General features: G+C 39.1%; 2 protein-coding genes across 5 annotated transcripts in view; one reads left to right on the forward strand and one right to left on the reverse strand.

Annotated features, from left to right (window-relative positions):
* The first annotated feature begins 5,087 nt into the window (after nt 1–5,087).
* Nucleotides 5,088–32,858, forward strand: LOC133254766 (potassium channel subfamily K member 16-like). The gene is made up of 6 exons (XM_061429026.1): nt 5,088–5,888; nt 7,638–7,834; nt 17,968–18,082; nt 19,764–19,930; nt 25,935–26,103; nt 32,314–32,858. Exons 1-6 carry the CDS (start codon nt 5,831–5,833, stop codon nt 32,508–32,510), a joined length of 903 nt encoding a protein of 300 aa, XP_061285010.1. The 5' UTR covers nt 5,088–5,830; the 3' UTR covers nt 32,511–32,858.
* A 27,127-nt stretch (nt 32,859–59,985) lies between these two features.
* Nucleotides 59,986–72,089, reverse strand: part of LOC133254767 (potassium channel subfamily K member 16-like) — a 22,289-nt gene continuing 10,185 nt past the window's right edge. For 2 of the 4 annotated variants that reach the window (XM_061429027.1, XM_061429029.1), the window contains exons 3-6: nt 68,141–68,255; nt 66,884–67,050; nt 63,965–64,133; nt 59,986–60,486 (exon numbers count right to left, since the gene is read on the reverse strand). In XM_061429027.1, coding sequence (XP_061285011.1) covers nt 60,275–60,486; nt 63,965–64,133; nt 66,884–67,050; nt 68,141–68,255 — 663 coding nt within the window. In that variant the 3' untranslated portion in view covers nt 59,986–60,274. Of the gene's footprint in view, nt 60,487–63,605; nt 63,753–63,964; nt 64,134–66,883; nt 67,051–68,140; nt 68,256–72,089 lie in introns of all 4 variants that reach the window. The other 2 variants (XM_061429030.1, XM_061429028.1) reach the window with 2 other exon arrangements.

Here is a 72,089-nt window from a genome sequence, read left to right on the forward strand (position 1 = left end):
AATAGGTAAATAAGGCAATAAAAGCTAAAAGATAACGGGAAAAATAAACACTACCAGCATGTACATGAGTAAGGAATAAAAGGAAGTAACAGAAGAAAAAAATCAAATATAGTGATATAATAAATTCAATTAAATGCACATACTTAAAACAAGATGAAAACAAAAGTAGAAGAAACAGCTTCAAAAAGCTTGGGGTTTCTCTGACTTTAATTTATGGCTCTTTAGGTTGTGGTAGATATAGAAGGCCAGTAAGTATCTTAAATTTCTTACACAATTCTAAAATGTTAGAAAGGGTGTCTCTATAGCCTTACGCTGAAGATGCTGCTGCTAAGTCACTTCAGTCGTGTCCAACTCTGTGTGACCCCATAGATGGCAGCCCACCAGGCTCCCCTATTCCTGGGATTCTCCAGGCAAGAACACTGGAGTGGTTTGCCATTTCCTTCTCCAGTGCATGCAAGTGAAAAGTGAAAGTGAAGTCGCTCAGTTGTGTCCAACTCTTCGCGACCCCATGGACTGCAGCCTACCAGGCTCCTCCGTCTGTGGGATTTTCCAGGCAAGAGTACTGGAGTGGGGCCTTCTCCATAAGCATCTCCAAACTTTTCCTTTTAACCTTCAATCAAAGAAAGAAACTGCCAACTAGCTTTGGCCCAACTCCAACAGTTCTTCCTTCCTGGCCCCAGTGGAAATGCAAAACTTCTATCTTAGTCCTGCTCAGGCAGAGCTACAAGTCCATATTTGTTCTTACTTTTAATGAAGGCACTATTTTCAAGAGAAAATGCGTAATTGACTGAATCACATGCAAATCACAACACACACTCCTGAGGAATCTGAACTGTGTAGTCCACAAGGGCAGCTACCCAAATCTCAAGACGAGCAACCCAAAAATAAATCATGAGTTGGTACAAGTCAAATTCCCTAATGATTAGGGATCATTATCTTCTAGGATACAGCAGCTCCCCTCTCCAAACTCTTTAGACTTTAGCTCTGTTCACATTGATTTGTTCAGTCTCTCCTTATCAGCCTCCTGCAAGAACTACCATTTCCACCCAGTAAAAACTGATTGTCTGACTACCTGCACTTCAACCCTGAGTCCTCAGCTAGGTAATGATTAGTTATACTCATTCCTGAAAACAGATATTTTCTGAACTCTTAGCCTTGAAATGTTCTGAAACTTTTAATACTTTAAATAAGCATTAAGTGAAACTATTATTTTTGTTAAAACCTAGGAAATACAGATAAGTATCAAGAAAAATAAAAACCATTTAAATGGTATGCCTAAATATAAATTCTATTAACATATTGTAATCGGTCCTTTGGGTTTTGACCAACCTAGATAGCATATTCAAAAGCAGAGACATTACTTTGCCAACAAAGGTTCATCTAGTCAAGGCTATGGTTTTTCCTGTGGTCATGTATGGATGTGAGAGTTGGACTGTGAAGAAGGCCGAGCGCCAAAGAATTGATGCTTTTGAACTGTGGTGTTGGAGAAGACTCTTGAGAGTCCCTTGGACTGCAAGGAGATCCAACCAGTCCATTCTGAAGGAGATCAGCCCTGGGATTTCTTTGGAAGGAATGATGCTAAAGCTGAAACTCCAGTACTTTGGCCACCTGATGCGAAGAGTTGACTCACTGGAAAAGACTCTGATGCTGGGAGGGATTGGGGGCAAGAGGAGAAGGAGACGACAGAGGATGAGATGGCTGGATGGCATCATTGACTCAATGGATGTGAGTCTGAGTGAACTCTGGGAGTTGGTGATGGACAGGGAGGCCTGGTGTGCTGCGATTCACGGGGTCGCAAAGAGTCGGACACAACTGAGCGACTGATCTGATCTGATCTATTACACTTTTATTCATTGTTTTAATATTCAACAGACATCAACGGTGTGTGGGCCATGCCCTAGGAACCAGGTGTTTTTCAGGAAATAAAGCACTAAAAACAATAAATCCCTCCTTTCATGAAATTACTTTCTAGTATCTTTTATCGAAAAAAAAAAAATGAGATCATTCCACATCTGCAATTTAAAGTTTAAAAGCTTGCTTTCTAAAATTAATTTTAAATATACATAGCATGTATTTTCATACTAAATATAGAAATATGTAATAATTTTAAATGACTAATAGTTTAGCATTTGAATGCACCATAATTTTTTTCAGTTCCATAATTGTAAACAGATAGTTTCCATTTTTTTTTTTTTGCTATTACTGTATAAACAATTATTTAGAGGAACTTTGTACAGCAACATATAAATAAATGAACACATGTATTCAATTATGTCCATAAGGTACATTTCATATTCCAGTGCTTTGAGTCCTAAATCTTAGACCTCTTTCTAAGTCAGTATGTAGATCTACTCTATAGGTATCTCTATATATCCTTATATAGATAGCCCAGTATTTAAAAGCAGCTCCCTATTGGTTGTTTAGGAACAGAAAAGCTATAAACATTCTTATGCATGTATTAATACTTAAGCACATTTATAGAATATTAATTCATTTAATTAGATTTTAAAATTGAATAGCATGTTTGGTTTTAAAATAAGTAGAGAAGTGTATTAAATGAAAAGTATAAATTCTACCCTATCCTTTTTTCCTATCCCAAGTTCACTCTTTGGAGGTAAATAGCACACATTCTCTGTGCGTTTATTTCTGTTATGAATTTCTTCTGCAGATCCTGTATGCTCCACATGATTTTTTTTTATCCACAGCGTCCATGCTGTCTCTGCTATAGTGGGACCCTGATTTTTAGGCGTCTCACTCTTCCACCAGTAGAACTGCTCCAACTACTCTAACTCCCTTGTTCCTCACACAGGTTAAAGTGAATTAAAAGTATTCCAGCCACAGGGCCTTTGCATTTGCCATTGCCTCTGCCTGGAAAACTTACCCCTGGATTCCCATAGCTCCCTCCCTTAATCCTTTATGTCTTGGCCCAACTTTTATCTTGTCAGTGAAGTATTCCCTAATTGCTCCATTTAAAATTGCAGCCCCATCTCCCGTCTTGGTTCTACTCTCTTCCAGAGCATTCACCATCACCTAACATTCTTTATCTTACTCATTTGTTTATTATTTGAATTCCCCACTAGAAAGTAAGCTCTATAAGAGCAAGAATTTTTGTATATTTTGTCTGCTGTTATGTTTACAGTGATATATCAGTTTTTAACATAGAATAAATAAGTGCCAAATAAATATTTTTTTAAAAATTAATGAATAGCAGGGAAAAGCATGAATAAGTTTGGGGCTGATTAGACACTGGTTTGAATCTCAATAAAGGTCACAATAGTTCTGTGATCTTGGACAATTTTTTAAATTTTTCTAGGCCTGAGTTCTTCATCTGCAGAAGAGAAGAATTAAAAATAATTGCTTTGTAGGATGAACTCAGAGTGGTTCTGTCATGATGAAGTGTTTAGGACAGTAGCTGGTACATAGGAGGCACCTAACAAAGCTTCCTTTTTGTCTCCCCTTCTTGCATTTCTTCCTCCTCTTGCTACTATTTTGGAGTAAAAAGCATAACCTTGTTATTTTCCTTTCCTAGTGTTCCAACTTGCTGCTTAGCATACAAAGCATCTGGGAGCCTCCATGTGCAACAAACTGACTCATCTTAGCTCAGGTAGCCTGGTACTGCAATGCAGGTTACACCCCAGCTCAACAAACACTGAATTGCTCTGCTCCACCAGGGTCGGGCATGTGGCACTAGGGCATTTGTGTGAATATAGGGACACTGTGGCCTCCTTCTACAATGTGGGACAGCCCTATGGGTGGTCCAAGTATAGTCACTCACATTTACAAAAACTTGGGACAGCACCAATGTTTCCTTCACTTTTGGGGGGCCACATTCTTGGTTCATATGCTCAAAATAGCTTTCTCATTCCTAGTTCATGGTGGCCAAGAAAGAATCCCATTTGGTTCCTTGGGATTGAGGAGAAGAGGAAATGACCCATTCGTGCTTCTCACAGACTAATTCCCAGGAATTTGTTCTTGCCAAGTTTCTGTTTGTTCATTGCCATATTTTCCATTCATTCAACAAACATTTTTTTAAAAAGGAACACTAGAGAGAAGTCACCATAAAATATGCCATGAAGATTTGTTCAGCTTAAATACAATGATTACAACTAGTTGTAAAAGTTATACTGTTTATTGAGAATTCATCTAGTGTCAGACAATCTACACAGGAACTCAAATCCAAAATGATAACAATGCAAGGAGATGATGAAATCTACATTACAAATAAGAAATAAGGTTAGCTATCCAAGGTCACAAATTAGATAGTGTCTCATCCAGGACTCAAACCCAATGCCACAGAACTCTGAAACCTATGATTTTTGTAGGAGATTTTATTATCTCTGGACATTATAATCTGCTGCTGCTGCTGCTGCTGCTGCTAAGTCGCTTCAGTCATGTCCGACTCTGTGCGACCCCAGAGACGGCAGCCCACCAGGCTCCCCCGTCCCTGGGATTCTCCAGGCAAGAACACTGGAGTGGGTTGCCATTTCCTTCTCCAACATTATAGTCTAGAGGGGAAAATATAGTTTGTCCACAATACAAGTTATGTGGAAATTATTCAGTTGCATCCAAGAAGCATTTATTGAGAAGGTAAAACCCTGTTAGGTGTTCAAAGGAGGTATAACAACTCAAATAACATAGAATCTGTTTATATCTCCCTATTTTGGGGGGCTCCAAAATCACTGCAGATGGTGATTGCAGCCATGACATTAAAAGACGCTTATTCCTTGGAAGGAAAGTTGTGACCAACCTAGATAGCATATTAAAAAGCAGAGACATTACTTTGCCAACAAAGCTCCATCTAGTCAAGGCTATGGTTTTTCCAGTGGTCATGTATGGATGTGAGAGTTGGACTGTGAAGAAAGCTGAGCGCCAAAGAATTGATGCTTTTGGACTGTGGTGTTGGAGAAGACTCTTGAGAGTCCCTTGGACTGCAAGCAGATCCAACCAGTCCATTCTAAAGGAGATCAGTCCTGGGTGTTCATTGGAAAGACTGATGCTGAAGCTGAAACTCCAATACTTGGCCACCTCATGCAAAGAGCTGACTCATTGGAAAAGACTCTGATGCTGGGAGGGATTGGGGGCAGGAGGAAAAGGGGACGACAGAGGATGAGATGGCTGGATGGCATCACTAACTCAATGGACATGAGTTTGAGTGAACTCCAGGAGTTGGTGATGGACAGGGAGGCCTGGCGTGCTGTGATTCATGGGGTCGCAAAGAGTCAGACATGACTGAGAGACTGGACTGAACTGAACTGAGGGGATTGTGCTTGAATATAATACAAATAAATACTGTAACTGAATTAACAACAGAGATCTTCTATTTAAGATGCGGCTAGAAATGTTCTTTGATGTCAGTCATGTTTCTGATTAGAGAGAACCAGAGAGGGACTCACAGTTGATGTCAGGTATCAAGTCTGGAAGGCAAAGGAGCATTTTGGCAAGTGGAGAAGTGTGGGAAGAACATAGATAAGTCGTAGAGGCCTCATGTAGTATTGAGCATGAGTCAGAAGGGATAAGAGCTGAAGGGGCAAGTAAACTGAAGGAGCAGATGAACTGAAACAGCAAACATAAAGAAGTCCACTGACCACAGGCTGGGAGTCACGTCATTGCCAGGAAAGGGATCAGCAGGAGACTGATAGAACAGGAAGGTGAAACTGAAGGATATCACAGCAGAAAGGTAGCAGGTTGGAGGGTTTCGGTGCAGAATGACTGAGTCATACACACTGAGAGATGTGGTAATAATGTGGAGATAATCGGGTATAGAACTAGCCACCCCCAAGGTTCCAGATGGAACTTGGGGTGGTGATGAGATCATTTAGACAGGCTCGAAATGTCCCTTTCCAGGCAACTCTCCTACAGTCTTGATTTCCAAAGCCTTTGTTTAAGAGGTAGGATTGCTTCAGAATGGCTTCCTTGAGTGGGGTCTGGTCTTTGGTGACAGCAATGGTGAAGGGCAGTCTTGGCTTGGTGGTATGACTGCAAAATGAACCCCCAAATGTTGACGTGTTTGTGAGAAATTTAAAATCTTCCAAGTGTAAGGTCTTATCCCAACATATCAAAGAAGACCTTTTTGTAAAATGTGACAGATCAGATGTATTTTTAATGCCCAACTAACAAATGGTTGCTGAAAGTATTTTTAATTAAGATATAATCGACATAGAACATTGTATTGTTTTTAGGCATACAATATAATGGTTTGATTGCTCCCTATTCAGTGTTTTATTGAAGCCAGGGAAACCTAAGAAAAACTCTATGGAGGTTTAGCTCAGGTATCTTTTTTTTTAAGTTATGATATTTATTGCTAGTTTAAACATGGGAATCAGATCAGATCTAGAAGATAATAAAAGCATATTATTATCCTGCTACAAATTCAAAGTAAAATGGTTCCTTAGGTGGGACTGTTCTGTTTTATTGTTATTCTGAATTATTTACATGTAGTATGATTAAATTTATAATTTAACACTGGAAATGTACATTATCAACTGTGACTATGACATATTTGATTGTATAGTATTTCATTAAGGTGGATTTTAGATACTTTAACCCTGTTGACTTCAAAATGTGCTTGTTCTTGTAACTGTTTCTTATAGTTCAGAATGTTACATACAAAACCTATAACCATGTGCTTTCATTTTTTTATTTCCCATTGGGAAATTCACCCAAACGATGAGGGTCTGTGCTACAGAGATTTGCCTTGTGCCCTTAAGTAGAAGAGGCTGTGAGAAGGCAGGTTCAAGTGCAGAGTGCTGGCACCTTAGTTAGATGCCTTCTTCAAGCATTGTCCCAGAGTCCTGCGAAACACACAGAACTTCACCTTTCTTAGAATCTGACATCATCCAGCTAAGAGTCTCTCGCATCATGCCAGCTGCCATGCTCTTTGTTTCTGCCCCATGCTTATTGGACAAAGGCAGAGAGGAACAGGGAGAGAGAAGAGCTGTTCATCCTCCACTGTGTACTGCTACTGTGATTACTACTGCTGCTGCAAACTGACTGCTTCTTTGACTACTGACTAGGATTTTTGGGCGTTTCCTGTTTGCTAGGCCTCATTCTAAGTATTTAAATATATAACTCATTTAATCTGTGTAACAACCTTATCAAGTAGCTCTTATTATCTTCATTTTATAAAAGGTAGATGAAGAATCTGAAACACAGCTAGACACCTGACTGGCCTAAATTCATACCACTAGTAACTGGAGGGTGTAAATGGTCTAATTAACTCGTTTTTATCAGCTTGTTAAAGTGTTAACATTGTACTCTTAAAAATATTCACTTAAGGTACTCCAAAGTGTAATTCAGCAATGAAATTTGCGCTAAGAAAATTGAGTGAATGACTAAATTGTTTGGCTGACTTTGCCCTTGCAACATTTCCCTATCTCCCCAAATAGCACAATTCTCTTTTAAAATAATAGTAATAATAATAAGTAAGTTTAGAGTTAGGAGAGAAGTGGAATTATTTTTCTACTTCTCTGACTATTTAGGAAATTGTATAGTTTGTTCTTTAAAGGTGGGTTAAGAAAAAATAGTTCATATTCTGTATCTGGGAATTTGGGGTTGCTGTGCTGTTTTGGGTTTTTTTTGAAAGGATATTATAGTCTACTTTACAGTCTTCTGATTTCTCTTTGGTTCCATATATAAAGATGAGACAGGCACCAAAGTTCGGAAGGGCGTCATCCTGCTTGTCTATATATCATACATCATGTTTGGGGCATTAGTATTTGGAGCCTTGGAGAGAGACTTTGAGGTACAGCAGCGACATTTGGCGGTTAAGGCAAAAGCTGATTTTCTAAAAAATCGTTCCAATATGACTAAGGAAGATGTCAGAAGATTTGTGCAGGTAAGAAATGAAGAAGTGTGTATTTTCAGAATCATACTACTGCTAGCTATGCAGAGAAGCCTTCAGTGTGAAAATTCTATGAAATACTTTCCTTCATTGGGACTAAATTCGTTTACCAAGCAGGATATTTCAGGTTAGCTATGGAACAGGCAGGAGGAACATAAGGAAGTCATGCAGACTTGGAAGAAAAAGGAAGGCAGCAGATGATAATGAGGTAGAAGAAGGTAAAAGTGACAGGAGGGACAAATTACAGCCCAACTGGTAGGTGAGGATAAAAGCTGAAACCGTTCTGATTGAAGTGATCTTTTTCATTATTCCACATGAAGTTCAGAAATATGTTCTGCAAAGGAGATAAGAATCTGGCAGGAAAATTGGCTTATTTCCCTTCCACTTTTCCCAAATATTGCCATGCTCTAAGCTCTGGACATATTGTCCTTAAATATTCTCTTGTAATATCTTTTGTAGTTGAGAAAATTTAATTTTAATGTAGTCATTGTTATTATTCTTTTCCTTTAGGGTTTATACAACTTTTGCCAGTCATTCCCATCTTTGAGGTCATAGAGATATTTTCTTAAACTTTCTTCTAGACATTTTTCAAATTTGCTTTTTTACCAAAAAATATCATTTCATTTTGGATTGCATGTGTGTGTGTGTGTGTGTGTGTGTGTACACACACACATGTGTGCACCTTATGTGTCCCTGTAAAGTAAATTCTAATTTTATATATTTTTTTCCATATAGACAGCCCATTGTTTCAGAACAGTTTATTTATTGATTTTTGTTTTCCTATTAATTTTTAGTGTTATCTCTATCGTATTGCAGGTTCTCTTATGTCCATAAATTTGTTTCTGGGTTTTTGATTCTGTTCCATTTTGTCTGAGTGACAATACCATTGCAATAAATCCTGAAATGAACTTTCCTATCCTTTTGTATGAATTTCAAGATCAGATTGTCATGTTTCATAATATACTCTGCTGAGGTTTTGATTGAATTTTCTTTGAATTTGGGGAGAATTATTATGAGATAATATTGAACATTCTCAAACATGGAATCAGTACTTGGAATCATATAATATGTAGTCTTTTGTGAGTGGCGTCTTCCACTTAGCATGATGTTTTTGACATTCAGCTCTGTTGTTTCATTTATCACTAGGTAAATTCTTTTCATTGCTGAATAGTACTCTATGGTATATCTATACCAAAATTGGCTTATCTGTTCACATTGATGAGCTTTGAGTTGTTTTCAGGTTTATATCTATCGTAAGTGAAATTGCTACAAATATGTGCTTTGTGGGGAAACATGTTTTTACTGTTTTGGTAAATGCCTAGAAGTGGAATTGCTATGAGAACTAGTAAATCTGTATAACTCTATAAGAAACTACCCAACAGAGTTCTCCAGAGTGGTTATATCATTTTACAAACCCATCAACTACATTAGAGTTCTAGCTGCTGTACATCCCCGCCAGAATTGGATGTTGTAAGGTGTCTTTATTTTAGCCAGTCTACTTGTGTTCTTCTGATGACTAATCATGTTGAGCATTTTTATGAGTTTATTGGCTATCTTTGTATTATCTGCTGTGAATTATCTGTTCAAATAGTTGCATATTTTTTCATTTATCTACTTAATGTGGTTATACTTATTTTTCATGTATTCTGGGGAAAAGTACTTTGTCACTCATATGTGTTGCCAGTACTTTCTCCTTAATGGTGGATTGATTCTCATTTTATTCAGTTTCTCTTGAAGACAATTTTGTTTCCTATAAATTCTAGTCTATAAATTTTGGGGGGTTTTACTTTTTGTGTCCTAAGACATCTTCTGCTAAACCAAAGTCACAAAGATCTCTAGACATTTTCTAGTTTTGCTTTTATATTTATTTGACACATTTCAAGTAAATTTTGATGAAATAAGAAGTAAGCATCAAGATTTGTTGTTATTTTTAATACAGATCTTCAGTTATCTCAGAATCATTTGTTGAAAAGAGTGTCTTTTTTTTTTTGTCATGGAATTACCATGGCAACTTTGTCCAAAGCCAACTGACCAGATATGGATAAGGTGGGGTAAACACACTCCACTTTTTCTCTCCCACTGAATGTAACTACAAAGCTGGAAAGAATATGTGGATCAGGTATATGAGGAACCTGAAAAGTAAATACTGGCAGCAATGTAAGGAAGAACTTCATGGTTTGAAGTACTGAAGAGGTGGCCAGTTAAGCACTGTTATACTCTTCTGGTTGGAGAAGGAAATGGCAACCCACACCAGTACTCTTGCCTGGAGAATCCCTGGGACAGAGGAGCCTGGTGGGCTACAGTCCATGGAGTCTCAGAGTCAGACACAACTGAGTGACTCACACACACACACACACACACACACACACACACACACACACACTTCTCTGGTATCCCCCAGCCTGGCCTTAATGTAGCTGGAAACTTAGGCATAACAGTTAGAAGACCCTGGGAGACATCCGCTAGTTCTGGCTCCAGATCAGGAAAGGGACCTCATCTTGCTCAGAGAGAGTGCGGAAGCCCTCCCTTTTGTTCCTTTTCTTTGTCCTCTTTTACCCCAGTTCACCAGCAATCCTGTGGGGGTGGCAGCACAGAAGACAGCAGCTGTGGAAGCATAGGAACCCACACAACTCTGAGGGAGGGGAAACTCAGCTCTGTTCCCTGAAGCTGTAGTTTCAAAGTTAGGGCCAAACCCTTTCTTTTTTTCCCCATCTTTCTTCTCCTACCACTTGGCCCCAGATGCAGCACAATCAAGGAAGTAGTGGTTGTTTTCCATCTAGAAGACTGAAAAGGGGAGCCCCCAAGAAAATGAGACCACAGACAGGGAGCAGTTTGGGGAAGTGACCCTATAAAATTGCTTACAATCTCCTGAGCTCACCCCTGACCTACTGATGCGTGGATCTGACCCTAACTTTCATACCAAAGACTTTGAGAACTGAGCTAGTGGGTAGACCTGAATCTAAGTCCCAGACCGCCTTCTGAGTGATGGACTGTGGGACAGGTCCCAGATGGTACTGCAGAAGCTAGGAGAGCTGAACAGACACTGGAACCACATTTCACAGAATGTGAATTAGAATTTGCGGTCTGAATCTAAACAGAGAAAGTGAAAGTATAAGTCGCTCAGTCATGTCTGACTCTGCAACCCCATGGGCTATAGCCTACCAGACTCTTCTGTCCATGGGATTTTCCAGGCAAGAATACTAGAGTGGGTTGCCATTTCCTTCTGCAGAGGATCTTCCCAACCCTGGGATCGAACCTGTGTCTCCTGTGACTCCTGCATTGCAGGCAGATTCTTTACCTGCTGGGTGATCAGGGAAGCCTAAACAGAGAAATTGCCTCTAAACTGAAAATAAGTCTCTGTAGGATTTAAATAAGACTCAGAGTCTCGTAGATTAGTTAGTGTTCAAAATGTAGAGGATACAATCCAGAAGTGCTCAGCTTAGGAAGAACCACAAAAATCTAGTGATGAATCCTCTCAGATTTTGTCTGAAAGATTTTGTTTTTCCTTTCTCTCGCTCTCTTTTTTTTCTTCTTGTTTTGCCTTTCTAAAAGGACATTCTCATTGGATATATAAATCTAGTCTGGCACTTTAAAAACTTTCCGTGGGCTCTGGTTTGCATTGCTTATGATGGGAACTGCTGTTATTCTTAGATTTGTTGCTGTTTACATACTGTGTCTTTTTCTCCCCTCTGGTTACATTTTAGATCACTAGTTTCTAGTAATGTGATTAGGATGCTTATGTTTCTTGTGTATATGTGTTTATCCTGCTTATGGTTCATTGAGTTTCTTGTAACTCTGTGTGTCCCATTTTCATCCTTTGAAATTTTTCAGGCATTATTCTGCCCTTTCTCTGGCTCCTTTTTCCCAATACACACACTTGATATCTGATTTTTTTTTTCATTTTTTTCCCTCTATGTGGTTCAGTCTGGATATTATCTACTGCTGTATCATTAAGTTTATTAATATTTTCTTCTGTTGATAATCTCATCTATTCCTTTTTGGATATTGTATTTTTCATTTCTAGCATTTCTACTTTCTTATGTCTTATACGTTCCATTTCTCTCTTCATTATGTTAATGCTTCCTTACATCTTTGAACATATTTTTAATAGCCCTTTTAAGATCATATTCTGCTAACTTCATCCTTTTGATGGAATTGTTATTTATGAGTTTGTTTCTCTTGACTGATTTGTCTCCTGGAAATGGGTTACGTTTTCTTGATTCTTTATATGTCTGTTAATTTTTTAAAATTGATTAATAGATATTATGAATTATTTGATGGTGTTTTGTTTAATTGTGTTCCTTTAAATTCCTTGGATGTTCTCTGACAGGCAATTAAGTAAGTTACTTAAACATTACTTTAATCATCCTAAGATCCATTTTAAACTCCTTCCAGGCTTAAACTAGCCCTTTTGCTAGAGCTGATTCTGCTGTGCTTCTCAGTTATGACCTTCTGGGTTCTCCTCTGGATGTCATGAACATATAATGGGGCTTCTGCTCTCTCAAATAGTTTCTAGCTTGATGTGAGCTGCAGGAATTGTTCAGCTTACAGGCCACAGTTATTATTTTTCTCCCAATATATTAGTTAGTTGTTGCTCCATAACAGCATTCCACAAACGTAGTAGCTTAAAACATTTATTTTCTCAGTTTCTATAGGCTGGGAGTCTGAGCACAGCTTAGCTGGGTCCTTTGCAAGATTGCAATCAAGGTGTCACAGGAGTCTGGTCTCATCTGAGACTCAACTGAGGGAAAATCGGCTTGCAAACTCATTTGGCTTTCTAGCAGCATTCAGTTCCTTCGGGGTGTCGGACCAAGGACCTCAGTTTCACACTGGCTGTTGGCCAGAGACTACATTCATGTTTCTGGCACCTGGCCATTTTCATAGGATATAGCATGGCCACCTCCTTCTTCAGAGCCAGCAAGGGAGAAAGAGACTCTAGCAAGATCAGCACTGAGTCTTACATAACCTAATCACATACATTGGAGGCATGTACATCCTGTCATCTTTGATATATTCACAGCCACCTATGTGGCTGGAGATAAGTCACAGGCCCCACCCACACTCAGAGAGAAGGCGTCACACGAGTGCATGAACTCCAGACCATGGGGGCCACTTGGAGTGACTCTGCCACACTCAGGTAATTTTTTTTCACCAGCCTCATAAACTTTTACTGTTTCCATGTGCGGAACGTCATTGAGCCAAAGACTCAAAGATACCTCTATGCAGATTTCTATCATTCTTTCCCTGGGTAGCTTTGTCCTCTGTGGAACACTGCCCACAAATTGTAGCCACCTCAGCTTTATTGATTATTTTATTATAGGCACCAAAATCAGAGTGATTATATTCTTTGCAGCCAAAGATGGAGAGGCTCTATACAGTCAGCAAAAACAAGACGGAAGCTGACTATGGCTCAGATCATGAACTCCTTATTGCCAAATTCAGACTAAAATTGAAGAAAGTGGAGAAAACCACTAGACCATTCAGGTATAACCTAAATCAAATCCCTTATGATTATACAGTGGAAGTGAGAAATAGATATAAGGGACTAGATCTGGTAGACAGAGTGCCTGATAAACTATGAGCGGAGGTTCATGACATTATATAGAAGACAGGGATCAAGACAATCCCCGAGAAAAAGAAATGCCAAAAAGCAAAATGGCTGTCTGAGGAGGCCTTACAAATAGCTGTGAAAAGAAGAGAAGTGAAAAGCAAAGGAGAAAAGGAAAGATAAACCCATTTGAATGCAGAGTTCAAATGCAGAGTTCCAAAGAATAGCAAGGAGAGATAAGAAAGCCTTCCTTAGTGATCAGTACAAAGAAACAGAGGAAAATAATAGACTGGGAAAGACTAGAGATCTCTTCAAAATAATTAGAGATACCAAAGGAACATTTCATGCAAAGATGGGCACAATAAAGGACAGAAATGGTATGGACCTAATGGAAGCAGAAGATATTAAGAAGAGGTGGCAAGAATACACAGAAGAACTGTACAAAAAAGATCACGACCCAGATAATCACGATGGTGTGATCACTCAACTAGAGCTAGACATCCTGGAATGTGAAGTCAAGTGGGCCTTAGAAAGCATCACTATGAACAAAGCTAGTGGAGGTGATGGAATCCCAGTTGAGCTATTTCAAATCCTAAAAGATGATGCTGTTAAAGTGTAGCACTCAATATGCCAGCAAATTTAGAAAACTCAGCAGTGGCCACAGGACTGCAAAAGGTCAGTTTTCCTTCCAATCCCAAAGAAAGGCAATGCCAAAGAATGCTCAAACTACTGCACAATTGCACTCATCTCACACTCTAGTGAAGTAATGCTCAAAATTCTCCAAACCAGGCTTCAGCAATACGTGAACCATGAACTTCCAGAAGTTCAAGCTGGTTTTAGAAAAGGCAGAGGAACCAGAGATCAAATTGCCCACATCTGCTGGATCATCAAAAAAGCAAGAGATTCCAGAAGCACATCTATTTCTGCTTTATTGACTATGCCAAAGCCTTTGACTGTATGGATCACAATACACTGTGGAAAATTCGGAAAGAGATGGGAATACCAGACCACCTGATCTGCCTCTTGAGAAACCTGTATGCAGGTCAGGAAGCAACAGTTAGAACTGGACATGGAACAACAGAACTGGTTCCAAATAGGAAAAGGAGTACGTCAAGGCTGTATATTGTCACCCTGCTTATTTAACTTATATGCAGGGTACATCATGAGAAATGCTGGGCTGGAAGAAGCACAAGCTGGAATCAAGATTGCCGGGAGAAATATCAATAACCTCAGATATGCCGATGACACCACCCTTATGGCAGAAAATGAAGAAGAACTAAAGAGCCCCTTGATGAAAGTGAAAGAGTTGAGTGAAAAAGTTGACTTAAAGCTCAACATTCAGAAAGCTAAGATCATGGCATCTGGTCCCATCACTTCATGGGAAATAGATGGGGAAACAGTGAAAACAGTGTCAGACTTTATTTTTGGGGGGCTCCAAAATCACTGCAGATGGTGACTGCAGCCATGAAATTAAAAGACGCTTACTCCTTGGAAAGAAAGTTATGATCAACCTAGACAGCATATTCAAAAGCAGAGACATTACTTTGTCAACAAAGGTCCACCTAGTCAAGGCTATGGTTTTTCCAGTAGTCATGTATGGATGTGAGAGTTGGACTGTAAAGAAAGCTGAGTGCCGAAGAATTGATGCTTTTGGACTGTGGTGTTGGAGAAGACTCTTGAGAGTCCCTTGGACTGTAAGGAGATCCAAGCAGTCCATCCTAAAGGAGATCAGTCCTGGGTGTTCATTGGAAGGACTGATGTTGATGCTGAAACTCCAATACTTTGGCTAACTGATGCGAAGAACTGACTCATTAGAAAAGAACCTGATGCTGGGAGAGATTGAAGGCAGGGGGAGAAGGGGACAAGAGAGGATGAGATGGCATCCAAGAGTTGGATGGCATCACCAACTCAATGGACGTGGGTTTGGGTAAACTCCGGGAGTTGGCAATGGACAGGGAGTCCTGGCATACTGTATTTCATGTGGTCCCAAAGAGTCAGACACGACTGAGCGACTGAACTGAACTGAACAGCTTTATTGACTTCCAATCTCTGTTTCCTCAGCTCAGCAAAATCCCTGTGCTCTCTTTGGGGGTCCTTCGTCCTATACAGCAGTCTAGAAACTTCCAGAAATTGCCAGTCTGGGCAATGACAGTACTCACCTCATTTGTTTTCCTTCTCTCAGTAATTACAGTTCTGCATTTTCTCTTATCCAGTGTCTAGAAACAGTTTTTTTTTTTTTTTCATATTTTTTCCAGTTTTCTAGTTGTTTACTGCGAGAGGATAGTTTTGGACTGTGTTACTCCACCATGATGGAAACAGCAATCTGTGTCTTGAAGTATTTTACCTTTAATTACACCACCTTGTCCTCATTTAACATGTCATCCAAGAGTGTTTCTATTCAATCTCATTTTTAAAACTCTTCTATATAGTATTATATTATTGTGTGTTTAGCCTTTGCTTTTATTTGCCCACGTTTTATTTATGTCTTTATTCTTTCTTTGTGTCATCTCAAATTATCTCTTGGAGATAATTTTCTTTCTTGCAAAATATATCTGCAATAAATTTATCTCATGACAGTCTGCTTCTGAAAACACTCTTCTTCTTTTGCTAGACTTTAGAACATATTCCAAAAATATGTTCATCTTCTTTCTTGAAAGATATGTTATTCACTATTGGATTGACAATTATTTTCTTTTAGAATATGGGAAAAAAATAATAAAAAATTATTCCACTATATTGTGGCTTCTTTCCAGTACCTCTAAGAAGTCTTCTATCAATCTAATTGCCTCCCCTTTGTACATAATTTACCTTTTCTCTCTGGTATCCAAGGCCTTCTGTGATTTTATGATCTTCTCTTCTCATTTATTTTACTCTTTTAATTCAGCAATCTAGATATGACTCTTTTTTCATTTATTTTTTTAATTGAAGGATAATTGCTTCACAGAATTTTGTTGTTTTCTGTCTAACCTCAACATGAATCAGCCGTAGGCAGATGTGACTTTTTATTTTCTTTGGGGTTTGCTTTCTGAATCTTTGTATTTATTTCTCATATCAATTCTAAGAAATACTGGCTATTAATTCCTTTAAAATGAGAAATATGGTTGATCTCTTATTATTTATATCTTCTGTATCTCTTAACCATTCCTTTTGCTATTCTCCACTATTTTAACCTTTTTGGTGTATTTTGATTAATTCATTAAGATATATCTTTCATTTACTTATTTTCTCTTTGACTCCACTTTACCTGACTTTTTAATTTTAATGGTTTTATTTTTTGTTTCTAAAAGTTTTCTTTATCCTTTTAAATTGTATATGGTTTATGAACATTTTAAACAAAATTTTATATTATGTGTCCGGTGACTCAATATTTGAAGTCTTTAGGATTTTCATTCTGTTGCAAGATTTTTCTGTGACTATTGTAGTAGCATTCCTATCTTGCTTTTGACTTTAATTAGAATGCCTCAGCTGTTTCACTATTAAACTTGAAGCTTCTGGTGTTTATTATGGTTTTTCTATATAAAATTAAAATATTTTGTTCATATTTATAACTTATAAAATATTTCCCTAAAATTATTTCATTTTATCTGTTTTCGTACTTATTGAAGTGATCAATATATGAGTTTACATCTTTATTATTTTTGTTATATTTCCTACAAACATTGTATTACTTTAGTCATAATATATTATTTTATAACTGCTGAATTTGATAAATGTTTTATTTAGAATTGGGGATTCTATATTTTATAGGAACTCTATATAGTAGTTTCCTCCCTTCCTTCCCCTTCCTTTCTTATCCCTGTGCTTTCATGTAAGGTTTTGATGTATTTGTGTCAGATTAATTCCAGAATTCTGTAAAGAATCAAGAAACATAGAAGAATATCTTTTAATTTATTCTGCCCATTATACCACTTTCCATTCCCATATTCTTTTCCTCCTGACTGTATTTGAAGTTTCTTGGGGCAAGGAGGGGGGAATGTTCAGGGAATAAAGACATCAGTACCTTGAGCAGATTATTACTATTACTCTGTAGATTGTGAAGTTTTTAGCTGAGGTTCTTTCATCAAAAGAATTCTATGTATTTTAGACTTTGCAGAAATTGAAGGCCCTCTCATTAACTTCTTTCTTATTTTCGCATGATATGATGCAATTACTGTATTCTTACATCGTTTTCCTCATATATCTCATGGTTTCCATTTGCCTAAATGAGAAGTCTCCCTGCAACTATCTTCAACTTGTATTTGCTAATTGTTTGAAAATAATTAGTCACTATGCTAAATCTGTACACAATGTCACAAATTTCCTTAAAAAATACTGTTATAGTCATATATCTACCCCATGTACAACTTCTAAAGGGGTTGACACCGCTGAAACAAATAAGGTTCTCCCTTATAAGTTATTATCATAAGCATTTCTATTTCACTTGATCTTAAGGAAGAATTTCAGTTTGATCCAATTAAATGGGTTTTGGTTTTAATCCAACTAAATGGAACTAATTTTATTTCATGTTCTACTTGAAGAAATATAATTTACATAACCCAAACTTTGATTTTGTTTTATCTCGTTTTGTTTTCATTTGTAGATGATGACGTCTTTAATATTGTCAGGAATACCTCCCACAGGAAATAGGACTACTGTTTTCTTTTGGACTTTTACAAACTCTTTTATAACTTGTATAATCACCCTATCCACAATAGGTAGGTCTGTGCTTTTTTTTTTTTTTTCCAGTTAGAATGCTGAATATTTTACAAATGTTTTGCATGAGGTACTGTCTACACATTTATATGATGTCTTAAATTTAGTGAAATAAAGTGATTTGTTTAAGGGGCATTAGCCCATTCAGAACAAGATCTGCTAAGACAAAAGAAGCTGGCAATATTCTTGGCTCTCTGTGAAAAGGACAGTTTTTCTTGTCTACACTTTGGTTCCATTAAAATCTTGGCTTTAGACTATTTTCTTTAAACCAGGAAGTATGGAGCATAAGAAAAGCTGTCCCCTTACTCCATTTCATTTCCCCTTCATTTCATTTCCCCTTACAAAAAGTATTTCAAATATAGAAAATTGTTCCCAAATAAGTCAAAAGAGACTTATTCTCTTCTGCTATTTCCCAAAAAGCTGCATTACCAACTCTTGGGCAAAATAGGAATGAGTGAAGAAAAAAATTTCTTAAAATAAGAAGTCTTGTAGTTGCAGAGCAGAGTGTAAATGTTATCACATAAATGATATAAAAAAGAAAAAATATAGAATGATGAAGAGGAGGAAAATAATAAAGGATATAATACTCTTATAGTATCAGGAATCAAGAATTTATAAACATTTAAACACAGATTTAAGAATATTGTTTAAAATACAAAGGCAAATATAGGAGAATAGTGGGGCAATATAAATGTCAGACATGGAAAAGATGAAGAAGAAAGTGGTTATAGGAGCTGAAATTCCTCTCTCTCATATAAAAAATATAAAATTGATAAATCAACACACAGTTATATAACCGTATGTGCTGTGTGTGCAAAGTTTCTTCAGTTGTGTCCAACTCTTTGCGACCCAACGGACTGCAGCACGCCAGGCTTCCCTGAACTTCACTATCTCCCTGAGTTTGCTCAAACTCATGTCCATCAAGTCAGTGATGCCATCCAACCATCTCGCTCTGTGTCATCCCCTTCTCCTCCTGCCTTCAATCTTTCCCAGCATCAGGGTCTTTTCCAGTCAGTCAGCTCTTCACATCAGGTGGCCAGCGTATTGGAGCTTCACCTTCAGCATCAGTCCTTCCAATGAATATTTAGGGTTGATTTCCTCTAGGAACTATAGCATGCATTCTTAAAATTAGTCGATTCAAAGTACATGCTCTTGTGTAATTGCAGGAGTAGAATGTAGAAAATCTGAAAAATTTGATTTTTAAACAATTAACATCTCACTGCTCTGCACACAATAACTGTTTAAGTTTTACTCATAGAAAGTTCTTGATATATATGTCAGTATATAGTTTTAGACTGCTTTGTCAGACCAATATGTCATTAGCATTTTCTATGTCATATATATTTCAATGTAATTCTTAATGATATTGCAGTATTTTATTATATACCATATCATGCATGACCAGTCTCTTTAATTGTTTATTTATGCTGTTTACAGTTTTTCAAAATTTGAAATAGTGATTCTGTAAAAGAATTTTTTAACTCACATTTTTTGATCATTTTCTTAGGATAAGATCAGCTGGCTCATCGTATTTTTATTTTTTATTTTTGTCAAGAACTGTATGCAGTAGGGCTCTTAGAATACCAACGACTGAAAATTTGCTCTCAAAGACCAATATCAAATGTCAGATTGTACCAAGTTGCTGTATTGAGGGGTGTTGCATTTTTTCCCCCCTCCTAACAGGTTATGGAACAATTTTTCCTAAAACTTCTGGTGGACAGATGTTCTGTATTGTCTTTGCTACAATTGGAATCCCTCTAACTATCATGTTATTTAAATATATTTTTATATTAGTTTATCTGCCATTTGAAAAATTTGGAATATACCTTCAACATAAGGGATTAAATGAGGTAAATTTTCTTTCTCCTTCCACACAATCACACACATACATTTGGTAGAAAAGTTCTGTTTGTTTGTTTTTTTAATTATGTGGATTCACAACTTTAGGTTGACTAGACATATAACACTTTATACTTACTGAATTCACATTAAATTATATGAACAGAAAAAGCAAGTCATCTGTGTTCTAAAACAGACGTGAGAAAAGCCATTGTTCAAGGGACTATCTATTTCCTTTTAGATATTTTGCCTCTAATCATTTAATTTAGAAGTTGAGCAGTGGTGAATTGTGTATAAACAAGTCTCATAGGTATTTGTTCTCCTAAGTCAGTTGGCCAACTCATTTATTTTGTAGAACAGGAGAACATTTCTTAAAGGCTGTGTGACTTGCCCAAGAACCCAGAGAATTAGTAGCAGGGCTTACACTAGCCCCTAGAGGCGTTTGGACCAAGGTTTTGTCCACATATCATGTTGGGTCATGGGTAGTGACTCAATTGAGTAATTAGCACAGGTTTTACCCTTCTTTAAAAATTAGAAATGTAGTTCTTTATTAAAATTATAGAGAATTTATTACAAAAGTGAGTTGTAGACATTCTTCAAGAATCTATTTTTCTTTTATTTTCTGTGAGGGAACATAAAGAAGGGGTTCCTTCAAGGAGCCCATGGGAGAAAGTGGGCCAGGTGAGAGAGAATCCTATGAGTGGTTGGTGTGATCAACTAGTATTTACTCTGGGGCAGAGCCCTTCACAGTAGGGTGCCACATTCTTGTGATTTCTTGGTATTCTCTTTGGAGGTCTCTGGTTACAGCAGGATCTGTTCTTCTGTTCTAATTAGAGTTCAGTCCTGTGGTTCTCAACCTCAGTTGCACATTAGAATCACTTGGATCCTGGTGCCCAGACCCCACTCCAGACCAATTTGATCTGAATCTTTGAGGATGGGGCTCTCAATGGTTTTTAAAACTCCCTAAGTGATTTCAATGTGCAACTAGGTTGAGAACAATGGATTTAGACCAATGTTTCTCAACTGGAGTGATTTTGCCTTCAAAAAGGACATTTGGCAATGTCTAGATGCGTATTGGACAAGGGGTATCTCCTGCTGGAGCAGTCGTGAAGAGATACCCCACGCCCAAGGTAAGAGAAACCCAAGTAAGACAGTAGGTGTTGCAAGAGGGCATCAGAGGGCAAACACACTGAAACCATACTCACAGAAAACTAGTCAATCTAATCACACTAGGACCACAGCCTTGTCTAACTCAATGAAACTAAGCCATGCCCGTGGGGCAACCCAAGATGGGCGGGTCATGGTGGAGAGATCTGACAGAATGTGGTCCACTGGAGAAGGGAATGGCAAACCACTTCAGCATTCTTCCCTTGAGAACCCCATGAACAGTATGAAAAGGCAAAATGATAGGATACTGAAAGAGAAACTCTCCAGGTCAGTAGGTGCCCAATATACTGCTGGAGATCAGTGGAGAAATAACTCCAGAAAGAATGAAGGGATGGAGCCAAAGCAAAAAGAGTAACTAGCTGTGGATGTGACTGGTGATAGAAGCAAGGTCCGATGCTGTAAAGAGCAATACTGCATAGGAACCTGGAATGTCAGGTCCATGAATCAAGGCAAATTGGATGTGGTCAAACAAGAGATGGCAAGAGTGAATGTCGACATTCTAGGAATCAGTGAACTGAAATGGACTGGAGTGGGTGAATTTAACTCAGATGACCATTATATCTACTACTGTGGGCAAGAATCCCTTAGAAGAAATGGAGTAGCCATCATGGCCAACAAAAGAGTCCGAAATGCAGTACTTGGATGCAATCTCAAAAACGACAGAATGATCTCTGTTTGTTTCCAAGGCAAACCATTCAATATCACAGTAATCCAAGTCTATGCTCCAACCAGTAACGCTGAAGAAGCTGAAGTTGAACAGTTCTATGAAGACCTACAAGACCTTTTAGAACTAACACCCAAAAAAGATGTTCTTTTCATTATAGGGGACTGGAATGCAAAAGTAGGAAGTCAAGAAACACCTGGAGTAACAGGCAAATGTGGCCTTGGAATACGGAATGAAGCAGGGCAAAGACTAATAGAGTTTTGCCAAGAAAATGCACTGGTCATAACAAACACCCTCTTCCAACAACACAAGAGAAAACTCTATACATGGACATCACCAGATGGTCAACACCGAAATCAGATTGATTATATTCTTTGCAGCCAAAGATGGAGAAGCTCTATACAGTCAGCAAAAACAAGACCAGGAGCTGACTGTGGCTCAAACCATGAACTCCTTACTGCCAAATTCAGACTTAAATTGAAGAAAGTAGGGAAAACCACTAGACCATTCAGGTATGACCTAAATCAAATCCCTTATGATTATACAGTGGAAGTGAGAAATAGATTTAAGGGCCTAGATCTGATAGATAGAGTGCCTGATGAACTATGGAATGAGGTTCGTGACATTGTACTGGAGACAGGGATCAAGACCATCCCCATGGAAAATAAATGCAAAAAAGCAAAATGGCTGTCTTAGGAGGCCTTACAAATAGCTATGAAAAGAAGAGAAGCGAAAAGCAAAGGAGAAAAGGAAAGATACGAACATCTGAATGCAGAGTTCCAAAGAATAGCAAGAAGAGATAAGAAAGCCTTCTTCAGTGATCAATGCAAAGAAATAGAGGAAAACAACAGAATGGGAAAAACTAGAGATCTCTTCAAGAAAATCAGAGATATCAAAGGAACATTTCATGCAAAGATGGGCTCGATAAAGGACAGAAATTGTATGGACCTAACAGAAGCAGAAGACATTAAGAAGACATGGCAAGAATACACAGAAGAACTGTACAAAAAAGATCTTCACGACCCAGATAATCACGATGGTGTGATCACTGACCTAGAGCCAGACAGCCAGAATGTGAAGTCAAGTGGGCCTTAGAAAGCATCACTACAAACAAAGCTAGTGGAGGTAATAGAATTCCAGTTGAGCTATTCCAAATCCTGAAAGATGATGCTGTGAAAGTGCTGCACTCAGTATGCCAGCAAATTTGGAAAACTCAGCAGTGGCCACAGGACTGGAAAAGAGCAGTTTTCATTCCAATCCCAAAGAAAGGCAATGCCAAAGAATGCTCAAACTACTGCACAATTGCACTCATCTCACATGCTAGTAAAGTAATGCTCAAAATCCTCCAAGCCAGGCTTCAGCAATATGTGAACCGTGAACTTCCTGATGTTCAAGCTGGTTTTAGAAAAGGCAGAGGAACCAGAGATCAAATTGCCAACATCCGCTGGATCATGGAAAAAGCAAGAGAGTTCCAGAAGCACATCTATTTCTGCTTTATTGACTATGCCAAAGCCTTTGACTGTGTGGATCACAATAAACTGTGGGAAATTCTGAAAGAGATGGGAATACCAGACCACCTGATCTGCCTCTTGAAAAATTTGTATGCAGGTCAGGAAGCAACAGTTAGAACTGGACATGGAACAACAGACTGGTTCCAAATAGGAAAAGGAGTATGTCAAGGCTGTATATTGGTACCCTGCTTATTTAACTTATATGCAGAGTACATCATGAGAAATGCTGGGCTGGAAGAAGCACAAGCTGGAATCAAGATTGCCGGGAGAAATATCAATAACCTCAGATATGCAGATGATACCACCCTTATGGCAGAAAGTGAAGAGGAACTAAAAAGCCTCTTGATGAAAGTGAAAGTGGAGAGTGAAAAAGTTGGCTTAAAGCTCAACATTCAGAAAATGAATCATGGCATCCGGTCCCATCACTTCATGGGAACTAGATGGGGAAACAGTGGAAACAGTGTCAGACTTTATTTTTCTGGGCTCCAAAATGGGCAAATGGTGAGTGCAGCCATGAAATTAAAAGACGCTTACTCCTTGGAGGGAAAGTTATGACCAACCTAGATAGCATATTCAAAAGCAGAGACATTACTTTGCCAACAAAGGTTCGTCTAGTCAAGGCTATGGTTTTTCCTGTGGTCATGTATGGATGTGAGAGTTGGACTGTGAAGAAGGCTGAGCACCAAAGAATTGATGCTTTTGAACTGTGGTGTTGGAGAAGACTCTTGAGAGTCCCTTGGACTGCAAGGAGATCCAGCCAGTCCATTCTGAAGATCAGCCCTGGGATTTCTTTGGAAGGAATGATGCTAAAGCTGAAACTCCAGTACTTTGGCCACCTGATGCGAAGAGTTGACTCATTGGAAAAGACTCTGATGCTGGGAGGGATTGGGGGCAAGAGGAAAATCGGACAACAGAGGATGAGATGGCTGGATGGCATCACTGACTCGATGGACGTGAGTCTGACTGAACTCCGGGTGTTGGTGATGGACAGGGAGGCCTGGAGTGCTGCGATTCATGGGGTCGCTAAGAGTCGGACACGACTGAGCGACTGATCTGATCTGAGATGCATATTGGGTTGTACAAACCTCAGGAAGAGAGTGCTACTGGCATCCAGTGTGTAGAGGCCAGTAATGCTCCTAAACATCCTATAATGCATAAGACAGGCATTCACAACAAAGAATTATTGGGTATAAAATGTCAGTATAAAAGTTGATAAATTGATCTAGACCATCAGTTCTGAAAGTATGGTTCAAGGAATAGCAGCATCAATGTTACCTGGGAATCATTAAGAATACAAATTCTCAGCCCCCATCCCTGAGTACTGAATCAGGAACTCTGTGGATGGGGGCTCATTAGTCTATTTTAACAAGCTCTGCAAGAGATTAAGATGAATGCTAAAGTTGGAGAAACACTGACCTAAAGCCTAACTAATACTTCATCAAGATTTAAATATTTATAAGTTCTACTCTTGAGTCAGTTAAGAGAGTGTAATGATGAGCTACAGACTGGGAGAAAATATATGCTAATTATATATCCTATAAAAAGACTTGTATCCAGAATATTTATAACTCTTAAAACTCAAAAATAAGATAACTCAATATTTTTAATGGGCAAAAGGTTTAAGCACACCCTTTATCAGTAAAGATATATGCTGCTGCTGCTGCTGCTGCTAAGTCGCTTCAGTCGTATCTGATTCTGTGCGACCCCAGAGACGGCAGCCCACCAGGCTTCCCCATCCCTGGGATTCTCCCGGCAAGAACACTGGAGTGGGTTGCCATTTCCTTCTCCAAAAAGAAGATTAAAATATACTAAGTATTACTTATTAGGAGATTGCAAGGTAATACCACAATGAGAAACCAATATATGTCTAATATAATGACTCAAAATAAAAAGAATGATCACACCAAGTGCTGGTAAGAATATGGAGGAGCTGGAACTCTCATACACTGTCAGTAGGACTCTTAAATGGTACAATCATCTTGAAAACCAATTTTTAGCAGTGTCCTAAAAAACTAAACATACATCAAATTTATGATTGTTATTTCACTGTTAGTGAAATAGTAAATAGTTTGGTATTTACTCAAACAAAAGCATATGTTTACAAAGACTTGTACATGGGGGACTTTCCTGATGGTCAGGTGATTAAGAATCTGCCTTCCAGTGTAGAGGCTGTGGGTTTGATCCCTCGTGGGGGAATTAGGATCCAACATGCTGTGGGCCACAACTATCTCATTTACCTTATTTTGCAAGCAGGTCAGAAGGCATGGAGCTGTGTCCTGATGGGGTATCTGAGCTAAACTGGAGCCATGTGGGCAGAGCCCAGAGCAAGAAGGAACTGTAGCCTGGTATCTAGGCAAGAGTAATCTTAGAAGGCTTTGGAGGTAAAGTGTCACAAGGAAATTAATCTTAAATCATGGTCTAGATGTAGATAATAGGAAAGTGAGAAAGCAAGATGGCAGGACAATTGATGACAGGAGGTAGAGCAGTAGAGCCTGGACATACTCCCAGGGACAGGATTATTCATAAGAATGATCTTTTTATTGGGTTCCAAATCTTTGAGAAATGAAGGAATAGATAAAAAACTGAACTACTGGAGCACACAATCATTTTTTAAATGTTGCTTGTTTATGATATAACTGCTAACATCGTATCTTTTTCTCTAATATATTTTAGAAAAATGTTTATCTCTGGAAGAACTTATTTTTTGCTGCAACCGGATTATTTTTTTTCCTTGTATTACCACCATTTCTTTTCATGTCATTAGAGAATTGGAGTTATATTGAAGGAATTTATTATTCATTCAACAGCATAAGTGCTATTGGTTTTGGAGACTATACAGTAGGTGAGTCTTAATAATCCTGAAATAAGATTTGCTATCAGAGCAACAGATTGAAGCAGGATGTAAAATAAAGAATCAAATGGAAGTATTAGAAGATTTCTTTGAGAGATAAGATAAAGGTCAAGCCCTTCTAAATGCAAACTACTCCCTAAACCTCCCTGTCTCCTCACCCCCGCAGTTATCACTGACTGTAGGAATAAGATATAGAGCAATTCCTCTTAAACTAAATATCTCTGCTTGATCACATGTGGAAAACAAAAGGCATATGCTTTTTGTGTTTCTAAACACTAGACTTAGTTTCTTAGTCTAGTGTTTCTAAACACTAGACTTAAATGATAAAATATCCTACACTTTGTAGGTAACTTTTCCAAATGTATTTTAAATTTCTCCCTAAAATAAAGGTGAAAAATGAAGAGGGATAGAATCGTATAGACACTAGGTATTTTTTAATACCTGTGAATCAAGAATAAAATAACTCCTATGTTATGGAGGGTAGAGAATTCTAAATTGGTAGTTGTTTTCTTACAGTACTTTAAAGATGCTACTCCATTGTCTCTGGCCTCCATCATTTTTAATGATAAGTCAGCTGCAAGTTTATTGTTGGTCTTTTGAGGTAAGGAACCTTCCCCCTGCACTCCCCCCGAACCCTGCTCCACTTGTTTTTAAACTTTTTCAACAATTTAACTATTATCTACTTCAGTATAGTTTGCTTTGTATTGATTTTGCTTGGAGATCACAGAAATTATTGAAGTGAATTGAAATCCTTCAAGTGTCTTGAAAAAAATCTCAGCTACTATCTGTTCAAATATGAATTATTCCTTATTTTCTCTTCTACTTCTGGGACTCCAATTACATGGATGTAAGACCTCCTTACTTGGTTTCAAATGTTCTAATGATTTTCTGTATTTTCTTTTTTTTTGAACTTCACTGAGTATATTTCTTACGAACCCATCTTCTAGTTTACTAATTCTAATTTCTGCTGTATGTAGTGTGTTTTCTAATCCATTTAATGAGTTTTTAACTTTAATATTCTTTACCAGTTGAGCCACAAGGGAAGCCCTTGAGTGGGTAGCCTTTCCCTTCTCCAGTGGATCTTCCCGACCCAGAGATCAAACTGGGGTCTCCTGCATTGCAGATGGATTCTTTACCAACTGAGCTATCATAGAATCCCCTATCAGGAAATTGCCTGCAATGTGGGAAACCTGGGTTCTATTCTTAGGTTGGGAAGATCTCCTGGAGAAGGGAAAGGCTACCCACTCCAGTATTCTGGCCTGGAGAATTCCATAGACTGTATAGTCCATAGGGTCACAGAGACAGACACGACTGAGTGACTTTCACTTTCACTAACTTTAATATTATATTTTAAGCTCTAAAATGTCCATTTAATCACCCCTTTTTGGTAGACTCCAATTGTCTGCTGAAATCCTTCATATTTTCACTTATTTTTCCATATCATATTTTGAAAAGCATAATATTCTTAGTTATTTTAAAGTTCTTATTCACTTATTTCCATATTGGGAACATCTGTGGGTTTCTTTTATAGTTCTTCCCTTTGATTTTTAGTCATGTGGTTCTGTTTCTTGGCATGCTTGATAATTTGGGATTGCATGCTGGATGTTGTGTATTTTAAAAGTTATAGATACTCCAGGCAATGTCATCTTCCTCCAGAGATGTTTTACTCTTTCCTCTACTAGGCTTATAGAGATATAGGAGTGTGGAGAGAGTAACTGAATATGTAATCTGGTCAGGGAATGGTATGATTTGAGACTAGACTACAGATTTGGTAAAGCCTTAATTTCCCTTTGGTTTCTTCTTGTTCCTAAATTATAGTTCTTTACAAACTTCAAATGATGAAAGCCTGGTATATTCACAAGACCACACTCTAAGTTTGCTCTTGAAGTCATTTCTTTGTTTTCTTGCACTTGAATCTATTGGAAACTCTCCTTTTTAAAAAGTTTTCAGCTTTCCTTTTTTAGTCTTCAACTTCATGTGCCTTCAGAATTTGGCAGTTTATTGAAGGGGGGAACAAGCTATAGGTTTTAAATCCTTCAGGTCTCTAATTGTGTCAGTCCAACCCAGAAGGGCCACCAGAAGCCCTGTCATTTTCTCTGCTCCTCAGAGTGCCCTTCTTCTTAGCCCAGATGCACAGCCTTTTGTCTATGCCCAGACTCTGTGAAAAGAGCCACAACAACAAACTCAAGGGAGAAAGCAGCTAAAGACTTTATGTCTGTCTCTCCCACCTGGAATCTTAGTCCTTCCACTCTTGATTGGTTTAGCAGATCTCTTGTGCCTTTAAACATGATTCTGTTCTGTTTTTCTTTCAATTTATCTGATTTTTCTGGTTGTTCTTGGCTGGAAGATTCTTCAATCACAAGCCACTCCATCCTACCCAGAAATAACAGTGTCCTTATTATATTTATTTTTAATCTAAATAGGACTAAAATTAAATAATTAATATTCAATATTTAGATGGATAATTTCATATTAATAAATATATTTTGAAAATACATACCTAAAAGTCTAAGAACCATATTTAAATATCACTCCAAAGAGTCTCTGTTACATTTTTCTGGATTCCCAAAGTAGAGATACTACTTCCTTGGCATTCTTATAGAAATTTGCTTCCACTTTTATGGTAGAAAATTTCTTCTTTTATTATGAAACTTACTACTCATCTTTTTAAAAATCACATTCTGTTATTAGTAAAAGGAATGATAATTAAAATTGAAAATATTTTTAACGAAAGAAGCTTCCATTGCTCATTGAAGACATTTTCGAAAGCATGACATTTCAAGTTATGAAGAGCATCTCATGACTTAGGGAAAGCTTGATAATATTAAACCACATAAAATGATACAAAATTGTGTATACCAATGATGTCAAGTAAGCAAAAAAATTTTTTTTTGGCTGCGCTAAGTGGCATGCAGGATCTTAGTTCCCTGACCAGGGATTGAACTCATGCCCCCTGCATTGGTAGTGTAATCTTAATCACTGGACTACCAGGGAAGTCCATGAAGTTTTTTAAAAAGCATAGAATTCAGATAACATGATATCAGAAACTGCTAAGATTATAGTACAATTTTTTCCTGTTTATTTACACCTAACCATGCCTTCTAAAAATTTTTTGCATGTCTGGTGAGACTATTTCTGAGTTAAATATTCTCCAAAGTTATAGCCTATTGGAATCCCAGCTTAATATGAGGAATGTTTCATACTGGAGATTGTTTTACGTTACTTTCACCACACCACAGAAGGCTATCAAAACCAATGTCATAGTGTTTTAGAACAGGAAGATACCTTTAAGGAAAAAACGGGCTTAGATACTCTTGGTCTAGTAGTTTTCCAAATGTTTATGTTTTCTGATGACTTTAACATAATTTTAAACCATTTAATCAAATGTATTTATTTGTTTTCTGCAAGGAAAGTTTGTCCAAATATCCTTGACTGCCAATACCATAAATGGGATTTATAAATAAGTGCTCTTTTGAAACTGAGATTTACTTTATTCATAGTGTAATACATGGATCATAAGTATTCACTTTGATGAGATTTGATTAATGTTTGTCTCAGTGCAAGCACTCAAAAGCAGAATATGTCCATGTTGTGACCAACCTACAGAGGCAGGATAGACTGCAAGCAAAATTGGCTTGGACGTTGATATGGTCTCTCTCTCTCTCTCACTCACACATAGACACACACACACCAAGAGTGCGTGTGTGTAGTAGTGGTGGAGAATGATATGTAGGGCAGGGTGGCATTCAAGCAGGCCTGAAAATTTCTTAAGAGAGCCAGAGGAGTGACTGGCTTTGACTTCCATTGTGATTAGGCTATGGGAAAGGTATGACAGCTCCCATTATTGAACCAGAACTTGTATGGTTGAATTTCCCCCAGTCACCGAGGGAGGGAGTGTGTGAGCTTCCTTGTAGGTTTTCTGGAATGAGACGGGGAAAGGAGGGATGAGGCTTGGTTGGAAACAGTCAGCAGTCAAATACCAAAAATAAAGTTAGACTTGATTACATGCCACCACTTCAAAAGTACGCTTATGATCCCTTACAATCAATTTCCTGTAGTGAATTCAGGAGATCTCAGAGCTGATTAAGGAGAAGGATATGACCATAAGGTTGCAGAAGAATGAATGAGTTTTATTTGAGTCACACTTTGACGTGTTTGCATGTGGGATAATTACCTCACAGCATGAGACCATACAGAGGTTACAGCATGGGGGACACTCCCCAGGAAGAGAGGAGGGTTAGAGAACTTTTGGAGGAAGAGGAGAATCAGAGGGGCTTTGGGATCTAGGGGGTATCTGTCAGCAACCTGATAAGGAGTCTCTGGGTCAGAGAGCTCTGAAGAGCAGCAATGGCTTGGAGTCTTTGACAGCTCTAGGGTTTATCTTATCCATGGTTCCAAGATGTTAGGCACAATTTCATAGGATGTGCAAAGCAGGCAGGCTCTAAATGGTTAAAAATCTGCTCATCTGAGCTATTTTTGAAACAACTGGATATAAAATAATTTGAGTTTTCCAAGTTACTAGTATAGGCTGGCAGTGTGGGGATAGGGTGAAGCTATTGACTCTGGGTCTGGGCTTTGTTGCTGGTTTAGTTAGATTGAACCCATCACTGACTTGGAATATTTTGAGGACTAAGTGAAGTTATACCCTTCAGCAAGGCTTAGGAGCTGAGTACCACCAGTGAAACTGTAGATAATCATGGGAGATCTCCCACTAGTCTACAGCCTGGTTACGGCTATTTGGGTTCCTGGGTGTTCTATCAGTCCCTAGCTTCTCCCATTTGCCAGCTGCTGCCTTCGCTCAGTGAAGGCCCAGTGTGCTGTAGGCGGGGTCACTCAGTTCCCCTGCCCACTTCAGCGGACAACCTGTCTTACACTTGGGACACCCATGGTAATCATCACTCTACAGGTAGTAAGCCATAAATATGGCTTCCTCTCTCCTAGGAAGAACTTGTCACTTTGAAAACTTTAGTTTGTTAGGAGTCTTTTTCATGTCCTCAGCTCTTTCTCTCTTTTTGTAATAAAACTATGATTTTGTAGTGCATCTAGTTTTTTTTTTTTTTTCTGTGTTAGTATGGATATGAGCATCTCTTGTGTTTTTTTACATGCTAATACAGAAGTTCCATACATACTTTGATTTTTATAGTAAAATACACACTCAATTTATGTCAGTAGACTAGAATCTCATCTTAGATATTTTGCTTTTCTTGGGGTGTGTGTGTGCGTATACTCATGTATTTTGGGAGGCAGTTTTGGAAGAAGCTGCATCAAACAGTTAACCAAATGTCATCTTAAACCCAAAGTGAGTATAGCCCTCCAATTACACTTATTCAGTTTATTCTCTGATTGTTATGCTTCAAAAATGTTTGCTGGTTAATTTATATTTAGATAAACATCAAATCATTAGATAAATAACAAATCATTTAGTATCTGATAATGTTAAATATTTTTTGTTATTTCATGCTCTAATAAGCACAGTTAAATTGCATTCTTGTGATAAATCACAATGTGTTTATTATGTTATTTGTCTTCGCTTACTTCTTTTTGATTGCAATGTTTGTGCTCTTTCAGCTGTACCTCTTCATACAAGTAGATTGCAATCATGAAAAATAAATGACAAGACATGAAAGGAGTGTAAAAGTTATAGTATTATAGTATTAGGATGATTCTAATCATTAGTGATTTTCTTTTCCTTCTTAAAAGAGTTATCTCAAGATTTCTAATGACAAAGGCAATTAATTCATAGAATTTTAAACTCAGAAATACAGATACCTGGTACAAGGAAACACACTGTATCTTTGTTAACAAAATCTGAATCCTATTTTAAATTATTTTGTGTAATATACTTATCTTTTCCTTCTCTCATTTTAAAAGTTTCCTACATGTAGCAATGATAAATTACCTCACTGTAAAATATTACACTTACTATGGTATTTAAAAAGGATAATGTTCAAAGGGAAAGAGAATTTTTCAGCCTCCAGCTGTGTTCTAAAAATGAATAGAATCTCAATATTTGTAATTTAAATTATACTCTTTCCCTGAAAGAAGTGATAATTTTAGATATGCTTTATTTTAATTTCTAATTTATTCTCAGGATCAGATTCTAAAAGAAGGCATTTTCCTAGGTATTAATGAATGAAAGAAAATGTTATGGGGAAAAATCATCATCTGATTATTTGCATGTCATTTTCTTCCTGTCTTTAGTTTCAAATCCTACAAAAGACAATCAGGACATCACTTATTCAATCTTGTTATTAATTTGGAATCTTTATGGTCTTGCCTGGATTGCTCTTCTATTTAATTTGATAGCCAGCTTTTTTCAAAAAATGGGATCAAGGCTTAATAAAGACACATCTGAAATAGAAGTTGAAGAAGAAAAGGAGTCATCAAGCTCTGGATAGCAATTTTCTTGGTATACTTCTTTCCTCCAACTGAACTGCAGAGAATTTCTGCAGAGCCTTTTCAAAAGTATCAGAATAGGAAGGAGGAAAAGAAAAACAATCAGGTGTTTCTGCATAAATCTCTTGTGTGAGTTCCATTTCCACACTGAAATGTATTGATTTTAATTTTGTATTGTCATTAAAAAATGATTTTAAAATGTAATACACATCTCAACTAAATCCTTCCCTATACCAGTCTCATGCCATGTTTGGATTCAAGTTGGCATTTGTATACAGTAGAGGCTTATTCTAAAAGTTGTGTTTCCTTTCTTTTTCTACCATGTATTTTAATAAAAGAAGTGGGCATGTACAAAATGTGTATGCATATAAGCTATTTTCATTGGGTTCTGATTCTTGTATACATTATTTCTAATTATCAACCCAGAGTTTCTTAATATTTTATGCATCTTTTAGCCCCATCAAACAAAAAGTACATTAACCCAAAAGAATGGCTTGAGAGATTTATTTTGTTCAAAGGTAAGATCTATATATTATAGCGATATCTTTTTATGGAAAACAAAAGAAATTTAGACTGACATCATAAAATATTGCTTATTATGACCTTTTGTAAAAAATCAAAGTATGAATCATCTCTATATAGACATAGATTGAATATAGATATATCAGTGTAGACATAGATAGCAGGTACTGAGTGAAAAGGGAAAAATGCGTGAATTGGCTGAGAATTAGTTTCAGATGTGCATGCATGCATGCATGCATGCTAAGTCACCTCAGTCGTGTCCAGCTCTTTGTGACCCCTATGGACTGTAGACCTGTGTCCTTGGGATTCTCCAAGCAAGAATACTGGAGTAGGTTGCCATTCCCTTCTCCAGGGATCTTCCTTACCCAGGGATCGAACTCACATCTCCTATGTTCCCTGCACTGCAAGCGGATTCTTTACTGCTGAGCCACTGGGAAAGCCCAAGTTTTAGGTGTACAATATAATAATTCACAATTGTAAAGGTTATATTCCATTTATAGCTGTTATAAAATATTGGCCATATTCCTTGTGTTGTACAATATATCCTTGTAGCCTACTTATTTTATACATAATAGTTTGTACTTCCTAATCCCTTAGCCATATCTGGCCCCTTCCACCTTCCGTCTCCCCATTAGTAACCACTAGTCCTAATCCCTTAGCCGTATCTGGCCCCTTCCACCTTCCCTCTCCCCATTAGTAACCACTAGTCTGTTCCCTATACTGGTAACCACTAGTCACCATTACTTTGTTCTCTATATCTGTGAATTCCTTTTTTTGTTATTAATACATTCACTAGTTTGTTGTCATTTTTAGATTCCATTATATGTGTCTATCTGACTTAATCTCATTTAGCATAATACTCTCCAAGTCCATACATATTGTAAATGGAAAAATTTCATTCATTTTTATGACTGGGTAGTAAAATATATATATATATATATATAAAGACAGAGATGGAGAAGGCAATAGCACCCCACTCCAATACTCTTGCCTGGAAAATCCCTTGGACAGAGGAGCCTGTTGGGCTGCAGTCCATGGGGTCGCTGAGAGTCGGACACGACTGAGTGACTTCACTTTCACTTTTCACTTTCATGCACTGGAGAATGAAATGGCAACCCACTCCGGTGTTCTTGCCTGGAGAATCCCAGGGACGGGGGAGCCTGGTGGGCTGCCGTCTATGGGGTCGCACAGAGTCAGACACGACTGAAGTGACTTAGCAGCAAAGAGAGAGAGAAAGAGCACATCTTTACCCATTAGTCTTGTTAATGGACACTTAGGTTCTTCCATACTTGGCAACTGTAAACAATGCTGCTGGGGTGCGTGTATCTTTTTGAATCAGTGTTTTTGGCTTTTGGGAGATATATGCTCAGGAGAATTGCTTGGTCATAGGATAATTCTATTTTCAGTTTTATGATAAGCCTTCATACTGTTTTCAATAGTGGCTGCTCCAATTTATATTCTGTCATTTTACGAGGGTTTCCTCTTCTCCAACATTTGTTATTTGTGGGTTTTTTTTTTTTTTTATGATAGCCATTCTGACAGGCGTGAGGTGATAGCTTGTGGTTTTAGTTTGCATTTCTCTGGTGCTTAATGACATTGAGCATCTTTTTATGTGCCTATTATGTCTTCTTTGGAAAAAGGTCTAGGTCTTATGCTCATTGTTAATTGGATTGTTTTTTAATGAGCATTAGGTTTTGAGTTCAGAACACACATTGCATTGACAGAACAACTTTGGAAAATACCTGTTTCCAGCTAGAATCTTCAGGTCCATGCGCGGTCACACATTCAGCAGATCAGCTGCTCTTGACAAGGATATGTGAGATATAAGCTCATCCCATAGAAGTGAATCCATTGATTTATTTCTTTAACTGGGAGGTTGGTTCCTTTGGCAGAGGTGGCGATGTGTGACACTTTTATGGAGTATAAAGTACTAAGTGATGACAGTGGCATAACAGAGAAAGGACAGCAAATCAGGTCAAAGTTCAGGGTGTTTATGTCTGTGCAAGTAAGTTGCTCCTTACTCTGTAATGGAATGTATGAACCTACCACTAGGTAGCTGACATGGTCCCTCCAGGTAAGGTATAAATTATTTAAAACTGCTACCCTACCAGTTGGCACCCTAGGAGAGAAGTTGGCCTTATACAAATTTCCATGGAATGCTCTAATTGCTCAGATACCCCCTGAGAATTTGGGGAGGGAGGAATCTCATACAGATAACAAAAGTGGTCTTTTAGGGAAAGGGAATTTTGCTCCCTTAGCATTGACCCTGACACTGCTACAAAAGAACTAGATTCTCTATTTATATAATGAAGGGTGACATCCGTGAAGCTGAATGGAAGGCAGTGGTTGGGGTGATGCAGTTAATATTAGGTTCCTCATTGTACAGTACGTTGTTATAGAGGCTAATCAAAAAGATGCATACCTGCCCGACACACTGTTGAACTTGATGCGTGGGAGCAAAGACGACTTCTTTAAGAGTCTGAATCAAAAGTAAAATAAAATAAGCATAGTGAGAGTGTAGCTGTTCACAGACAGCTTCCTCTGCAGGGAACACAGAAGCTCTTGGGAAAATTAGTTTCTGGCTATGGATCATATTTTCCAGGGCATCCATCCCTGACTTTGTCGGTCAAAGACATAAAAAATCTAATGTAAAGATGAGTGTTAGACCTATAAAAATTCTTAGAAGAGCCAGAGCAAGTTTAAGGAGAGAAGACATTTGGAAATCATCCGCAGAGGAAGAGAAAGCCACCCAAAAGACATTGGACAGAGGTCCTGGGAAGAAGGAAATTCAACCATATTTAGAGATTAGAGCTATTCATCTTAGTCCTATGGCCCAGAGCCTATAAGTCCTCTGAGTCCAAAACAGAACGACTGAAAACTGCATTTCAGAATTGCTTGAGGAAACTTCTCAAGCCTCCCGTGCTTCCTGCAAGGCTGGTTCTCACATGGGTCTCAGAAGCCCCTCTACTGGAATCTGGGTTCCTTTTGCCCAGAAGAGAACTTAGATTGGAGTCCATCCACCTCTGCCACCCCAAAGGAATGGCTGATGATGAAAGAGGCAGTGTTGTGTTTAGTTGCTCTGCTGCTAAGTCACTTCAGTCGTGTCCGACTCTGCGCGACCCCATAGACGGCAGCCCACTAGGCTCCTCTGTCCCTGGGATTCTCCAGGCAAGAATACTGGAGTGGGTTGCCATTTCCTTCTCCAATGCATGAAAGTGAAAAATGAAAGTGAAGTCGCTTAGTCGTGTCTGACTCTTCACGACCCCATGGACTACAGCCTACCAGGCTCCTCCGTCCATGGGATTTTCCAGGCAAGAGTACTGGAGTGGGTTGCCATTGCCTTCTCCGTTAGTTGCTCAGTCTTGTCCAACTCTTTGTGACCCTGTAGAATGCAGCCCACAAAGCACCTCTGTCCATGGGATTATCCAGGCAAGAATACTGGAGTGGGTTGCCATGCCCTCCTCCAGTGGATCTTTCCAACCCAGGGATCAAACCCAGGTCTCTCACATTGCAGGCAGAGTCTTTACCATCTGAGCCCCAAGGAAGCCCAAGATAACTGGAGTGGGTATCCTATCCCTTCTGCAGGGGAACTTCCCAACCCAAGAATTGAACCAGGGTCTCCTACTGCAGGCGGATTCTTTACCAGCTGAGCTACCAGTGGGTATCCCAAATGCTCCAGAGTTCAGTAGGATTTTATTTGGGTTTCTTGGCCCACATTGTGCCTAATGTCCTATTTAGGGCTTGGTGAAGAATCACAGCCATGGTCGTTGGCCTTGCTTAAAAACCATGACCTTTGTAATCATGATACTGTGGTCTGAATATTTGTGCCCTCCCCCAAATTCATATGTTGAAGTTCCTATCTTCCAAAGGTGAGGGTGTTAGTAAGGGAGGCCTTGAGGAGGTGATTACTTTGGGATTAGTGCTCTTATAAAAGAGAACCTCAGCCCCTTCTGGGATTCTGGGAACCCACTGGGAACCCTGGGGAAAATAAAATGGAATGTAGGGGATAAGCTCTAACCTCTTCTTTTGTGCTTAGTCTAGTTTCATGTCCCTACAGGGTGCTGCGTGCAGAGGCCTTGCACCTAGCACTGCAGACCAGAGTTCCTAGCGCAAAACGGCTCCACCAGCACCTTAACTCCACGGGCTGTGTGCAGACAGATGTGCTGCTCTGGGCACTTCAAGCCTGAGCAGCACCGCTGTGCAGACCCCAGGAGAACTCCACCCCTCCCCCTCCCCACTGCCAGATCCCTATCAAGCAGCCCTGCCCACGGCCAGTCCAGGTGGGCCTGTGTACTAGAGCTGAGCCGCTGAGCCTGTGCTCTGAAAGTGGGCTTCCCTTTCCACAATCTGGCACCTCTCCATTCTTTGATCCAAGAAGCTTTCCTTTACTTCTGAAACCAAATCTGGTCTTATTCTATTGGCTTGAGTAACGCCAGCCAGGAGAAGCCTTGTTGGGGATCAGTTCAAAAGGGTCAGGAATACTTCAGCCTTATGAGGACACAGCAAGAAGGTGCTGGCTACGAATCAGGAAGAAGGCCCTCACCTGACCATGCTGCCACCCTGGCTCAGCCTTCCAGCCTCCAGAATTGTGAAAAATAAATCTCTGGTGTTTTGTTTATAAACCCGCCTCCCCACATCCTTGGTATTTTGTTATAGCAGCCAAGTGGACTGAGGCACATGCGTCAGATCTGACCAGATGCCCACGGGAGGCCTCATTGCTCAAGCAGATTCCCAGGATCGGGGGCTGAAAGGACAGAGAGGAGCCCTGCAGCCCTCTCCTTTTTGTTTTGGAAGGTTTTTACAGATAAGGTATAGAGGGAGACAGGACAACAAACTTCTGTCTTCTGGTTTCAGAAACGTTTATAAAGGCCTATTGTTCTCCTGCCTACTTGGTCATAACAAGAATGCGATTATGGTACAACAAGCAAATTTGTCTGGTAGTGAGCCAGGGAACGGATGCCCAGGTAGCATGGATACTAAGATGAGAGGGAATAAAGGATCTCCTCTTCCTCCAGAGCTTCCCTCTCCTGTCCCTCCCCCGCATCTTTGGGAGGGGCTGCAACTTTCCACAGCATCCCCCAGGGGCTGGGCTGCTATGTTTTCCAGACAGCTCCTTAATGGCTACCAGAATGCCTGGCACCTAAACACGCTTGTTTGTTTCTACTCAAAAAATCAATCTCTTGCCTAACCAATAAGAATTGTGGAAATAAATAAAGACCACTCAGAACAAACAGGGATGCTCCCCTAGTGGCTCAGACGGTAAAGAATCTGTCTGCAATGTGGGAGACCCAGGTTCGATCCCTGGGTTGGGAAGATGCCGTGGTGAAGGGAACAGCAATCCACTCCAGTATTCTTGCCTGAAGAATTCCATGGACAGAGGAGCCTGGTGGGCTACATTCCATGGGATCACAAAGACTGAGCAAATAACACAACGACAGAACGAGCAAGAGTGGTTTATCTAGAGTTTATTAGAGCAAGGGACTCATCCAACATTACTTGTGTTTGGCAGAGTCTCAAAGGCAGGCAAGTGAAATGGAGAAGCTTTAGACTGAAAAAAAGAGGTGAAGACTTCAGGTGTGCTCTGATTGAAGACTGTAGGCATGAGAGGTGGAGGCAGCCTAATTAGAAGCAAGGCATCTCCTGTGATTGCTTTGGGGAAAACATGTTTGGTTTACTCTGATTGATCCTGAGTTGAAAGTAGGGTGGAACATTAGGGTAGTTAGCAGTCATTGGTCAAAGCCTGACCACTCTGGGCTGGTTGCTGCAGAGGTTGTGGGTCAGAGTTCTATTGCCTTAAGTGATTTGGTCACTGTCTGTATATTTAGCTTCTCAGAATGGAGAGCAGTGGTGGTAGGTGTCCCCAGACCTATCTATTCATGGATCTGTGACTGACGAGTAATGCCCAGCCAGCCTAGCATTTCTCCTTGGGGAGTTCGGTTCAGAAGCAAAAGAAAGTTTTATTCCCTAGAGCATATGCTCGCCCTGGTGGTGGGAGGGGCGGCTTCCGAGGGCTCTCATCAGCAGGAGAAGGGGGCGGAGTTCCCACAGGTGAGCATGGCTGTGCTGTCCAGGCTCCAGCTCACAGTGTGGTGCACAGAGCTTTAATTCTTGCCCGGGAGCAGAGCCAGTTCACAGCAAGAGCTCTGGTCTGAAGGGCCAGGTACGAGGCCTGTGCATACACAGCACCCCATGAGCAAGTGAAACTAGAGGTAACACCAAGGAAAAAGGAAAAAAAGGTTAGATTTCATTTTATTTTCCAGATTCTCTACTTTCTGAGAAATTGTTAATGGGCTTTGCCGGTGAGAAGTCCCTCCTCTGCCTCTTGTCCTGCTCCTCATTCTTGAGGGTGCTGTGGGGCGCAGGTCTGACTTCCTGCTGCATTTGGGCGACGTCAGAACCCCAACCAGAGAAGCAGAGCTTCTCCCCAGCTGCCTTTAGATGTGTGTGATGGTCACCAGGCCTCAGCCCAAGCTGTTTTATCCCTGAGTGACCATCATTGGTTAACTTTTTGAAGACGAAGGACACCAGACAAGTTTAGATGCTTGGCTCATGTATTAGCAAGAAAATAATGGTCACGTTGTCAAATTCCTCCTAAAAATGAAGGCATCTTTTGCCTGAAGGCACCAGTGTGCCCTGCTGTCGAGGATCACTGCCCTGGCCTCAGTGGCCCTGGTCACATTTTTTGTTATTTTCAGAAGAGAAGTTTCAGGTCAGAGAGAAATTCACACCAGTAGTCGGTGGGGGTGGGGTGGGAGGGGTTGCCCCAGGTTGTCTTTCTGGGGGTTGGGGCTCGGGGGTCTCTTCACTCAAGTATGTTGTACCCACGGAGTGACCCCTGCAACTCCAGGGTAGAACAGGTGGTTGGGGTCACCAAGTAGGGTTCATCCTCTTAGGAGTGAGCTGATCTCGTGGGCTGCTGCTTTTCCAGGTTTTCAGGTTCACCCAGGCTCGTGGCTGGAATGGGTGCATGGCCAGGTCAGAGGGTGTGGGCCATACCTGGTTACCATATTCCATGAGGGCTTTCGTGGTTGCTCCTAACTGAAGGGCATATTTGAGTTGTTCTGTTTCAAGGGGATTAAAGTGTTCTTTTTCTCAGGCTTAGGGAATGGGTCTACCATAAGGAGTTCAAGTGCACTTCACTTATCCCTTGGGGCTAACCACATGCAGAACAGGGCAATGGGAAGCAACTGAATTCAATTTTATTGAGTGTCCTGACATTGCTTGGTGATGGCCCATTTCAAGGTCTGACTGGATCTGTGACTGGGGTCTCCAGGCTGAGCACCAAGTCCATTTTATGCTCAGGGCACTCATTATCCCCTTTTGACTTGAGACACCAATGCTGGACCACTCCTGCTTGTAGGGATCCTGGGAACCCCAGACTGGGAAATATGTCTTAGTAAAACCTTAGCCACTTCAGCTGCCACTCCAGTTCTAGCAGGGAATGCTTCTGTCCACTCAAATTTGTCTACTAGTACCAAGAGATATCTGAAATTGCCTGGTATCTTTGGCATGTGAAATCAATCCACCAGTCTTCCCCAGTGTATGTCCCTCTGGTCTGAATGACAATTCTCTGAGGGCCTACGGTGAGTCTGGTGTTGGGGTTGTTCATTGTGTAGATGGGGCAAGTCTCAACTATCTGACTGTACTTTTCATGCCAGGGGTTACCATGACCTCAACTAACCAGTTACCCAGGGCTTCCCTCCTATGGTGAGCTCCTTGATGAGCCTCCCTGATAGCTTGACAAACTGCAGTTTGGGGAGATCAGTATTGCCCACGTTCATTAACTAGTCACATCTGGCCTTCTCGGTCTCTGCAGAAGCCCCCTTTTTGGGCTTTGTCTAATCCTTCCTTTACGTGGACTGGGGAATAATTGGATGGATCTGGCTTTTCGAGGTGTGAGTAGTAGTGGCCAAGTTCCTAGTTCTAGGGCCACTGGCAGTTTTGTACACCTTGTTTCCCTTTCTGCATTTGCAAGCGGGTTCTTTATTACTAGTGCCACCTGGGCGGAGAAGGCAATGGCACCCCATTCCAGTACTCTTGCTTGGAAAATCCCATGGACGGAGGAGCCTGGTAGGCTGCAGTCCATGGGGTCGCGAAGAGTCGTACACGACTTCTCGATTTCACTTCCACTTTTCACTTTCATGCATTGGAGAAGGAAATGGCAACCCACTCCAGTGTTCTTGCCTGGAGAATCCCAGGGACGGGGGAGCCTGGTGGGCTGCCGTCTATGGGGTCGCACAGAGTCGGACACGACTGAATCGACTTAGCAGCAGCAGCAGCAGCAGGAGCGCCACCTGGGAAGCGTGTTGTTTCCCTTTCTTTCTTCCCCATCCCCCTTTTGGTGACCCCTGTAATGAATCACTGCCATTACAAAAACAGGTTTTTGGAGCTGTACTGCTTCTAAGAGCATCAGTATGCTTAAACCAGGTTTCATCTGTTTATTCTCTATAGTAAACTTATCTCTTTTCTTTCAAATAGCCCCGTGTGTGTGTAGAATGGCATACGCCTGCTGGAAGTCTTGTGTAAACATTTAAGATCTTCCCTGTTCTGATTTTTAAGGCTCGGGTGAAGGCCATCAGCTTTGCCCTTTGGGCAAAAGTCCCTGGGAGGAGACTTCTTGTTTCTATGACATAGATCTGTGAGGTTACTGTGTATCCTGCCAGCCTCTCCCCTTCTCTGATAAAACTGCTCCAATCTGTGAACCATTTCTCTCTGGCATTTGGGAGAAGCTCACTTTCCAGATCAGGACTACTGGATTAGATTGCATATATGATTTCTGTACAGTAACATGCCAGGGGCTCCATTTCTGTGGGTAGCAGAGTGGAAGGATTTAGTGTGTGACAGGCTTTATAGTAACCACTGGGTTTTCTAAAAGCATAGCCTGAACTTGAATCAACCTTCGAGGAGATAGCCATTCTGTTTCCTTAGAACTTACTAAAGCCTGACCCTGGTGTGAAGTCCATTTAGTGACTGGCTGGCCTAACATTTATTTTTCAGCTTCCTTTAGGGTTGTAGTAGCTGCTACTTCCCATGGGCAAAGAGCCCATCCCTTAGTACATGCATCTGTGCCAAGTCGCTGCATCTGTGCCAAGTCGCTTCAGTCGTGTCTGACTCTTTGCGACCCCAGGGACTATAGCCTGTCAGGCTCCTCTGTCCATGGGATTCTCCAGGCAAGAATACTGGATTCCTCCTCCAGGGAGTCTTCCCAACCCAGGGATCGAACCCAGGTCTGCATTGCAGGTGGATTCTTTACTGTCTGAGCCGTGTCCAACTTTCTTATAATAGTACTTTCAGATTCATGCACTTGATGCGTATTTTTAATTACTAGTTTTATGATGCAGTGTATTCTGAATTCAAAGTGATATGTCCATTCTACTTCTAAAATTGAAGAATGGTTATTGTATATTTGCAATATTATTTGTAACCATCCTCTTTGAGAGTAACTGCCTCAATCAGTTGAGTTCATACTGACATCTGGAGACCAAGTTTGGTACTACATGAGTAGTACCAAAATTACAGATTTCATCACTTAGTATCTCTGGTCCTCTTTAGAATAAGTTTAAATAAGTAATTTGGAGATGTATTTACAGTCACAAAATGATAATGGATACAAATATTAAAATTTTTTAAATAACTAAAACATCTGAAATATTTAAAATATCAAAAACTAATGAAAAAAAGTTTGTTTTGAATGTTTTTTGGTGTCTTCTATATGGAGCCCTGTTACTTGGAAAATGAATAACCGTAACTGTGGCTAACATTTCTTGAGTACTGGTTAGATGCTAGGGAATGTCCTTTACTTGCAACAAGTCATTATTTCATCTTCAGACCACCCTGTGAAATAGGACTACTACTATCCCCATTTTACAGTTGAGATACAGGTTCAGGGAGGTTGATAATTTCTCAAGGTCACTTAACGAGTCGTGGCAGAGATGAACTTGACCCCACAACTATGTGACTCCATAACCCAGGTGACCATGTTGCAGAGGTTCTGTAGCTGGGATTCTGTTATGAATCAAAAGAAATTCCTGTGAAAAATAAAGTTCTCTGGGTCATTCCCACAAAGAGCTGAATTATACAACTTCCTCAGTTACAAACACCGAAAGTTCAGTTCAGTCACTCAGTTGTGTCCGACTCTGCCACTCCATGGACTGAAGCATGCCAGGGTTCCTGTCCATCACCAACTCCCGGAGCTTGCTCAAACTCATGTGCATCGACTAGGTAATGCCATCCAATCTTCTCATCCTCTGTCATCCCCTTCTCCTCCTGCCTTCAATCTTTCCTAGTATCAGGGTCTTTTCCAATGAGTCAGTTCTTTGCATCACGTGGCCAAAGTATTAGAGTTTCAGCTTCAGCATCAGCCCTTCCAACGAATATTCAGGACTGATTTCCTTTAGGATTGACTGGTTTGATAAACCTACAAGATGGCAGAGTAGAAGGACATGCACCCGTTTCCTGTGAGAACTCCAAATTTACAACTCGCTGCTGAACAACAATCAAAAGAGAATGTTGGATTCCATCAAAAAAAGATACCCCACGTCCAAGGGCAAAGGAGAAGCCCCAGCAAGATGGTAGGAGGGGCGCAATCACATTTAGAATCAAACCCCATACCTGCCAGAGATGCTCAAAGGGCTCAAACAAAACCTTGTGTGCACCAAGAGACCCCACAGAGACTGAGCCAGACCTGCCTTTGAGTGTCTGAGTGTTTCCTGCAGAGGTATGGGTCAGCAGTGGCCTGCACAGGGGCAGGGGCTCTGGATGCAGCAGACCTGGTTGTTGCATAAGCCCTCTTGGAGGAGGTCACCATTAACACCACCATCGAGTCTCCAAAACTTACATGGGACTGGGGAAACAGACTCTTGGAGGACACAAACAACCCTGTACACACCAGGACACAGGAGAAAGCAACAGTGACCCCACAAGAAACTGACCCAGACTTCCCTGTGAGTGTACAAGAGTCCCTGGTGGAAGCATGAGTCGGTGATGCTCTGCTGCAGGGTCGGGGGTACTGCATACGGCAGTGTGTGCATGGGACCTTTTGAAGGAGGTCGCCATTTTCTTCATTACCTCCACCATAGTTTGGTTTCAGGTCAAACAACAGGGAGAGAACACAGCCCCACCCATCAACAGAAAATTGGTTTAAAGATTTACCCAGCATGGGCCCACCCATCAGAAAAAGACCCAGTATCCCCAAAGTTAGTCTTTCCCACCAGGAAGCTTCCATAAGCCTCTTATCCTTATCCCTCAAAGGGCAGAAAGAACGAAAACCACAGTCACGGAAAACTAACCAAACTGATCACATGGACCACAGCCTTGTCTAACTCAATGAAACTATGAGCCATGCCATGTAGGGCCACCCAAGAAGGATGGGTCATGGTGGAGAGTTCTGACAAAATCTGTTCCACTGGAGAAAGGAATGGCAAACCATTTCAGCATTCTTGCCTTGAGAACGCCATGACAGTATGAAAGGCAAAAAGGTATGAACTGAAAGATGAACTCCCCAGGTCAGTAGGTACCCATATGCTACTGGAGAAGAGTGGAGAAATAACTCCAGAAAGAATGAAGACATGGAACCAAAGCGAAAGCAATGCCCAGTTGTGGATGTGACTGGTGATGGAAGTAAAGTCCAATGCTGTAAAAAGCAATATTGCATAGGAACCTGGAATGTTAGGGCCATGAATCAAGGTAAATTGGAAATGGTCAAATAGCAAGAATGAACATTTTAGGAATCAGTGAACTAAAATGGACTGCTGCTGCTAAGTCGCTTCAGTTGTGTCTGACTCTGTGTGACCCCATAGACAGAAGCCCACCAGGCTCCCCCATTTCCGGGATTCTCCAGGCAAGAACACTGGAGTGGGTTGCCATTTCCTTCTCCAGTGCATGCAAGTGAAAAGTGAAAGGGAAGTCACTCAGTCGTGTCCGACTCTTAGTGACCCCATGGACTACAGCCTACCAGGCTCCTCCATCCATGGGATTTTCCAGGCAAGAGTACTGGAGTGGGGTGCCATTGCCTTCTCCAAAAATGGACTGGAATGGGTGAATTTAACTCTGATGACCATTATATCTACTACTGTGGGCAAGAATCCCTTAGAAGAAATGGAGTAGCCCTCATAGTCAATAAGAGTCCAAAATGCAGTACTTGGGTGCAATCTAAAAAATTACAGAATTATCTCTGCTTGTTTCCAAGGCAAACCATTCAATATCACAGTAATCCAAGTCTATGCCCCAAACAGTAAAGCTGAAGAGGCTGAAGTTGAACTGTTCTGTGAAGACCTACAAGACCTTCTAGAACTAACACCCAAAAAAGATGTCATTTTCATGATAGGGGACTGGAATGCAAAAATAAGAAGTCAAGAGCTACCTGGAGTAACAGGTAAATTTGGCCTTGGAGTACAAAATGAAGCAGGTCAAAGATTAACAGAGTTTTGCCAAGAGAACACACTAGTCATAGAAAACACCCCCTTCCAACAACACAAGAGAAGACTCTACACATGGACATCACCAGATGGTCAATACCGAAAGCAGATTGATTATATTCTTTGCAGTCAAAGATGGAGAAGCTCTATACAGTCAGCAAAAGCAAGACCAGGAGCTGACCATGGCTCAGATGATGAACTCTTTACTGCCAAATTCAGACTTAAATTGAAGAAAGTACGGAAAACCACTAGACTATTCAGGTATGACCTAAATCAAATCCCTTATGATTATACAGTGAAAGTGAAGTCACTCAGTCGTGTCTGACTCTTTGTGACCCCATGGACTGTAGCCTACCAGGGTCGGAGAAGCCTCTCCGACTGGGATTTTCCAGGCAAGAGTACTGGAGTGGGTTGCCATTTCCTTCTTCAGGGCATCAAACCAGGGATCAAACCCGGGTCTCCTGCACTGCAGGCAGACACTTTACCATTTGAGCCACCAGGGAATACAGTAGAAGTGACAAATAGATTCAAGGGATTATATCTGATAGACAGAGTCCCTGAAAAACTATGGATGGAGGCTCGTGACATTGTACAGGAGGCAGGGATCAAGACCATCCCCAAGAAAAGGAAATGCAAAAGGCAAAATGGTTGTCTGAGGAGGTGTTACAAATAGCTGAGAAAAGAAGAGAAGTGAAAGGCAAAGGAGAAAAGGAAAGATATACCCATTTGAATGCAGAGTTCCAAAGAACAGCAAGGAGGGATAAGAAAGACTTCCTCAGTGATCAATACAAAGAAATAGAGGAAAGCAATAGAATGGAAAAGACTTCTAGTTTTTTCAATCTCTTTAAGAAAATTAAAGATACCAAGGGAACATTTCATGCAAAGGTGGGCACAATAAAGGACAGAAATGGTATGGACCTAAGAGAGGCAGAAGATATTAAGAAGAGGTGGCAAGAATATATAAAAGGTTACTGCATGTATCTCTTGACTTCCTATACAAAAAAGATCTCAATGACCTGAATAACCATGATGGTGTGATCACTCACCTAGAGCCAGACACCCTGGAATGTGAAGTCAAGTGGGCCTCACTACAAACAAAGCTGCTGGAGGTGATGGAATTCCAGTTGAGCTATTTCAAATCCTAAAAGATGATGCTGTGAAAGTGCTGCACTCAATATGCCAGAAAATTTGGAAAACTCAGCTGTGGCCACTGGACTGGAAAAGGTCAGTTTTCATTCCAATTCCAAAGAAAGGCAATGCCAAAGAATGTTTTTTTCTACTGCACAATTGCACTCATCTCACACACTAGCAAAATAATGCTCAAAATTCTCCAGGCCAGGCTTCAACGGTATGTGAATCGCAAACTTCCAGATGTTCAAGCTGGATTTAGAAAAGGCAGAGGAACCAGAGCTCAAATTGCCAACATCCGTTGGATCATCGAAAAAACAAGAGAGTTCCAGAAGCACATCTATTTCTGCTTTATTGACTATGCCAAAGCCTTTGACTGTGTGTATCACAACAAACTGTGGAAAATTCTTAAAGAGATGAGATTACCAGACCACCTGACCTGCTTCCCAAGAAATCTGTATGCAGGTCAAGAAGCAACAGTTAGAACTAGACATGGAACAAGAGACTGGTTCCAAATTGGGAAAGGAGTACGTCAAAGCTGTATATTGTCACCCTGCTTATGTAACTTATATGCAGAGTACAGCATGAGAAACGCTGGGCTGGATGAAGCACAAGCTGGAAATAAGATTGCTCAGGGAAATATCAATAACCTCAAATAAGCAGATGACACCACCCTTGTGGCAGAAAATGAAGAACTAAAAAGTCTCTTGAAAGTGAAAGAGGAAAGTGAAAAAGTTGGCTTAACTCAACGTTCAGAAAGCTAAGATCATGGCATCTGGTCCCATCACTTCATGGCAAGTAGATGGGGAAACAATGGAAACAGTGACAGACTTTATTTGGGGGGGCTCCACAATCACTGCAGATGGTGAGTGCAGCCATGAAATTATAAGACACTTGCTCCTTGGAAGAAAAGCTATGACCAATCTAGACAGCATATTAAAAAGCAGAGACATTACTTTGCTGACAAATGTCCATCTAGTCAAAGTTATGGTTTTTCCAGTAGTCATGTATGGATGTGAGAATTGCACTATATAAAGAAAGCATAGTGCCAAAGAATTGATGCTCTTGAACTGTGGTGTTTGAGAAGACTCTTGAGAGTCCCTTGGACTGCAAGGATATCCAACCAGGAAATCAGTTCTCAATATTCATTGGAAGGACTAATGCTGAAGCTGAAACTCCAATACTTTGGCCATCTGATGCATAGAACTAACTTATTGGAAAAGATCCTGATGCTGGGAAAGATTGAAGGCAGGAGGAGAAGGGGATGACAGAGGATGAGATGGTTGGATGGCATCACCAACTCAATGGGCGTGAGTTTGAGCAAGCTCCAGGAGTTGGTGATGGACAGGGAAGCCCGGCATGCTGCGGTCCATGGGGTCACAAAGAGTCAGACATGACTGAGCGACTGAACTGACTGAACTGGTTTGATAAACACTGAAAATATGCTACTAAAAATGTTTCTCAGAAGGATAAATGATGAGAGGGGACAGGAATGTCTCACAAATAGTATCATCACTTGCCAACTTAGTCTGAGGTCTATTTGTGAAGTATTTTCTTGGGTCAAGTAAGTTGGCCCAGCTCTGTCCAATTGAGGATCTCGTACCATTTATTTGAGATCCACATTTGTGAAGGGCCTCAAATATTGGTCTCCAAATGGGGTTCACTGAACACATAGAAAGAGTGACTTTCATCCTACATTTTTATGCTGTGTCCCATAAATGAGAGTCCAACTCCATCATGAATTATGAATATATAACTTTGGGAAATGTAATTATCTTTTAAATAGCATAATTATGTTGCACTATATTTCTGTATTAAAAGTATTAAGTTATTAACTGTATTCACATTATTCTTCAAGTATTATAACTATTTTGGCATTTTTAATTTCTTTAATAAATTAAGAGCCTCCAAAAATAGAAGGGGCCCATGTCTCTAAAGCCCTTTAAAAATGCCCTAGATGCATAGCTCTATAGCTGAATTTAAAATATACTGGAACATTTAGCCAAGAAAGATCTAAATTTTAATTTAAGGATTCCCTTCCAAACTTAGCCTTCTTGTCTAGTATTTTCTCTAAGGTATTGGCAGGCCTTCACTGATAAGAAAAAATACCTCAAAAGCTAAAGGCATCATTGCAGATAACATTTAATAAGTAGAAGGAGGTGCTTTGCCTTCGTAAGCTGCTTGGTTAAGTAATAAACTTTATCCAGAGCCTCTTGGCCAGTGTGGGATTCTTGTACTTAGCTAAAGGGCCTTAGCCAACTTTAATGTGTCTCAATGATTTCATGCTCCCAATAATGAGGATATGCTTTTTTAGAAAGAAAAAAAAAGTTTGTTTGATGTATTAACATAGTAACAATTAATGAGTATCTCAAAAGGAAGTCAATGAATTTTTCAATCAGAATTAATTATAGGACTGGCAAATGTCAGTAGGCACCGTGTTTCTTCTCCTGTTCCCAGCCATATGTACAGAGATAATAAAACAGGGAAGCACTTCTTTTGTTAAATTTTTATTTATTTTGGGCTACACTGGGCCTTCGTTGCTGCCCCTAGGCTTTCTCTATTTTCAGCTAGTGGGGGCTACTCCCTAAGTGCAGTGCACAGGCTTCTCATTGCAGTGGCTTCTCATAAGAGCAAGGGCTCCAGAGCACATGCTGTGGTAGTTGCCCTGTGGCATGTGGAATCTTCCCAGACCAGGACTCAAACCCGTGCTTCCTACATTGGCAGGCAGATTCCTAACCACTGGACCAACAGGGAAGTCCCAGGGGAAGTACTTCTTAACGCTGATCCCTCCCATAGTTCCCTCTGTTACAAACTCAACTCAGTATGTTGATGATAGCATCCTGGCAAGACCCAGTTATTTGTCTACCACCTTGGGAGAGAAAGGAAAATTTGTTACGACCAAGACTGTCCACTTCTCAGTTGCACTGTGTGTGGTTTCTATGAACCAATAAAAGACACTCATTTCAAAACCCTTTATGTCTCCTATCCTGTGCAAATTCAATCTTTTCTTCAGTCTGAGCCTTGAGGCTCAGATGTGATCACATGGGTAGTTGGAGAAGAAGTTACCCCCAGCTCGAAAGCTGGAAACCTCAGTCATTCTTGACTCCTTGTATTCTTTATTCATACCACTCCAACCTCTCCCACCAAAGATAGATAAATAGATAAATGCCACCTAGTCTTTTGATTTTCCTTCATAAAAGCACTAGAATAATTCTAAGATCTTCATCTACACTGCCACAGTCTTATAATTCTCTTCTGGCCTCTAATACACAGCCCTCAAATATGCCTTCCATACTCCAGTTAGGGGGGTTTGATTAAGGGTGATATCTCTTATGTTAAATAGATTAGAATTTGAACCACAATCCTATCATTTACTAACTGGGAAAGGTGTGTGTGTGTGTCACTTAATCATGTCTGATTCTGTTCTGACCCCATGGACTGTAGTCCAATAGGCTCCTCTGTCCATGGAATTCTCCAGGACAGAATACTGGAGTGGGTAGCCATTCCCTTCTCCAGGGGATCTCTCCCACCCAGGGATCAAACCCTGGTATCCTGCATTGCAGGCTGATTCTTTACCATCTGAGCCACCAGGGAAGCCCAACTGGGAAAGCTGCTGCTGCTGCTAAGTCGCTTCAGTCGTGTCCAACTCTGCGACCCCATGAACTGCAGCCTACCAGGCTCCTCTGCCCATGGGATTTTCCAGGCAAGAGTACTGGAGTAGGGTGCCATTGCCTTCTCCGACTGGGAAGCTACTTACCCTTAATTTCCATGTCAGTAAAATGAGGAAAATAACTATATTTACCTCATAAAGTACATGAATACATTCCTATAAATGACTAACAGAGGCTTCTATGCAACTTCATTGAAATGTTAAGGGTTTATAGAAATGAACCGCTTTTAATAGGTCATTTTCAGATGGAAACAGTGATGGGTAATATTGTATGTGTCAATTTGGCTGACATATGGGGTACCTATATGCCGGGGTCCAGCCCCAGTGGATCCAGGGAATTCGAAGGGGAGACGGCATGGGATATCAGGAAAAAACAGCTTATTTAAATGTTAATTAAAGATATAAAGAGTGGTTAAATAAGGATAGCTCAGTGAGGAAATTCAGTGGAGAAAAGAGGCTGAATAATTCAGCCAAAAGGTGAGAGAAAGAACAACATGGGGAGACCAAGCTTTGGTGAACAAGGCCCGCACTTTATTTTCCAAAGTAGTTCTTATACCTTAAGTTATGCATAGAGGATAATGGGGGAAGGGGTGGAGTCATGCAGTAAGCCAGGCTTTCTTCCTGCAAACTTATCATATGCAAAAGTTTAGGTGATTTGCATCATCTTCTGGCCCGGAGGCCTGTTAACATTTTAAGACCCTTTCTTCAAAAAATTTTTTTTTCTCTAAAGGTGATTAGTCGGGTGCCACCCTCCAAAAGCATTAAAGTTGCATTCCTATAGGGCAAAGGTGTGGTGGGCTATACCAAGAAAAAGAATTAACTCAAGGGTCCCAGGTTACAAACATTAAAGCTACTACTTATACCAATCATATTAATCAATACACTGCCAGGGACACAGCAGGTAAGGGATATGGAGACTTAGCAGCAAACATTGGCCCAACAAGTGAAAAACCCTTCACCAATACAATTTCTAATCAATCTTTTAACTGCTCAAAGGAATCTGTATTTAGACAGTTTAGAACATCTCATGCCTCTCACAGTTGGGAGGCTCTGAGCAATCACATGTGGCGGGAAAAACCTATTCAGGCAGGCTAGAGGACTTCCAAAGGAGTTTGTAGGTTGAAACACTATCACACCCAGGAACTTTATTAACTGGAGCTGTAAGTCAACTCTTTTTTTCAGAGAGAGGTAGTGGGGGACAGCCCCCCGTAAAGTCAGAGGTGTAGGTGAGAGCACAAAGCAGAAAGTAGGCAGACTTTGGTTTTGGGGGTAGATGCTCGAGAATTTCCAGGGGGACTCCTGAGGCTTGATCCCGCCTTTGCGTATGCCAAGCCTCCTTCCTCATGACCTTTGCCACGAGTGGAGCTCCTCACCGCCGGCTCCCGGCACCTGTATATCAACGTTTACCTAGCTGAACATTATTCTAAGTGTGCCTGTGAAGGAGTTTCTAAATGAGATTAATGTTTGAATGAGTAGACTGGGTGAAGCAACCTGCTTTCCCCGATGTGAATGGACCTGATCCAATCTGTTGCAGGCCTGAATAGAATAAAATTCGGGGAGGGGAGGAGTTTGTTCTCTCTCTTTGACTGTTTTTGAACTGGAATATTGACTCTCCAGGTTCTTAGACCTTCTGACTCAGACTGAAACTATGCCACTGGCTCTTATGGGTCTTTAGCTTGCTGACAGCAGATCATGGGACTTATCAGGCTCCAGAGTCTTGTAAGCCAATTCCTTATATTAATAGTTTCTTTATATATATATATATATATATTTCTTTATATATTTCTCCGTAATCTGGAAACCAAGCTAGAAGCTATGATAAATTGTGTAAAATATTCTGAAATGTTTATAGTTAATGATCAATTTCAAATGAATTAATATTTCTAAGCATTATAATTTGCTAGGTCTCATGTCAAAAGAAAGACATGTAGAACATTAATTTTTGGCTGCTTATTGAAAGAGGTGAAGAAGTTGTAAAACCAACTAAAAGTATTTGATTTTGTATATTAATTAAGGAATCTGCCTGGATGTGAAGGAGATATTCACTGGAAATTGCTCACATTTTTGTTTGCAAACTTATTCATTATGGTAGTCATAGTCTTTCAAAGTCAGCTCTTTAGAATTTATACTTTAGATGTCCTAAATCATTTTATACTAACTTAGAAATTGTCTTTGGTATTAGACTGCAAAAATAATAATGTAAAATGTTTGGAATATATAGAAAGTATCAAATCACTTAAAATTGACCACTGAAGAGGGTACAATTCAAAGAATGAACCCTAATGTGAACCACAGATGTTAATTAGTAAAAGGTATAAATACAGGTTCATTGATCTTAACAGTTGTACCACACTAACACAAGATGTTAATAATAGGGAAAACTGTGCAGTGAGATAAGTGGTATCTGGAAACTCTCTGTTCTCTATTCTCTGTGCAATTTTTCTGTAAACTTAAAACTACTCTAGAAAATATGTATCAAAACTTTAAAAAGTAAACCCATTCATCTGTGGTCAATTTATTTCTCCATTCTCACTTCTGTTGATCTATGTGTCTATCCTGTGTGGGTACCATTGCTGTAAATTTGTAATTTTTTATCCAGGTATAGTGAGTCCTCAAACACTTTTTTGTTTTTTGTTTTTAATATAAATTTATTTATTTTAATTGGAGGTTAATTACTTTACAATATTGTACTGGTTTTGCCATACATCAACATGAATCCGCCACAGGTATACACGAGTTCCCCATCCCAAACCCCCCTCCCTCTACCATCCCTCTGGGTCATCCCAGTGCACCAGCCCCAAGCAACTAGTATCATGCACCGAACTTGGACTGGCGATTAGTTTCATATATGATATTATACATGTTTCAATGCCATTCTCCCAAATCATCCCACCCTCTCCCTCTCCCACAGAGTCCAAAAGACTGTTCTATACATCTGTGTCTCTTTTGCTGTCTCACATACAGGGTTATTGTTACCATCTTTCTAAATTCCATATATATACTGTATACTGTTAGTATACTGTATTGGTGTTTTTCTTTCTGGCTTACTTCACTCTGTATAATAGGCTCCAGTTTCATCCACCTCATTAGAACTGACTCAAATGTATTCTTTTTAATGGCTGAGTAATACTCCATTGTGTATATGTACCACAGTATGTACCACTTTCTTATCCATTCATCTGCTGATGGACATCTAGGTTGCTTCCATGTCCTGGCTATTATAAACAGTGCTGTGATGAACATTGGGGTACACATGTCTCTTTCAGTTCTGGTTTCCTCAGTGTGTATGCCCAGCAGTGGAATTGCTGGGTCATAAAGCAGTTGTTTACAGTTTTTTAAGGAATCTCCACACTGTTCTCCATAGTGGCTGTACTAGTTTGCATTCCCACTAACAGTGTAAGATGGTTCCCTTTTCTCCACACCCTTTCCAGCATTTATTGCTTGTAGACTTTTGGATCGCAGCCATTCTGACTGGCATGAAATGGTACCTCATTGTGGTTTTGATTTGCATTTCTCTGATAATGAGTGATGTTGAGCATCTTTTCATGTGTTTGTTAGCCATCTGTATGTCTTCTTTGGAGAAATGTCTATTTAGTTCTTTGGCCCATTTTTTGATTGGGTCATTTATTTTTCTGGAATTGAGCTACAGGAGTTGCTTGTATATTTTTGAGATTAGTTGTTTGTCAGTTGCTTCATTTGCTATTATTTTCTCCCATTCTGAAGGCTGTCTTTTCACCTTGCTTATAGTTTCCTTTGTTGTGCAGAAGCTTTTAAGTTTAATTAGGTCCCATTTGTTTATTTTGCTTTTATTTCCAATATTCTGGGAGGTGGGTCATAGAGGATCCTGCTGTGATTTATGTCAGAGAATGTTTTGCCTATGTTCTCCTCTAGGAGTTTTACAGTTTCTGGTCTTACATTTAGATCTTTAATCCATTTTGAGTTTATTTTTGTGTATGGTGTTAGAAAGTGTTCTAGTTTCATTCTTTTACAAGTGGTTGACCAGTTTTCCCAGCACCACTTGTTAAAGAGATTGTCTTTTCTCCATTGTATATTCTTGCCTCCTTTGTCAAAGATAAAGTGTCCATAGGTGGGTGGATTTATCTCTGGGCTTTCTATTTTGTTCCATTGATCTATATTTCTGTTTTGTGTCAGTACCATACTATCTTGATGACTGTGGCTTTGTAGTAGAGTCTGAAGTCAGGCAGGTTGATTCCTCTAGTTCCATTCTTCTTTCTCAAGATTGCTTTGGCTATTCGAGGTTTTTTTGTATTTCCATACAAATTGTAAAATTATTTGTTCTAGCTCTGTGAAAAATACCATTGGTAGCTTGATAGGGATTGCATTGAATCTATAGATTGCTTTGGGTAGTATACTCATTTTCACTATATTGATTCTTCCAATTCATGAACATGGTATATTTGTCCATCTATTAGTGTCCTCTTTGATTTCTTTCACCAGTGTTTTATGGTTTTCTGTATATAAGTCTTTAGTTTCTTTAGGTGGATATATTTCTAAGTATTTTATTCTTTCCGTTGCAATGGTGAATGGAATTGTTTCCTTAATTTCTCTATTTTCTCATTATTAGTGTATAGCAATGCAAGGGATTTCTGTGTGTTGATTTTATATCCTGCAACTTTACTATGTTCGTTGATTAGCTCTAGTAATTTTCTGGTGGAGTCTTTAGGGTTTTCTATATAGAGGATCATGCCATCTGCAAACAGTGAGAGTTTTACTTCTTTTCCAACTTGGATTCCTTTTATTTCTTTTTCTGCTCTGATTGCTGTGGCCAAAACTTCCAAAACTATGTTGAATAGTAGTGGTGAAAGTGGGCACCCTTGTCTTGTTCCTAACTTTAAGGGAAATGCTTTCAATTTTTCACCATTGAGGATAATGTTTGCTGTGGGTTTGTCATATATAGCTTTTATTATGTTGAGGTATGTTCCTTCTATTCCTGCTTTCTGGAGAGTTTTTATCATAAAGTTCCTTAGATTTCCACATAAATTTTACTATTAGCTGGTTAATTTCTGCAAAAAAAAAAAAAAAAGTAGTTGAAATTTTCACAAGAAAATGTATAGATTGAATCTGTAGATCAATTTTAGGACTATTTTCAATCTTACAACATTGTCTTCAATATATAAACATAAATCTCTCTACTTATTTAGGTCTTGTTTTTTTCATTAATGTTTTGTAGCTTTCAGTGTGCAAATCTTGAACTTTCTTGATTAAATTTGGTCCCAATTATTTTATTCTTGTTCCTGAAATTGTAAAGGAAATTGTTTTCTTAATTTCTTTTGAGATTTTTCATTGTTAGCATTTAGAAATACAACTGATATTTATTTATTGGTATTATCTTCTTCAACCTTGCTCTCTTTCCTTTATTCTGTTTTAATTATTCCATTTTTCATTCTGAAAAGTTTGCTTGATTTGTAACTCTATTGCTTTATGTAGCTTTGGTAAAAATCTGCCTGCAGTGCAGGAGACCAGATTCGATACCTGGGTCAGGATTATCCCCTGGAAGAGGAAATGGCAACCCACTTCAGTATTCTTACCTGGGGAATCCCATGGACAGAGGAGCCTGGCAAGCTACAGTCCATGGGGTTGCAAGAGTCAGACATGACTTAGTGACTAAAGAGAGAGAGAGGTATAGTTTCTGGTTCTCAAATAAATGCCTCTAATGATATATGTAGTTTAGTTAGGGAATCGTGGTGGTAAAAATATTTAATATGAGATCTACTCTCAACAGAAATTTAAGTGTAAGGTGCAGTATTGTTAACCAAAGGCTCAATGTTGTTCAGTAGATGTCTAGAATTAAATCATGTTCTATAACTAAATCTTTATATACCCATTGAATAACAACTCACTATTTCCCCTCCAGCCTTGGGCAATCACCATTCTGCTCTCTGTTTCCGTGTGTTTGACTACTTTAGATATCTCATATGAGTGGAATCATGAAGTATCTGTCCTTCTGTAACTGGCTTATTTCACTTAGCATGATGCCATTAAGGTTTGTTCATATTGTCACATATGGCAGAATTGTTAAGGCTGAAAAATATTCTATTTATACGTATCACATTTTCTTTATATATCCATCCATCATTGACATTTAGGTTATTTCCACATCTTAGCTGCTGTGAATAATGCTGCAGTGAACTTGGGAGTAAAAAATCTCTTTGAGATCCTGATTTTAATTCTTTTGGATAAATCTCCAGAGGTGGGATTACTGAATCATATGTTTATATTTTCAATTTCTTAAGGAAACTTTATATTTTACACAGAGGCTGCAATATTTTGCTTTCATACCGAGTGTAAAAAAGGTTCCAATTTCTCCATATCTTTGCTAACGTTATATTTTTTATAACCATCCTAACATGTATGGATTTTTAATTTACATTTAGTAATTTTGAGCATCTTTTCATATGCAATTTTGGTAATTTGCATGTCTTCTTCAGGGAAATATTTATTCAAGTCCTTGGCCCATTTTAAAAAATAGGATGTTTTTAACTTGCTATTGAGCTAAAGCAGATCTAGGGGGGATGAACTCCCTCAGAATTTTTTGGTCTGAGAAAGATTTTATCTCTCGTTCACTTTTGAAGGACAATTTTGCCAGGTATATATAATATTCTTGGTTGACAGCTTTTTTTTTTTCTTTCAGCACTTTGAATATATCATCTCAGTCCTTTCTGTAATGTTTCTGCTGAGAAAACTGCTGATGATCTTATGGAGGTTCCCTTGTATGTGACAAATTGCTTTTCTCTTGCTGCTTCCTAAATTCTCTCTTTGAGAGTAGGTCTTGTGGCTCAGACAGTAAAGAGTCTGCCTGCAATGCAGGAGACCTGGGTTTGATCCCTGGGTCAGGAAGATCCCCTGGAGAAGGGAATGGCAGTTCACTACAGTGTTCTTGCCTGGAGAATTCCATGGATGGAGGAGCCGGGCAGTTTGCAGTCCATGGGGTCACAAAGAGTTGAACACAACTGAGCAACTAACACACACACACTTAGGCATTCTCATTACACACAAAAAATGATTATATACCTATTAAGGATGATTTTTTCTAAATTCAAAACAATGGGATAAATTGGAATATACTTTTCTTTATATACAGTTCTGCTCTTGAATCTCTCTTGCCCATCCTTCCAAACAAAATTCACAAATTTCTTCCACATATTTCTAAGATGTATGTCAGTGGTAATGTTTTTATTAGATAACTGCCTCAAAAAAGCAAGAAAGAAACTTTTTTGTCTTTGATTTTTGACAATTTGATTATTAAGCGTCTAGGTGTAGATTACTTTGGATTCATCATATTCAAATTCTGTGGGGTTCATGGATCTGGATGTACATTTCCTTCCCAGGTTTAAGAAATCTTCAGCTGTTATTTCTTTGAATAAGATTTCTGCCTCTTTTTCTTTCTCTCTTCTGCCTCCAGAACTCCCATAGTGTATCTATTCATCTGTTTGGTGGTGTCCCATATTCTCCTTAAGCTTTCTACATTATTTTTCCTTATTTTTTTTCTTTTGCTTCTTTGACTAAATAAGTTCCAATGACTGGCCTTCAAGTTTTTTTAATACTTAATTCTGCTTATTGTTGAATCTGTTGTTGAACTCCAGTGAATTTTTTCACTTCTATTATTTTATTTAGCTCCATTATTTCTGTTTGGGACTTTTTATATTTTTATTTCTGTTGAAGTTTTCACTTTGTCAGTTTGTTCTCCTGATCTTGTAGAACACATCTTTGTAACAGCTATCTTAAATTCTCTGTCAGATAAGTCATATATGCCCATTTCATTAGTTTCTGATTACTGATCTTGTAATTTTGTTTGGGAAATATTTCCCCATTTCTTTTTTTTTTTTTTTTAACTTTCCTTGACTCTTTGTGTTGGTATCTGTATATTAGACAAGACAGCCACCACTCCCAATCTTCACAGGTGTATAAGGACTTTACCTGAAGTATTTATAACTCTATGCCAAAGCTACTCCCTACCCAAGGGGGAGAAATCTCCAAACTGTGGTTGATCTTTTCTGGCCAGATCCCTCACTTAAGTAGTTATACCAAAAAATTAAGGTCTTGACTTCTTCTCTTGGCACAATACTGGACAATGACTCATTGTTTGCACAATATTGGGCAGTGACTCATCTTTTAAGACTTTCACACCTGAGTACACATTTTGAGCCTATGTAATTGAAGTTCCTGTTCCCCATTATAACTACATCCATTCATTAGCAAACACCAAGAAACTTTGTCCTTGTGATTAACAGACTCTAAGCATCACAAAACTTTCAGAATTTTTCCTCTCCTAATCTCTTTCAATTCAGCATTATCCATCCAGTCTTAAGTCCCAGATGTATCCTCCTTCCACCCACAATGCAGCTCCAATTTGTAGACACAAAAACTGCTTGTGTCCTCAACCGAATCTCTTGCCCTACTATTATCTTTTCAGATCTCCATCTTCTGGGCACTATCAAGTCCTATCTCTTTACCCCAACCATCCCAGCTTGATTCACCTACAAGAGTCTTCAGGTGATTCAGACTCATATCACAGCTACCTTCTTGTGGATGCTGATTCCAATTTTCTGCAGTCATAACCTAGGCTTTTCCTTCTTTGATCTCAAAGCATTTTGATCCTGATTATGGTACTCATTTATCTGTATAAATAATGCATGAACACCAGAAGATATAAATCAATGCTCTGTACTTAACATGTCTTCAAAATGTAAATGCTAGATTTGGATTATTTTATGTTTTTCTTACAATATATGAAAGATGACTTGGGGATATTACAAAGCTTAAATGAACTATGTTCAGCATCTTAGTTGCTGAGTGACTTGGGTAAATTAACATAGATTATTGCTTCATTTGTGAAATGTTATTACTTACCCACTTCTAAGATTTTGTCAGGATTAGAAAAAATGAGGAATGCAAATAATTTGCATATAAATTCTCAATATGTTTCAGTTATTCAAAACATTTGCCACAGTGAATGGCACACAACAGGCTTTCATTATTCTGCACCTTATGTTAGCTGATGTTTAATTTCCATTAAGACAGTGACTATATCATATTTCTCACAGTCATTTACAGGGCAGTCATTTACATTGGTTAGGTTCTCAATTAATTTGGTTAAATATATTAATCAGAAAATATCTTTAAACAAAATGGGAAATAGTATTAGAAAATATAAACTACATTTTAATTAAGAACTTCTGTTGATCAAAATATGCCATAAAAAGTGGAAAGATGAACAACAAAGTGGATATGATGTCTACAATAAATATAACTGAAAGTAGATTAGTATTCAGAGTTTATTAAAAATAAAGTAACTCTTGCAAATTACTAAATAGAAGACAAGTAACCCAGTAAAAAAAAAGTGAGCAAAAGTCATGAAGAGGCAATTTACAAAAGAAAAAAACCACAGTAGCCAGAAATACAAAGTACTCAGCCTCTATGGTAATCAGGAATAAACAAATCAAAACTACAGTGAGATCACATTCTTTACCCATTATATGGATAACAATTTTAAATCTGACAATATCAAGTTTAAGTGAAAATACAGAATAATGAAAACTCACATGTACTTCTAGTGTGAGCCTAAATTGAGTAACTACTTTAAAAAATAACGTGGTAATCATGTATTAACATGGGTCGAAATAATTGTTGCCTCTGAGGAGCCAAGAGGATGGTATTGGGGAGCTTCACACAAGTAGTTTCAATTGGGTTGTCATTAATTCTACTTCACAAGTTATATGGTGGATTCATGGAAATTTATTATACTTTTTAACTTGAGTGATTGTGTAAGTCATTTTGTATATATCGAATGTTGCATACTGAAAGCCTTTGAAAATGAAAGGTTCAATGAGAACAGTTAAAATTGTGTGTTTTCAATTAGTTATTTAATACAATTCAAAATAAAATATGAATTTCAAAGCTTCACTGTGAATGTGATCCATATGGCAGGTTAATGGAAAAAAAATGCTTATTCTCTTTTATCACCTTGTCCCACTATTTTAAAAAAAGAAAAGTTTGAGATACTCTTTGATTATCTTCGCAGAGAAGGCCAGAAATGCGATCTTTTCCCAGAAAACTTTCTTTCTCTTTGCCATAACGTATTGCAAGTAACACTTATTTTAGTTTTTTCCAAATTTTTTGAAAGCAAATCAAAAAAAAGAGCCATCCAAGCAATACCAAAGGTACACCAAAGTGTTACTATTGCCATGTAAATATTTGAATAATTCTTAGAAGGATTTACACCTAAAGGCAAAAGGAAATCACATTTAAATTATTCAAGCACAACTTTTGCTTCCAATCTTCTCCTTGTAAACTATATCACAGTAGTGTAAACCCATAAAAAGTCAACTTTTAAATTCTAACCACCAATTGCTAAAGACCAACTAAAAACTAAAAAGTAGAATTTCTGAAATGAATATCATATTCAACAGAATATGGAACTATAGTTACACATTTTAATTTACAGTAAATGTTTTGTAACATATCTATTACATGAAGGTTAAAAAAATGCTCTACTTCTATGTATGGTTTGAAAAGTGTGGAAATATATTAAGCTGAATTCTGAACATGTTACAGGATGGATTAAAATACAGATACAAATGTGCATAAGAGTTTGGGATACATGTATGTTAATTGGATCATTTCTTTTACTTGCTGTAGGAAATTTCTAAAAATAAGCATAATATATAAAAAAAACTTTTAGAAACTCAAATTTTATTTAATGTATCATTCACAAATATATATTCCTACTCTGCCATTGGTTTTGGAGAAGGAAATGGCAACCCACTCCAGTGTTCTTGCCTGGAGAATCCCATGGACAGAGAAGCCTGGTAGGCTGCAGTCCGTGGGGTCACACAGAGTCGGACACAACTGAAGCAACTTGGCGGCGGCAGCGGCAGCCATTGGTTTATTCTTTATGGCTACAAATATGCCAGATATTTTGTAACTTTTTATTATGAAAATCAATTTGAAATAATTAGAAACACAAAGAATATGCATAATCCCAACAACCGTCTCACACTATCAGTCATGTCTGGCTCTTTGCAACACAATGGACAGCAACACGCCAAGGCCTCCCTGTCCATCACCAACTCCTGGAGTTTGCTCAAACTCATGTCCATTGAGTCGGTGATGCCATCCAACCATCTCATCCTCTGTCATCCCCTTCTCTTCCTGCCTTCAATTATTCCCAGCATCTCACACTATACTGAGCCTCAATAAACATTGGCAGTATGCCCCTAATCTCTGTGCTATTTTTTTCTCAATATCCTTTAATATTTTATATCAAAATGTAAATAATCATATGAACTTTGGTGGCATTCTGGGTTTTGCTAATGAAGAAAATATGTCCTTCAATAAAAACTGCCAAGGAACACATGATAAAGTATGACTGTTGAGCAAAAGAACACATTTTAACTGTACTTAAGATTATTTTAGGACGAGAAAGAGACTAAAATGTAAACCTATGGCATACATTTAGCAAACTTAACTTTATGAAAGACAGCATAATTTCACTGACCAAGATGAATGTTGAAAAGACTTTGTTTTCCAGTTTAATGGCCCATTAATTGGAGTCCCTTACCCAACTCCCTCAAATTTATACGAAAACATCTATGAAGTCCCCATTCCAGCTAGGTAATTATTGTTTAGTCGTTAAATCATGTCCAACTCTTTTATGACCCCATGGACTATCGCCCCCCCAGGTGTCCATGTGATTTCCCAGGCAAGAATACTGGAGTGGGTTGCCATTTCCTCCTCCAGGGGATCTTCATGACCCAGGGATTGAATGCACATCTCCTGCATTAGCAGGTGAATTCTTTACCAGTGAGCCACCAGAGAAGCCCTCCAGCTAGGTAATGAGAGGATACAAAAGTTTCCTATTCCATAGTGAAAAAGAGAACAAACAAAATGAAAATCATTTTCAGTGGTCCCAGAGAAAAGCAATGGCTGCAAGAAACCTTGATTAGCTAAATTCTAGAGAGGAATAACGGAGAAGGCAATGGCAACCTACTCCAGTACTCTTGCCTGGAAAATCCCACGGACGGAGGAGCCTGGTAGGCTGCAGTCCATGGGGTCGCTAGGAGTCGGACACGACTGAGCAACTTCACTTTCAATTTTCACTTTCATGCATTGGAGAAGGAAATGGCAACCCACTCCAGTGTTCTTGCCTGGAGAATCCCAGGAACGGGGGAGCCTGGTAGGCTGCTGTCTATTGGGTCGCACAGAGTCGGACATGACTGAAGCGACTTAGCAGCAGCAGCAGCAGCAGCATCATAGAGGAATAAACTTTTCATAAGTGAGCGGAGAGATGTGGCATCTTTCCTACCTGAGCTGGCTGTATATGGGCATGGCAGACCTGCCAGAGAAGGTGGGGAATTGCAGACACAGAGTGAAATTATTCATTCTTTAAATGGCAGGGTGGGTTTGCAGGATGGATTGGAATCCAAATGTGCCAACCCCTCAAAAAAGATCACTCAGCCAAATAATTCTCTCACTCCCCACCATTCCAAATTTTTCCAAAATACTGGCATTGTAGGAGGGCCAGCACAATGCAGTCTTCAGCATAATTGCTTCTATTTCTGATCCAATACCATATACACCACACATACTATGTTCTTTTTCAGTATCGCCTTTCTAAATAAAGTGACTGCTACAGATTATTTCACTTCTGTGACCTAGTGATTAAAAAACAAAACCCCCAAATGTCTATATATGTCCTTTTTGGTAACTTAATCAGAAATAGGTAAACATTAGAGCTGAAAGATTTATAAGTATTCTTCCTGAACTATTAGTTATTTTTCACTCCGTGACTGCTAAATTTATCTCTCTCCTTATGTTAGTTGCTCAGTCATGTCTGACTCTTGTGACTTCATGAACTGCAGCCCACCAGTGTCCTCTGTCCATGGAATTCTCCAGGCAAGAATACTGGAGAGGGTAGCCATGCCCTCCTCCAGGGAATCTTCCCAACCCAAGATTCAAATCCACATCTCTTGCATTGCAGGCAGATTCTTTACTGCTGAGCCACTAGGGAAGCCCCACATACATGCATAATGGGGTGCTATACCTGTGTTCTTTGGGCTAAATTTAAAAATATGTTAATAATAAGAATGATGCCTGATATGATGATGCTAATTTGGGGCAGAAGTGAGCCAAGAGCAGTGGAAAAGTTTCCCAAAATATATAGTCTGAAGATTTGCTTTGCTCCTTTAAGGAAGTTACAAACACGAAAAGGCCATATAGAATAAGCCTTTATACAAAAGACTTCTTGGATATTTTACAGTTGAAATTTAGGTATGTACGTGATTATTTAATATCTGGGAGGGTCTTTGTTTCTTCCGTGTGCAATTTGAAAGTGAACTTACCTACTGGAAAATATACTAAATGCATGTTGCATAGAATTCATCCTTTGTACCTACTGTTTCCATCACACATGAGCTTTAAATGCTTGTGTGAGTGGTAACATACTTTGTAAGAATTCTTCTGTTCCATTTTCCCATAATTAGTGTACTCTGTGGCCCAAACAAAGGAGAAAGTTTGATGGAAAGCATTTATTTGGGACTTTTTTGTGGATTGTCAGGTGGTTGAAAATTTTAAAACATCTTTGGCCTCTAAGTCCTGTAAGATATATGCTATCTTTCTGGTTATACATTTATTTCAAATTTTATTGATGCTGTGGCTATGAATGATAATACAATTCTAAGATTAATATCAACTGACTTACCTATTATGTAGTCACCAAAGCCAATGGTACTTAAAGAGATGAATGCAAAATATAATCCTTCATTGTAAGTCCAGCCCTCCATTTTCATGAAAAGTAATGGTGGTAGCAGGATGAAAATGGAAAGTCCAGTTACCAAGAAAAAGAGGAGCTCACAAGTTCTAATTTGTGTCTAAAGAAAAGAGAAAAACAAGAAAGAAAGAAGAAGAGAGGAGTGGAAGGGAGAAGAGGGAGGGAGGAAGGAAGGAAGATGTTAACATCAGCCTAATAGCAATCAGAGAGCTATAGTCGATTCAGTTGCCACTTCCTCTTACAAATCCTTTCCTGACCCAGCATGTTCTACTGTACTCTGACTTGCAGGTTTCCTTTGCATCCAGCAGTATATCCCAGCTCCATCAACTGAATCATCATCTTTCTCATGAATCTCTGTTGCTAATCTTTTATTTCTTCTGTTTTCTCTCTTCATGCATTGCACTTTTTGTGACTTTTATATAAAACAATCCCTGTCTTCCTGCCCTCCCTAGGTCTTAGACTAAAATGTTCTTTTGCTTTGCAACCTGCTTACTCTCACCTCTAGTTCTGGGTCCTTACTGCAAAATGGCTCTGCAAGAGTGTAGAATGGACAATCACCAAATGGAAGCTCAGGACATTAAGTTTTTTAAGCAAATAAAATAATCTTATTCTGATAAGAGACAGTCCAACACCTTAAATTGTTAGAGAAAGTATTTTCCCATCTAAAAATGGGATAATCCATTTATATAGTTCTACATCATATTAATTGATTAAATGTCTTTTATGGTATAATTAAAATTCATTCAACAAGCCTTTTTTGAGTGTTTCCTATTAGTACCATGGGAGATACTCAAGATACAAGGTAAAAATTAGACAGTTGGTACACACAGAGGTTATAGTTTTGGGAGGGAGAGGAGAGAGACAGACAAGTAAAACAATATTAGAAATAATATGTTTTAAACTTTTACATATAGAGTACCTCATACTGGACAGACCCTGTGCTAAGAGCTTTACATATTTTTATTATTATGTTCCTGGAACACCTTGTAAATATTTCCTTGAATTTTAACACATATTATATGCTTAGTGCAATGATTACACTAATTTTATAAATTGTGGGATTTGTAATACTTTCTAAATTTGGTAGGTTATAAAGCTGATGTTATAAAAATTTTTACATGTCTTGTTTCTCCAAAAATTTGGAAACAGACACTCGTTATCAACTTTGGAGATACTCTAACCTGTGTAAGATACCCAAAGCAGAATACAGCAGAATTAGAGGAAAGTGGAAGAAATAGATAGCTGACTTTTAATGTCTTTTGGAGCCATTTAAAGAGCTTTCAGAAAAGGGGAAGACTGATATTGAAGGTTTCATTTTCTGTAGAATTACTGTTAATAGCTCCTTTTGTTTAACTTTGTACAGTGATAATAAGCTCAGAGCATTCTATATCACTGATACAATTTTATCTATTATTTGGTGCATTTGAGTGACTGTCTGATGAGTTTGTTTAGACATGTGTGTAAGCATATTACAAGGTCCAACTTTAGCTCTATGTAGGTTTTGAAAAGCAACTTTTAAGCAATCTCAAATCTCTGATATGGCGAAATCCTTGATCTCGGATATAATTACAAGGATTGGTAACATGGCTCCAGGAAAAAGAAAATGGGCAAAATCTTTCCAGATGCTGTCTGATCTTCCTTGAAGGGCAAAGAAACTTCTCTGGTCGAACTATTCCATGTAAGATTTTTGGTCCCTAAGGAATGCTCAAAGCTCTTGCCTCTTTGTCCATTTCTCCCAGAATTCACCTCTAAGAAAGAATTACTGGTAGGAATGGGTCAAGTCCAAGAATAGTCATCACCACCACTCTGGGATAGGTGGTTGAATGATTTTCCAGGAGTTTCTTTCTCTGGACTCCACTTCCTTGAGTCTAGTGGGAGAAACACCAGCCAGGGCCTGCTCTTACTGGCACTGCTCTTTGCTAAGAAGGCCTGGGGTAGCTGGCTTTGACCAGGCCTGTTTAGACAACAAACTGACCTTTTAGTTATTACTCTTAAGCCAGTGGATGTGAGTCCTGAGAGGAAGAGAAAAGAGCATGCTGCCTCAGTTGTCTCCTTAAATTGGGTAAGTTAGGTGTTAGGGATCACTGCTAAAGTGCAGCCTGGGTCACAGGAATTTCTCAAGGCAATAAGAGCAAACAATTTACCTGTCCTTATCCTCTCAGCATCTCTTTTTCTGGGACACCTGGGCTATCAGGAATGGACCATCCATCCATGTCATCTCTCTTTGTCTCATATGCCTCAACTCAACACAAATTTGACTAACAGTTTTCCAAACAGTCTCCTTTAATTATAGGCATATTTGTTTATATAACATATATAAATAAATTAAAGCCTTTATAAATAAATTAACATTAAATTAAATTTAAATAAAATAATATTAATTCCTTGCCCGTAGCAGTGCTGACAAATGTATTGTGGACAGAAAAGAGCTCAGAACCTAATATCAGAAAAATTTAAGTTGATTCTTTCCTCTAGAAAACCTAGATGTTAGGTTTTATACCATACTTATTTCAGAAGGTGGTTTAGGGAATTAAACAAGATCATGGTTGTGAAGTTGCATTTATACTATATTATTCTACAATGTTCTTTGGAATATTACTCCTTTTTTCTGAAGAAAAATAAAACACTATATAGTTATATTGGTCTGAATACCATTTATTGATCTAGGAGTTCCATAAAAAAATAGAGCAAGCACATACCAGACGTATAACTACATATACATGTGTGTGTGTGTGTGTGTGTGTGTATACTTTTAGCATGTGTTTAACAAGAATGTAATGTGTTGTGTGTTTATTCTACTTAAGGTTATGAACCTAAGCACATTTAAAAAAATCATTTGGTAGACTTTACCTCTTTCATTTCCATATTCTGAAGATATTTCTCAAATTCTGAAAGTGGTTGTAATAATGCATTACTCACAGATTGCAGGAATATGATAGTTAGAGGGATCCCCAATAAAGAATAGAAGACACAGAACATCTGGCCCATAGGAGTTCTGGGCGCAATTAACCCATAACCTGATGGATGATAAGAGACAAATTTAATATCTGCTCAGTATTACTTTTGATGCACTTTTGATGTTTTGTTGTTGATGTTTTCTTATAAGAGATACTCCCAGCAGCACACACAGCTTTTAAGAGAAGCATATTATGCAGCCATTTCACATCCAGGAATTTTTCCTAAGGAAATGACCAAAAAACTGAGAAGTATGGATTTTCCCCTCAGAACAGAAACCAGAGGTCATGGTAACATCTAGTCCGAACACTCTGACCTCATGTGGACCCATAAAATGCAAGATCTTATTTCTTTTACTGAAATATAATATGCAACTAAGACTTCCAAAACAAATATCATTTTGCTGGAAATTTGCAGGCATTAGTCTCCGTAACTGCAAATACACATCCTATTTTTAGTAAGGGAAAATAGATCTGAGTATGCCATACTTGAGGATCATGGTCATCATTTATTAATCTCTAATCCCATGAGAAGGAAAATTCCATGACAGTGCCCGAGATCTTTGCAGTCTAAGGTGGTATTTTCCAGGAATCTCCTGAGGGTCTTCGGCTACAGCTATCTTAAGCTATGCTTTTTTTTTTTTTTTTTGTAAATCCTAATGGCTCTTGGTTGATAATAAACTATCTTAGAATTGTCTAAATTTCAGCAGAAATCTATGCTGACTTTGTAATGTTTTGTTTTTAAGTTACAAAGTTCTCTAGCTACAGAATAGCTGAATTCCAGAGAAATTGTGGACATCATAGTTTATCAGAAATCCTGGAAAATCTGGCTGGATCTGGCTTTGTTTTTTATCTCACCAATAGTGTTGGAAGACTAGGTGGAAATGCCATTGCCAAGACCACCCATTAAAGAGAATGGGAACATAGAACTTGTTATGGAAGGGACAAATGATTTAAAGATAGAAAATAAAGGGGAAGCTATGTGTACTGATGAAACATCATCTTAAAAATAAAAGCAGGCTCTGAATTTGCAGGTTGAAGGGTTATGACTCATGTAGACAAAGTTTCATGCTATGATAAAAATTTAAATTACTGACCTCCTAAATTTAAAAAATAAAACTAAATTAAACTAAAAATAAAGCACCTTACTTACCTATTGTGCTTAATGTAGATGTCACAAATGAAAACGAATTCCTAAAATCCCAGCTAAAATAAATAGCTCCATTTCTTACGGGGATTATTCCATGTTTTATAGACAAACTCAGTATCTACAAGTTCAAACAAAAAAGACAAGCATTAATTTGATGAAATGTATAACCTGACCTTTCCCTTCTGAAACAGCGTATGAAAAAAATCTACCGTTGTGGAATTTAGACTCTAGCAGGGGGAGACAAACGCAATCATTCTATAACATGTTGAGATGTGATAAGAGATAAGGAGAACAAAGTGGAATGGATATGTTGGAGGGGTATAATCAGGGAAAATCTCATCAAGAAAATAAGATAGAACAAGGACTTGAAGGCAGTGAGAAAGTTAGCCAAACAAGTATTAGAGGAAAGAGTATTCCCAGCAGGGGAAATAACCAGATCAAGGGTAAAAGCCTTAAGGTAAGACCCTGGAATATTCTAGAAACATCAAGCTAGAGAAAGGTTGAGGACAGAATAATAGAAGAGGAAGTCAGAGAGGAAGCAAAGGAGGAGCACTGGATTCTGTAAGATCAAAGAAGTTTAGTTTTCATCTGAATGCAATGGAAAGGATCGCTGGAAGACAATGAGCAGAGAAAGTGACTTAGATACCAGAAAGACACCAAAAGGATTACTTTGGTTGCTGTATTTAAAAGGGGATGTAGAAAGCAAAGTTGAAGCCAAGAGATCTATTAGGAGAATACTGCAGAACTCAGGATGCTCCAGAAAAGTCCAACCAGATTTTGGCTTAGTGAGACCAGCGACAACAGTGGTGATGGGGAGCATGTTTCTGAAGCCCCAGCCAGCAGGATTTTCTGAGAAACTAAAGCTAAGTCTAGAAAGAGCATAGACAAAGATGACTCTGAGAGCTTTCACGTGATGGTTGAGGGGTGGTGGCAGATTTTTCTTTTGAAAGGAAAAGGACGGTGATCATTTTTGGAAACGATGAATCTAAGTAGTTTGCTATACATTCAAGTGGAGATTTCAAACTAGTTCAATTCAGTGGCTCAGTGGTGTCCAACTCTGCAACCCCATGGACTGCAGCATGCCAGGCTTCCCTGTCAATCACCAATTCCCAGAGTTTGCTCAAACTCATGTTCATCAAGTCGGTGATGCCATCCAACCCTTTCATCCTCTGTTGTCCTCTCTCCTCCTGCCTTCAATCTTTTCCAGCACCAGGGGCTTTTCAAATGAGTCAGTTCTTCCCATCATGTGGCCAAAGTATTGGAGTTTCAGCTTCAGCATCAGTCCTTCTAATGAATATTCAGAACTGATTTCCTTTAGGATGAACTGGTTGGATCTCCTTGCAGTCCAAGGGACTCTCAAGGATCTTGTCCAACACCACAGTTCAAGAGCATCAATTCTTCGGAGCTCAGCTTTCCTTATAATTCAACTCTCACATCCATACATGACTACTGGAAAAACCATAGTATTGACTAGATGGACCTTAGTTGGCAAAGTAATGTCTCTGCTTTTTAATTTGCTTGTCTAGGTTAGTCATAGCTTTTCTTCCAAGGAACAAGCATCTTTTATTTATTTTTTTTTAATTTTATTTTATTTTTAAACTTTACAATATTGTATTAGTTTTGCCAAATATCGAAATGAATCCGCCACAGGTATACCCGTGTTCCCCATCCTGAACCCTCCTCCCTCCTCCCTCCCCTACCCTCCCTCTGGGTTGTCCCAGTGCACCAGCCCCAAGCATCCAGTACCGTGCATCGAACCTGGACTGGCAATTCGTTTCATACATGATATTATACATGTTTCAATGTCATTCTCCCAAATCTTCCCACCCTCTCCCTCTCCCACAGAGTCCATAAGACTGATCTATACATTGGTGTCTCTTTTGCTGTCTCGTACACAGGGTTATTGCTACCATCTTTCTAAATTCCATATATATGCTTTAGTATACTGTATTGGTGTTTTTCTTTCTGGCTTACTTCACTCATCTTTTAATTTCATGGCTGCAATCACCATCTGCAGTGATTTTGGAGCCCCCCAAAATAAAGTCTCTCACTATTTCCATAGTTTCCCCATCTATATTCCATGAAGTGATGGGACCAGATGCCATGATCTTAGTTTTCTGAATGTTGAGTTTTAATCCAACTTTTTCACTCTCTTCTTTCACTTTGATCAAGAGGCTCTTTAGTTCTTCTTCACTTTCTGCCATCAAGGTGGTGTCATCTGCATATCTGAGGTTACTGATATTTCTCCTGGCAATCTTGATTCCAGCTTATGCTTCCTCCAGCCCAGTGTTTCTCATGATGTACTCTGCATATAAGTTAAATAAGCAGGGTGACAGTATACAGCCTTCGTACTCCTTTTCCTATTTGGAACCAGTCTGTTGTTCAGTCCAGTTAGTTAGAACTGGAACAGTCCAGTTCTAACTGTTGCTTCTTGACCTGCATACAGGTACCGTGGTCTGGTATGCCCATCTCTTGAAGAATTCAGCACAGTTTGTCATGATCCACACAGTCAAAGGCTTTGGCATAGTCAGTAAAGCAGAAGTAGATGTCTTTCCTGGAACTCTCTTGCCTTTTCAATGATCCAAAAAATGTTGGCAATTTGATCTCTGGTTATTCTGCCTTTTCTAAATCCAGCTTGAACATCTGGAAGTTCACAGTTCACTTTCTGTTGAAGCCTGGCTTGGAGAATTTTGAGTACTACTTGGTTAGCATGTGAGATGAGTACAATTGTGAAGTAGTCTGAACTTTCTATGGCATTGCCTTTCTTTGGGATTAGAATGAAAACTGACCTTTTCCATTCCTGGAACCACTGCTGAGTTTTCCAAATTTGTGGCATATTGAGTGCAGCACTTTCACAGCATCATCTTTAGGATTTGAAATAGCTCAACTGGAATTCCATCACCTCCACTAGCTTTGTTCATAGTGATGCTTCCTAAGGCCCACTTGACTTCGCATTCCAGGATGTCTGGCTCTAGGTGAGTGATCACACCATTGTGGTTATCTGGGTCATGAAGATCTTTTTTGTATAATTCTTCTGTGTATTTTTGTTACCTCTTCTTAATATCTTCTGCCTCTGCTAGGTCCATACCATTCTGTCCTTTATTGTGCCCATCTTTGCATGAAATATTCCCTTGGTATCTCTAGAAGAGATCTCCAGTCTTTCCCATTCTATTGCTTTCCTCTATTTCTTTGCATTGATCACTGAGGAAGTCTTTTCTTATCTCCTTGCTATTCTTTGGAACTCTGCATTCAAATGGATATAGCTTTCCTTCTCTCTTTTGCCTTTACCTTCTCTTCTTTTCTCAGCTATTTGTAACACCTCCTCAGACAACCATTTTGCCTTTTGCATTTCTTTTTCTTGGGGATGGTCTTGATCAGTGCCTCCTGTGCAATGTCATGAACCTCAATTCATAGTTCTTCAGACAACTCTGTCTTTCAGATCTAAACCCTTGAATCTATTTGTCACTTCCACTGTATAATCATAAGGGATTTGATTTAAGTCATACTTGAATGGTCTAGGGGTTTTCCCTACTTTCTGCAATTTGGCAATAAGGAGTTCATCATCTGAGCCACAGTCAGCTCCTGGTCTTGTTTTTGCTGATTGTATAGAGCTCCTCCATCTTCGACTGCAAAGAATATCATCTTCTGATTTCGGTATTGACCATCTGGTGATGTCCATATGTAGAGTCTTCTCTTGTGTTGTTGAAAGAGGGTGTTTGCTATGATCAGTGTGTTTTCTTGGCAAAACTCTATTAGCCTTTGCCCTGCTTCATTCTGTACTTCAAGGCCACATTTACCTGTTACTCCAGGTGTTCCTTGACTTCCTACTTTTGCATTCCAGTCCCCTATGATGAAAAGGACATCTTTTTTGGGTGTTAGTTCTAGAAGGTCTTACAGGTCTTCACAGAACAGTTCAACTTCAGCTTCTTCAGCATTACTGTTTGGGGCATAG

This window comes from Bos javanicus, chromosome 10 (genome assembly GCF_032452875.1).
Source record: "Bos javanicus breed banteng chromosome 10, ARS-OSU_banteng_1.0, whole genome shotgun sequence".
Lineage (NCBI taxonomy): Eukaryota > Metazoa > Chordata > Mammalia > Artiodactyla > Bovidae > Bos > Bos javanicus.

Coding starts and splice junctions, on each gene's coding strand:
- LOC133254766 (XM_061429026.1), top strand. CDS start 5,831: ATGTCCCTTTCCAGGCAACTCTCCTACAGTCTTGATTTCCAAAGCCTT. Junction 7,835..17,967: donor ATGTCAGAAGATTTGTGCAG/GTAAGAAATGAA, acceptor TTTCATTTGTAG/ATGATGACGTCTTTAATATT. Junction 26,104..32,313: donor TTTTGGAGACTATACAGTAG/GTGAGTCTTAAT, acceptor TCCTGTCTTTAG/TTTCAAATCCTACAAAAGAC.